Source organism: Lactuca serriola, chromosome 5 (genome assembly GCF_051521515.1).
Source record: "Lactuca serriola cultivar US96UC23 chromosome 5, Lser_US96UC23_V15, whole genome shotgun sequence".
NCBI classification, from domain to species: domain Eukaryota; kingdom Viridiplantae; phylum Streptophyta; class Magnoliopsida; order Asterales; family Asteraceae; genus Lactuca; species Lactuca serriola.
The window spans coordinates 14445427-14517515 of record NC_136412.1 but is presented as its reverse complement, the minus strand read 5'-3'; the positions used below and the strand labels follow the sequence as shown (position 1 = coordinate 14517515).

General features: G+C 38.2%; 2 protein-coding genes, 1 non-coding gene and 1 pseudogene across 4 annotated transcripts in view; all 4 read left to right on the top strand.

The window, feature by feature from the left end:
• LOC145049284 (phytohormone-binding protein CSBP-like) overlaps positions 1-322 on the top strand; it is a 669-nt gene extending 347 nt beyond the window's left edge. Inside the window, exon 2 of the mRNA XM_078997714.1 lies at positions 1-322. This exon is cut by the window's left edge and continues 59 nt beyond it. Coding sequence (XP_078853840.1) covers positions 1-216 — 216 coding nt within the window. The 3' untranslated portion in view covers positions 217-322.
• Positions 323-3652: 3330 nt separating this feature from the next.
• On the top strand, positions 3653-4427 carry LOC145052039 (phytohormone-binding protein CSBP-like). The gene is made up of 2 exons (XM_078999857.1): positions 3653-3959; positions 4050-4427. The coding sequence occupies exons 1-2, from the start codon at positions 3782-3784 to the stop codon at positions 4331-4333; spliced, it is 462 nt and encodes a 153-aa protein (XP_078855983.1). The 5' UTR covers positions 3653-3781; the 3' UTR covers positions 4334-4427.
• A 120-nt stretch (positions 4428-4547) lies between these two features.
• LOC145052038 (phytohormone-binding protein CSBP-like) lies at positions 4548-5399 on the top strand (annotated as a pseudogene). Its single transcript, XR_013683943.1, has 2 exons — positions 4548-5024; positions 5110-5399. The product of XR_013683943.1 is annotated as a phytohormone-binding protein CSBP-like (transcript).
• Positions 5400-54043: 48644 nt separating this feature from the next.
• LOC145055903 (small nucleolar RNA R71) lies at positions 54044-54150 on the top strand. Its single transcript, XR_013685450.1, has one exon. It is a non-coding gene; the product is annotated as a small nucleolar RNA R71 (small nucleolar RNA).
• Positions 54151-72089: the final 17939 nt, after the last annotated feature.

The window sequence follows — 72089 nt, the reverse complement described above, 5'->3', positions numbered from 1 at the left end:
ATTGCTCTTGAAATAGTGGAAGGAGGGCCTTTGGATCATGGATTTTCATCATACATGTATGGATTTAAGTTTACAGAAGTAGGTGAAGGGGAGACACTGATGGAAGTGAAGCTTGTGTATGAGAAACCTGACCATATTCATGTCCCTGGAGAGACATTGAAACCAACACTCCATTACATCAAATGCCTCGAAAAATATCTTTTGAATGGACCCTGATCTTGATTTGATTTTGTTGACATTTTGTATGTGTTTGTGTTTTGGAATCTGTGAAATAACAATGGGGAAAAACACATGTGGAATGGTTGAAGATTGTTTTTATATATCATGTAAATTCAACGAGTATAGTATAGCTACTTAAGACTACTTTAGATATAATTAAGAAAAGTTATTGAAGAAAGATGACAAGCATGGAAAGTTTTAGATATAGTTTAAAAAAAAAGGTTATTTTTCCTAACCAACATCAATGATACTATCATTCCCAACGACAAACATCCTAAATTTAAATTTAGTTGATGTAAAATAACTTATAATATTAGACTAAAATATTGATATTTCACCTTTCAATTTTTTACGTGTCGTTTAGCGTCATTTTATTTTCGGATCATTCTCCAGTTGCTCTTCAAAATATTATAAAATAATTTATAATATAAGATCAAAGGATGTACTAATATTCCACTTTTCATTTTTATGTGTGACCTCGACGCCATCTCATTTTCTCCTCATACGGTTGCTTTTCCAAAATCAGGAAATGTTCATGGTTATTTTCCCCAATTTTTTTTTACTTAATTTAAAATACTATAATTTAATTCATAAATAAAATTAAAAAAATGTTAATAAACACAAATAATGAAATATTTTAGCTAAACTGGTATTCATCTTTGTATTATGTTTTTGTATTTCAGTTACGTATGAAATATTACGTATGTTTTTGTATTTTAGTTACGTATGTTTTTGTAATATAATATATGGGTTGACGGGTCATGGGTTGGAAACCTCAACCCAACTCAACCCATATAACTCGTTTAAGTATATGGGTTTGCGGGTTGACAAGTTAATGAGTCAAACCCAACCCATATAACCCGTTTAATAAATAAACAATACATTTTAAATAATGAGGGCTTTTCAACGTAAATTCATAAAATGATTAAAGTAATTAACATAAAAAAGGGTTTTCAACATAAATTCATAAAGTCAATAACATCCAAATAAAAATGAATAAATGAAAACATTCATAGAAAACGGATGTGTTCTTCGTTCGTGACTCGTGAAAAGAACGACATATATTTCTCTTTTTTCTGATTAATGAACTACAAATGCAGATTAGTCACATATGAATACGGAAGTAATACAATGATACAGAATATTACGAATACGGATGAAAATCAAATTTCATTAATAATTATATACAGGTTGACCCGCGAACCCAAACAGATAACTCAAACCAACCCATGAAATAAACGGGTTGGTGGGTTGGCGGGTCAAAAATCTCAACCTAAACCCGTCTATTTTCGGATTGGGTCAGTGTCGGGTTATGGGTTGGGTCGAGAATTATCACCCCTAGGTACGAGCCACATATAAGAACACATCATTAATAATTGTCCCACATAGGATGTCGTGAGTAGAATCTGAAGAAACCAGTCATAAGGACTAAATGTGTACAAACTGAAAATTATATTACCCTGTTATGTTTTTTTTTTTTTTTTCTTTAGTTTAACCTAAAGTAATCGGTTATTAGAACTGAATGTTTACAAAAAAACAAGGACAAAAAAATCAATAACTAAATGTGTATAAAATAAAAAGTATATTACCATATTAAATCATTTTTCCTTTAATGACTATGCAAATATTTCATTATTTGGAAAAAACATACGTAACTGAAATAAAAACATAATACAAAGACGAATACCAGTTTAGCTAAGATATTTTTTCTTAATGTCGATGTTCAACATGAATATCATCTGTAGTGCTTTTTTTTTTGCCTAAAAGATGGTTTGTATTTTGCATAACAATTTTATATCTTTGAGACAATGTTTTTCATCATGCGCATTTTGCTTTTCATCACGTGTCTTTTTTTTTCCTCGTGCATATATTTTTTTTCTTGCTGATTTTTATTTTCAAAAGTCAAACGTTTGTTTAAATTCAATTTATATTGTTTGAAGCTTATCATCATTTTCTACATTTCCCTTACGTTACTCCACAGAATCTCGATGCATTTGAAGAAGACTTTTTTCCTTTTCACTTTGTCCCTACCCATTGAGCGGACAATTTCTTCTAATTTGAACCCATCATCTTCAATTAAGTTTAACCCAACATGAACATCGAAGAACTAGTGTAACTTCTCGATGACATTTTTGTTCTTTTTCTAGGAGTGATTTAACCTTTCTTTTGCATCTCTACATTTCGGACTAAGTGTTAACACTTTCTAAGGGTCGTTATATTTAAATGGCATACATTGTTGCCCACTCGAAATAATTCATATGCCTTTTAGAGAATTTGCTCATAATTTTTTCTGCTTTTCCTTTAACTTCTTAGGTTGTTGTATGTTAGATTTTAAGGGACTGGAATAACAATAACTTGGATACTCTATTAGATCGTGTTTGGAAAACACTTTCAAAATATGTAATTCGACCCTTATTCTTGGATTACACGAACGCAGACCTATGAGATAATCCAAGAGACCAAACCAGACTACAAGAATAATTTGATTCATAAATGCATAATACCATGAGTATGTTTTGGGTTCTTTGAGACATTTTGATGCAAAAAGAAGGAACAAATTTCGGTTATTATGTTGTGTCAACTCTTCATGCAACCTCCAACTTTCTTTTTATACATGGAAGATGGTTGTTAATGGTAGTTATAATGGAAAAACCAACGTCATGTCATCATAACAAAATTAACAACTTTTGGTGGGAAATATATATTTGGGCCCTTTTCCTCTGGGGCACTGCCCCTTGCAACCTTGTACCTAGGGGTGTTGTCTTCGGACCCCGTTTTCTCAAGTCAATATTTATCACTCTAAGGATGCACCCCGCACAGTCTATCTCGATAGTAAATTGATGGCTAGTCAAAAGATATACAACCTTCTAAAGCATACAAATTTTTGTATGATGAAAAGTTGTTGTATACTAAGCATCTCTCATAAATAATAGATTAGTCAAAAGATGCTTAAAGCTTCCATAATGTGTATTTTAATGGAATGGTTAAATGTGTTGAAACGTTTAGGTGTCGTTTAATTAATTAAACTCAATCATAATGGATGTCATATTGTCATTCAATAAAAATATAGAGTTCAATGTCGGTCCTGAGGATTTAAATATCCCCAAATGCTCGCTCTGAAGAGGCTAGAAAAAATGGTCATTATCGTTATTATAAGTTTTTGTTATATAAATATATTTGCATATACAATATAATAAAAAAATTAGGCCCTATACAATTGTCCATTTTATCCCTCCCTCAACGTGCCTTTTGAGTTCAATAGTTATTGATATATAATTAACAAATAATGATTTTTTTAATAAAATATTATATTGTATCTTTGTAGAATTTAGTGCATCTAAGGAAAAAGAAGATAATGTAAGGGGATGCTTAGCTGCCATTTTTGTCCTATACAACCAAACATTCCACCAATTTTTACTTTATTAATCCTGTCCAACTACCTCGTTAATTTTGTATTCATAATGATTTCGTTTTCTGACAAATCTTGGGCAGTTAACATGCAATATAATGGTTAATAACTTTTTGGTCTGTGCATCGAAAAGTTAGGATCTAAACGCAAAAGATGAAGGAAGATACAGCTCAAGTTAAGGTTGCTGTGCCCATCAAAGACTTATGGAAGGCGATGTCGAGTGACATCAGGCACATAACTACCAAGATTTTACCGGATATCGTGGAAGAAGTCGAGTTGCTTGAAGGAGATGGTGGCCTTGGAAGCATTCTAGTCTTCAGATTCTTTCCCCGTAAGTCTTGATTCCTTGTTGTGTTCATGTTTATGGCTTGCTGACTTTTGGTAGTATATATGATCAATTTCTTGATATTTCTTATGTCAGATGTTCCGAAAGTGAGCTTCCAAAGGGAGAAGATTGTGGAGTTTGACGAATCACTGCATCAGATCGCTCTTGAAATACTGGAAGGAGGGCATCTGGATCATGGGTTCTCCTCATACACGACTGGTTTTAAGTTAACTGCAGTAGGAGAAGGGGAGACACTCATCGACGTGAAGGTTTTGTATGAGACCAAACCAGATTATACTCATATCCCAGGCGATACAATAAAAGCAACATTTCTTTACATCAAAAACCTTGAAAATTATCTGTTGAACGCTCCTTCTTGATTTGATTTTGTTGAAATGTTCTTCTCATGTGTTTGTTATTCGGAGTCTATGAAAAGTTAAATAAAGGAAGCACTCTACTAAGATGGTTATTTAATTCGCTTGCAAACAATCCCCTTTCCATTGAACTAACCGCATACCAAGAAGATGCAAACAATCGTGGGATTTTGAATAGTAAAGTGGTGATTTCACTGAAAAGTTTGTTATATTCAAGAGAAATGTCTGAATATCTAGTTTATAAATTAAAATATAATTTAGGAGCGACTATAACCAAGGACATTGGCTTTATTATCATCTGCCAAAAGATGCTTAGATCAATGGAAAGAGATGCTTTGTGGCCAATTTTGTCCTATACCACCTAAGATTCGTACATATTTCCTTTATTAACCTTCTGCAACTACCAAACCTCATTTTGTGTTGATAGACAATTCATCATCCGAGGAATCTTGACCAGTTAACATGCAATATATAATTTCTCAGAACACATGGTCGACACATCGAATAGGCTAAAGATGAAGGAAGATATAGTTCAACTGAAGGTTTGTGTGCCCATCAGAGACTTATGGAAGGTTATGTCGAGTGACCTAATTAAGGCACGTAGTGGCCAAGGTTTTACCAGATATGGTGAGGGAAGTCGAGATGCTTGAAGGAGATGGCGGCCTTGGAAGCATATTACTCTTCAAATTCTTCCCACGTAAGTCTTGATTCCTTGTTTGGATCATGTTTATGGCTTACGTAGAATGATTTCTTGATTTCTTTTTCATGGATTTTTCTGTTAGATGTACCTAAACTGAATTTCCAGAAGGAGAAGATTGTGGAGTATGAAGTAACTGCATCAGATCGCCTTGAGATACTGGAAGGAGGGCATCTGGATCATGGGTTTACAAGATATACAAATGTTTTTAAGTTAACTGCAATAGGAGAAGCGGAGACTCTGATCGACTTTAAGGTTTTGTATGATATATATCAAACCAGAACATACCCATACCCCTGGTGAAACCACAAAAGAAACATTACATTATCTCAAACTCCTCGAAAATTATATGTTAAATGGTCCATCTTGACTTGATTTAATGGTGTTAAAATATTCTTCTGTGTTTGAGTTTCAAAATCTATGAAATAATAAAAGAAACACATATGTGAAATGGCAAATTATATGAGAAAACAATGTGTTTCTTTTGCTTCCGAACAATACCCTTTCCATCAAGCTAACCACTGCCAAGGAGATCAAAACCGAAGGTTTTGTCAAGAATTTCCTGCAATGTGTTGTAACAATGGAAGCAAAACAATGAACTGAAGAGAAACTTAGTAAGAAACTTGAAAAAGATGGCCAATTGATTTGATTTTAATTTATTAACACATATGTACCAAAAGAAAAATATAAAGCACACGAATGATATTCTAATGCAATGAGCTTTACACGGAAAAAATTCCATTTTTTTGTTATAGACAAAACACTAATGAAAGTTATCCAAACATTGAAAACCATTTTAAATAAAATGATTATCAGAGTTCATTCCCAAAGATCACATATTTCGTAAAACAAGGGTGTATGCGATGCGATTGTCCCGAACTTTTAATTTGAAAACTGGAGTACCTGAAACAAAAATGAAAATCGTAAGCACAAAGCTTAGTGAGTTTGCCAAAACATACCACACATGAAACCACATAAGTCCACATAAATCATGCATACAAATATATAAGGATGTCATCGAAACCCTCCACGATCTTAATTCGGTGCCATTGGAACCCCCACATGGTCTTAGCCTGGAATGCCATGGGCTTCCCCCATAGTCTGATATCCAATTGTCTTGGGCACCCCCGAGGTCTTCCATACAAGTATCACATAAAGAACTAAAATACCACATATCACAAAGACAACTAGCATACCACATAACGCATAATAGGCCGACATTGGTGTCTTCTGTTGGATTAAGTGTCTAAACCCATAACTATAATTGGTGTGTACTTGATTTGATAGTAGCATGGTCCTTTTGAGTTGCTTTTACCCTAAGAACTTGACAATATGACTTTTGGAGAGAGAGGTTGAATTTATTATTTGGAATAATAAATTGATTTATTAATGTATTATGAAATAATATATTAATTAGAAATCAAGTTATATAATTAGTATTTAATCAAAAATTATTTGGAATTAATTTTGGGATTAAAGGAACTGATTAAAAGAACGAGAGTTGTTTTGCAAATCATTAATAGTTGTAAAACTGGGCTACTGGAATCCTTACAATGGAGTGGACGAAAATTATAGGAAGCCCAATGAGATTTTCGTCCAAGGCCACTTGTTGAGGAGTCCATGGGTTGCTTAAGCCTTAACCAGGAAATTAGGGTTTCCTTTAGAAAACCCTAGCAGCCCACAACTATATAAAGAACCCCATCACCTATGATTTCCGGCCAATGCTTGTGTATTAGATATCCTAGCCGAAATTCTTAGGGCATTCCTCCTCTCTCCTCTCATCTTCTTGCTAGTGGTGTTTGTAAGCCATTAGAGGTGCAACATTTGAGGCACTAAGCTTTCAAGATTCAAGGAGCTTCAAGGTGTTCTTGTTATTGCTACATAACAAGTAAGGTAAACATCAAAACCCTTTTATTGTGTAATTTTTGAATTATATATGCTAGATCTATGGTTTTGCTTTGATATTCAATTTGCATGTTCAATTAGTGAAAAATTTAGATCCAAAGTAATTAGGGTTGCATGAACACATAGGTTGTTGTCATGCTCATAACCCATCAGTGGTATCAAAGCCTAAGATGTTTTTCAGTTGAATTTGATGCATATGTGAATTGTCCAAAGGAGGAGGGAACAGATTCGTCAATCTGTTCATGGAACTCGACGAGTTCCACATGGGACTTGACAAGTTGGTCCAACTCGACGAGTTCACTGCCCTGAACTCAACGAGTTGACTCGTCAAGATAATTGATATGACCAAATTTTAAGATATTGACAAAATTAATTCATTAATTTAATTATTTAAAATTTGATCTAGTATTTTTGAATAGTTTTAAAAATATACCCAATGGTTTTACAATTTAAATTTAATTAAATGGTTTAATTTTGAAATCTTAAATTTAAGAACCCTAATATTTTAAACGGTTTAAAGTACATCCTTATGGATGTTATTAATAATTTAATTAAAGTTGATTTAAAATATAATTAATAAATCCATAAAGGTTTTTAATTTAATTAAACTAAAAGTTTAATTTATTAAAAGATTAAACCCTTAGTATTTTAAAAGTTTAAAATACACCCTTATACTATTATAGAATTAAAAGTTTAATATATATATATATATATATATATATATATATATATACACACACACACACACACACACACACACACACACACACAAGAAAAGCAAGTCTTACCGTTAGTAGACCTCATTCACGAAGCTGATCTATAAGGGGTGTTTAAGGAAGCGACCTGCAAAATGACCGCCATTGGGTATCCATTCTTACCCAACGTACTCTTGACTAGTGGAGGGTCGTTAGCCAAATGGGTAGGATAGGACACTAAACTCTCATTAAAAGTATAATGATATAAAGTAACTAAACCTTTTCTAAAATCTCATTCTTAGTTACTTTAGGAGAAATGTGAATTTGATGCTAACCCATGAAATTGCACATTGCACCTTATTGGTCGTTAGTGGAGGGTGTATGGTTAACCGGCACACTAATATGGGACCAATATTGTTGGCAATGGGTGTCTCATAAATTATCATTGATCAATGGAGCGTGTGTGGTTAACCGGCACATTGATTAGGTGATAAATGACATCGAGAATTCCAAGCTAATTTGCATGGTTATTCACATCCCGTTTGTGATCTTCGGCATCCCACTCAAAAAGTGAGAGCATAATCGAGATTAAACATGTCATTGAATAGTTCAATGAGTCTCAAAAGATCTAGGAGTTTCATTTAGATTGAAACTGGTAAATGGTTACCTACCTAAAATAGATTCAAATTTGATTACGACATCCCTCTTCAGAATTCGAATCGAAAATATGGATCCTAGCGTTAATTTAAAATTTTTGGTTAACAATTAAGGATTAAATAAATCAACTAACTTGAATTTTCATTCTCCCTTTATAGATGTCAAGTTCAGACAACTATGGTCTTCCTGGAAATGGTGTTCCTTCTCTTTCTGAAGACGATCTTCCACAAGTTGATCAAGGTGAAAGAATCTTCCTTTCTTCAAATGGTGGAACTGGAAGTCATACTTCTGCAACTCTTCCTCCACTACCTCCCGTGATTCTCCCCGACCCACGTTTTCATCAAATTTAAAAGTTTAAGGTTACTCAAGCCCTATTGGCATGCAAACACCTAGATGGAAATTTTTTGTGTGCACATGTTCTAAACATAAAGTCGCACACTGACAGATTGGGAATGTTGGATGTCATTTTCCCAAAGGAGTTGGCTGTTGATTTGGTTCTTCACTCGCTTCCTAAGTCATATAGTCAGTTTGTTAAGGACTACTATTTGACTGACAACGACATGACCCTTATTGATCTGACATATCTGCTAATAGTTGCTAAAGCAGAAATGCTAAAGTGCGTTGGTCAAGCAAATATGTTTGGAGGACGAATCGCCCATGTTTCCATGGAGAATAATAATGGCAACATTGGTAGTCCAGAAAAGGTTCCTCTTTCCAATGGAAAGGGATCGGCAAAGGTCAAACCATTTGACTATATAGTAAAGAGAAAAACCAATTCTGAGATAGTCCCATGTGCCATTACCAAAAAGTCTATATGTTTCTATTTCCAATTGAAGGGGCATTGGATGCGAAACTGCCCAGATTACCTAAAAGATCTTAGAGATACTGAAGTCAAGTTGTATGAATTTACTTCGGGTACATACAATATCTAACTCTATTAAGTTCCTATTAATAGATTCTTAATATATGATGTGATGATCACATTTTGATGTTTTGTAGGATCCAAGAGAAAGAAGGAAGCTTAAGAATAGAAAGCCAATTATGATTGTGAGAGATGAATTTCGATGGCATGGTTCGAGGATAAGATATTTTAGCTGATGATTAGGAGTTATGATAAATTAACAGATTGCTTAGGAAATATTTCTAGATACATAGTTTTCATATATTTGCATTGTAAGGATAATTTTTTTATGCATTTTATCAATAAAGTAAATTTTTTGGTTTTATCTTATTTACTTTATATTTCCTTGCAATGACATTTATGAAAATTGATGGTTATATTTCCATTAGCAATGTTAAGTATGGATTGATTCTTGATTATATCATTTGTGGTAATGTTTTAATCAACCAAGTGAAAAGAAATTCTCATCACCAAAGTTTCAGTTGGATGAAACGTGGAGTCATACAATTCGAATTGTGTGATGTATGAGAATCTTGATCTTTGGAAGATTAAGACTAATTCGTTGATCACATGTTTATGTGAATCAAAGTGAAGGACTAATGGATCTGGTACACATTGATGTGGACTATTTGGATCCACCACAAAAGATGATAAATCTATTCGTCATGATTTGCTGATGGTTTAGTAAATATGGTTATACTTATAATATTAAGTTTAATTCTAATTCTTTGAAAAAGTTTCAAAGAGTAGCAGAACGAATAAGAATTTATTAGGCAGAGAAATCAATAGTTGGTGTGATAGTTTAATCATGAGATGAATCATACTTCGTTTCCAAATCAAGTTTTAGAGTCATACTCTAGTAACTACAAATCGTACCTTGAAGTAAAACTCAAACTAAGTAGGTTTATAACACCTCATGAAATGTGGAGTAGAAATGTTTTCTTACTCTAGCACATTTGAAATTGGTAGTTGTGATGTTTTGTTTAAAACAAAGATAAACCAGTACCAATTGGATGAAATGTTGTCTTGATAAGATCCTATTCTGCCCTTTGATTGTTTGTTAAGGAATGTTCCTTAACCGAATACTAATATGTCAAGGAGTCAGTAGGAGTCTAAATGATCTTGAATAGTTTCAAGAGTCAATTAAGAATAAACCTTTTGGTTATCCCTAGCGCACAACCTGAGGTTGATAACCTATCATGTATCCGTGTTAAGTTGACACATTCTTGTTTCTGTACACCTTCTAGTAAAGTTGACTATGCATATTAGTTTTATAAGTTCTCATTTGATTGCAATAGGTAGAGCATATTAGTCAGTGAGAGTATGTTGGTCAATGAAAGTGAGTTGATTGGCAACTTGGAAGGGTTAGTAGGCCCTTGTGCTACCAGAAGGCAAGAAATTAAGAATAAGCAAAGTTCAGTCCATGAAATGAAAACTAAATTTGTTTTTAGTTTTTCCTCAACCTTATCTTATGATTGTAGGTTGGAATTGATAAATCACATGGATAGGAACATATACACCATAAAATCTAGGTGGAAAAAGTTTTCGCTCTAGTTCATGAAATTGATTATGATGAAACACTTTCACTAGTAGATTTAATATCTGAATTGATATATGATTACGGTATCCCTTTTCATAGTTCGAATTGGCAAGAAATAGTTTACACGTTCAGGAATTATTGTCATAAGTTCTGAAAATGTTTAAACACACACGTATGATGTCTAATGAAAGGTGTATGAGCTTGAGAAGTCTAGATGAAGACTTATCAAAGCACCACGTATTAGAAATCTGAACTTTAGTAAGAAAGTCAAGAGCATTGATTTTCTAAAAGGTCTGATTGATTTCTAAATACATGTCAAAGCTAGTGGGAGCATAATTGTTACGCTAGCAAGAGTATAATTATTATGCTAGTGGGAGCATGATTGGCTAAGTGTTGCAAGTTGGCAATGTTATTTATAGGAAACAAAGTTTTCAATTTTCAAATTGCTATATTTGAAAATTGTTTCGAAAGTTATAGGGCAGAGAGGTCTGATACTTCATTTCAAATCTAAAAGTTTAGATTTAATGGAACTTGGTCATGAACATATATGCATATCGTATTGAAATGATTCACCATAGGAAATTATATATATGGAAATATTATAGCAAAAGACTGATCAAGTGTCATGTTTTTATGTAAGACTTTATCTCTCAAATCCCATATGCTTAAGATATAGGATTGATCATATATGTTATAGTATTCACTTGTTCTAGTTTTCCCAAATGCCTAGGGCATTAAAAAGGGAAAAGGACTGGAATTGGATATGACTAGAGTTGCTGAACAACTATTAAAGGACAATCTAAAGTTCATTGAGGATTTTTTGCTTGTGGACAGTTGGAAGTATAGTGTTCGAACGGACCATAATGATGTGTTTCAGATTGGGATAATTCTTGATTAGAATTGAGTGTCATAAGGGAATATGGAAATGTTTTCATAATGGGAGTTGGTTGTTGGAATCTGAATGTGAGTTAGAAACCATAATACAAAGAAGGTGTTCAAGGAGTTACCTTGAATCTGATACTTCATTACCATGAAATTGTTTTAAGTAACAAAGTTTCATTGGAGAATTTTGTGACATTGTTGGCAAAGTCTTTGTGAATTTCATGACACATCATCATAAAAGGATATTGCATGCAAGGTTAGACTCTAACACATTTGGTGGTGACGAGAATTTGGAATTCTTACACTTTTAATAAGGATTTGGAATTGTGATATGAGTATCATTGGAGTTATGTCCAATCGATCTATTCACAAAGGAAGGAGCATAGAGAGACATAGTATGCATGTTTAGAACATGGCATGACTAATGTTTCATTCAAGTGTTTAGTTGATTAATTGAAACATTATACAATTAATAAAGTCTAATTAATATGGTGATTAAATAATAAGTGTTTTATTTATATTCAATAGTTTTGATACCATAGTTAATTATATTGTGTTTCACTTCGCAAGTTTTACTTTCCGAATAATTGGATTATTCAAAACAACCATAGTCGATCATATTGTGGAAGTAAGTAGTGAATTAAGACTGTTGTGAATTAGCTTGTAGATTGTCTAAGGGTTTAGACATGGCAATGGTTTGCTGCAACATTCACAAGTACTTTTGAAATGGGATTCAAGTATTGGATTAAATCAACTCTCAATGAATTACTTCATGGATTTTATCACGAATAATTTTGAGACGATGATATCTTATATTCTTGAAATGGAGACATATGCGTTGTTTTTTATGAGTCAGTTGTGCATTGATAATACGTAAACGCATCAGTAACTTGATGTTATAAAACATATTGTTGTGTGTGATTTGGTGAGTAAATAGTACAAGCATATGAGTCGAAGTTTATCCATTCCTTTTCCCTAACGAGGAAAAGCGATATATGTGGGCCCCTCGATGATTTGATGATGACAACTAAAGTGTTTGGCCAAGCCTGGACTGAATTGATGTGTTCAATTAGTAGTCTATTATCAGTCGTCATAAATCAGAAATCGGGAGACAAATCTTGGACGGAGAGATTGATTATAATCCATGTCTCATGTCCATATGATATCTTGCAGAATGGAGGAATATTTGATCCATTATCTAAGGACACATAAATGACTAGGTTAGAGTTTGACAACGGCTTTTGAAAGCTACGATTGCTAGTCAAATTTTGAGGTCATACTTGCAATTATAGTTATTACACTTATCCAAGTGGGAAATTGTTGGATTAGGTGTCTAAGACCATAACTATAATTGGTGTGTACTTGATTTGATAGTAGCATGGTCTTTTTGGGTTGCCTTCACCCTAGCAACTTGACAAGATGACTTTTGGAGAGAGAGGTTGAATTTATTATTTGGAATAATAAGTTGATTTATTAATGTATTATGAAGATAATATATTAATTATAAATCATGTTAGTTAATTAGTATTTAATTAGAAATTAATTTAGAATTAATTTTAGGATTAAAGGATTTGATTAAAAAAACGCGGGTTGTTTTGCAAATCATTGATAGTTGTAAAATTGGGCTACTGGACTCCTTATAATGGAGTGGACGAAAATTATAGGAAGCCCTATGATATTTTCGTCCAAGGCCTCTTGATGAGGAGTCCATGGGTTTCTTAAGCCTTAACCAGGAAATTAGGGTTTCCTAAGCAGTCCACAACTATATAAATAGTCCCATCACATATGATTTTATGCCAATGTTTGTGTATTAGATACCCTAGACAATTTTCTTGGAGCATTCCTCCTCTCTCCTCTCATCTTCTTGCTAGTGGTGTTTATAAGCCATTAAAGGTGCAAGATTTGAGGCACTAAGCTTTCAAGAGTCAATGATCTTCAAGGTGTTCTTATTATTGCTGGATAACAAGTATGGTAAACATCAAAAACCTTTTATTGTGTAATTTTCGAATTACATATGCTAGATCTAGGGTTTTGCTTTTGTATTCAGTTTGCATGTTCAACTAGTGAAAAACTTTGATCCAAAGCAATTAGGGTTGCATGAACACATAGGTTGTTGTTATGCTGATAACCCATCACCGTCGACCCATGGATATGGTGAGGAGACTCACCTCGAATGCTGAAGCTCACTACAAGAAACCCTGGTTACTGCCCCGACGACTTCCCAAGCTAGAAATACCAAAACAACATCCAATAAGCAACTGAATTGTAACATCCAGAGATTTGGCAAGTATTCCCGAACCCTCTTCTATCTTTACCTTGTCATTTATAGTCCTTGGGGTTGGAAGTAAAGAGCCAAGATAAGTTTAAGGGCCAAGTTTGCAAACTTGGGCCAAAAGGGAGTACGCTAAGCATACTAAAGTCCGCCTTAGTATGTTGGGCGTACACTTGTGTACGCTGGGCGTACTAATGTCAGGATAAAATCCTAATATTTCAGGTATGGGGCTATATAAGCAACAATATGAGAATCAAAACCTCTCTTACCTCACCCTTCACATATTTCATTCTTCCTCCCTAAAACCTAGCCTTTCCTTGTGTATTTAAGCTTATTTGGTGTGTTCTTGAGTGCTTTAAGAGGAAGGTTTTGCATCTAAGTGTTGGAGAAGAAGATCAAGCTTCTAGATCTAAAGTTAGCTTGCGCTCAAGAAGCTCCAGAAGGTATAATGTTCCAAACTTTATGCATATATGCATAGATCTCACCATTTTTCTTTATTAGAAGCATTTCTTGTCCCAAAATCCATAAGGTGGTGCATGTTGTGATTTGGACGAAAAGGGTTGTCCTTCTAGACTCTTGAAGGGACCTTGAGTGATAAAAAACGAGGTCCCATTAGTTGTATATGGCCTATGCATGTAGGAATAAGGTCTTAATGGATTAAGACCAAGCATTAGTTGTATATGGCCTATGCATGTAGGAACTTTAGACTGAAGGCCTGCGAGGCGGTCCAGTCAAGTTGAAGGCTCATTATGCATGTTGTTCTGTATTTGTTGAGATGATATGATTATGATATTTTGGGGGTAAATCACTAAGCTTTCAGGCTTAGAGTTTCAGTTTATTGTTTCAGGTACCTCTGGTGATCGCGAGAAGGCGAATGCATGATCGTACCCCTCCTCTTGATGTTATGATTTTATGATTTGATACTGGGATACTCTGATATTTACTATGTAACATCCAGATTCCCAAGTATCTTATTTTATGCATTTATATTGAGTTTTGGAGAGGGACTCGGCGAGTAGGCGCTCAGACTCGCCGAGTAGGATCGCGCATGGTCGGACTAATTTAATGGCGGACTCGGCGAGTCCATGCGTGGACTCCACGAGTCCATGCTGTTTAATGAAACCCTAATTCTACGGGGCCTGAGCCCTATTTAAGGACCTTTTAGCCACCATTTGCGGCTATCAGACCCCTGAGAAACCCTAGAGAGGAGAGAGAAGGCTTTTAGTGTAAGAGGAGGGCTATTTCATCATTCTAAGTGTGATTTTGCAAGAAAGAAGGAAGGAGGTCAAACAAGGAAGGTTGAGGAGCTCAGATCTATCATCCATTCATCAGAGGAGGCTACTAGAGGTATTAATCTGTGCTCAAACTCGTGTATTTGGTGTTCTAGTTGAATCCAGGGTTTTCTTGTGCATTCTTTGGATTGGATTCGAAGTATGTGAGGTCCCAAGGTGGAGTTCTTTTTAGATCTGGACCTTAAAAGGTCCAGAGAGTCCCATTCACATTGCTTTTTGCTACTCCATTAGAGATATGGCCCTAGGTTGCCATTTTAGGGGTTATTTCACCCAAAGAAGCTTTTTGGTCATTGCATGAGTGTAAAGGTCAGACCTTTATGTGATTATAGTGGTTGGTAAGGCCAGATCTATGGATTGGAGGAACAGATCTGACCTCAGGAGGTCATTTGAGTTTGAGCATGGCATGAACTCGCCGAGTCTAAGAACAGACTCGGCGAGTAGGATAGTTTTCCCCCATGAATCACACAGTTGGTGACTCGTTGAGTTGGGGAAGTGACTCGGTGAGTCATTAGGGGTTTTGAGGTCTTGATTTCATGACTGAAATCGCCGAGTCACAATTGTGCACTCGGCGAGTCTGGTCAAAGGGTTGACCATTGACTTTTGTTGACTTTTAGGGTTTGGTCAACAATTGGACTTGTGAACTATTTGAAGGGTAAAATGGCCTTTTATCCTTCTTAGAGGATGAGTGAGGATTTAGTCTAGCCTGGAGAGCCGTTATTAATTGAGATGATCGTTTATGTGTTTAGGCAGAGGCTAGATCAGTGTTACGCGAGCGAGATATTATCGAGACATCCGAGGTGAGTCTTCTCACTATACTTTACCTTGCGTAGGTAACCAAAGTTATGTGATAGAGTATCTTGTATGCTATCTATGTGATGTGTTGCACTGCATTATTTCTATGTGATTTATGTTGTGAGTATATCAGAGTTAGGACCGGAAGGTCCACAGAGCGAGGACCAGGGGATCCACAGAGTTAGGGCCCACCAGAGTTATAGCCTTGAGTGGCTAATATGTGTTATATGTGGTATTTTGGGGAACTCACTAAGCTTCGTGCTTACAATGTTTGTGTTATGTATTTCAGGTACTAGTGAGGATCGCGGGAAGGCGTCGGCATGATCAGTACACACACATGCGGAGCTTTGTTTATATGTTATGATCTTGGGATTTTGACTTATGTGGAATATAAGAAACAATGTGTTTTATAATATTGTGAATTGAATTGTTTTTAAAATGTGAAAATTTGTTTGAAATTTTACGGTGCTACATACTATTTTGAAAAGGGTAAATGGCACAAAAAACACTTTTTTACATAGAAATTCGATTTTGACACCGTGTTTTTTTTGTGTCAATTTTGACACTGTGTTTTCCAATTTGTTACAATTCTGACCACTTGACCGGTTAACCAGGTTACATGCTGACGTGGCATGATGACGTGTCAGTTTTGATGACGTGGCATGCTGACATTATATGCTGACGTGTCAAAATTGATTTTTTTCCATAAAAAGCACTAAGTTTTCACTTTTTTTCGATTTTGACACTAAGTTTAATTTTTTATTTCAATTTTGACACTATGTTCTTTTTGTTCCAATCGAACATCATTTATCAAATTTTGCTCAATTTTGTCTATTTTCCATTTGAAACCATATAAATTTATTTTTTTATTACATTTTAAACCGTATAAACATATTTTTTTCGTTTAAAAACCACATTTTTATTTAAATACAATGTGTTTTTTTTCTTACATTCAAAGCATTAGTTATATCATCATAATCAAACTAACTATAAGCTTCTAATAAGATATAAAAATTTGATGGGTTGCAAACTTGATATCCGAGTTTTGATCGAGTACACGTCTCCAAACCTCCAAACACATATATAAAATACAATTTTTATATAACTAATACATATTTATACATAAAAATATGGTTTGAGTGTAAAAAAATATATGTATTTATACAAAACTATGGTTTTTAAATGAAAAAAAACATATTTATACGGTTTAAATGTATTAAAAAAAATATTTATACGGTTTCAGATAGAAAATTGTCAACATTGAACAAAATTGGAAAAAATGATGTTCGATTTGGAACAAAAAAACATAGTGTCAAAGTTGAAAGAAAAAATTCAACTTAGTGTCAAATTTGAAAAAAATGAAAACTTAGTGTTTTTGTGAGAAAAAAAATTCAATTTTGACATGTCAGCATGCCATATCATTAAAACTGACACGTCGTCATGCCACGTCAGCATGTAACCTGGTTAACTGGTCAAGTGGTCAGAATTGTAACAAACTGGAAAACACAGTGTCAAAATTGATACAAAAAAAACACGGTGTCAAAATCGAATTTTTGTGTAAAAAGAGTGTTTTTTGTGCCATTTACCCTTTTGAAAACAAACTTTGAAATGATAAATGGTTTTAAGTGTTTTGAAAAAGTTTAAATTTTGCATGATTTTTATAGGTGTTACATGAATTCCAATCCATGATCAATAATCCAAACTCTTGGTAAAATGACCATTTTACCCCTAGCCCATCAAGACTCAAAACCAAGGCCTAAGCCCAAAACTAACATGGCCCAAAACTATAAGATCCATAAAAGCCCATTCATAGCCCAATTTTCCAAATTGGGTCCAACCCCATATGGGCCTAACCCAAAAGCCCGACAATTCCTGGGGCAATAATAATTCCCCGTTGGCCCAAAGGTCCAAACCCATTAGGCCCACTAAAGCCCCAAACCATTAGGCCCACCAAGGCCCAATACAAAATCTTGGCCAAACTAGACATGTTCAAAAGTCCCAAAACTCTCAAATTCCTCTGACCAAAAGCCCAACACATAAAACCCAACCAATATCCGAAGACGAAACATGAAACAAGCCCAAAGGCCCACAAAACCATGAACATGGGGCGTACTCTCAGCTTACGCTAGGCGCACTCAAGAAATCTGAATCACGACCAAAGAGGAGGTACATTGGGCATACTTCTAGTTATGCAGGACCTAAGGGCAGATCCTCCAAACTCAATTTATGAATTAACCGATTAAGCACTTTGCGTCTAAACTTCAGGAAACCTCGAAATAAATCTCCTAATGCATAAAGTCGGCGCCTTTATACATTTTCATGACTCAAAGGGACCTAATGACCAAATTAACCCAATAATACCCATCTTAATCCATTTAGAACATGCATGGACCATATCTACACATCAAGCAAGCATTTTTATAAACTTATAACCTCAGATCTGCTAAGAGTGGCAACTTAAAACTCCTAGAGTGGTCTCCAACCACTAGACCTTGCTCAAGAGGTCAAAATGGCACCAAAAACCCATATAATCATAGATCTCAACCTTTAATGATCAAGCTAAGAACATTTTACCTCCAATGAGATGAAAAGGTAGCAAAGAGTCCATATCCACAAGCCTTTCCTTGAGCCACCACCTTACACTAAGCTACCACTTCTTGAAATACACTATAATCCACCAAAAATGCACATACAAGGCTCATAACACTCATGGATGAAGCTACAACTTGAAATTAGGGTTTAAAGCAATGGAGGATGAAAGGGAGTCTCACACTTGGAACTTAAGGTGCTTAAATAATGAGCCAACCCTAAAAATTAGGGTTTTGGAACTCAACACACTACGCTGGGGGTAGTTTTTGTACGTTGGGCGTACATCTTGATGATCCATGTTTCACTTATCCAACATTATATTGGGCGTACCCTGAGCTATGCTGGGCGTACTCAACCAAACACATGCATGCATCCTTGCATACATGGGACTGCCTTGCCAATTATTTCTATTAGGGACTAAAATTGTCAATAACTTCAAAATACCATAACTCCCTCATCCTAGGTCTGTTTCCAACGAACCTTATATCCACGAAGAGGTGGCGAGATGCCCTATGCTCCTAATAACACACCCAATCCTTAAAACCCCCGAACAAAACCCTAAATCCATAATAGAATGAGATATATAATTATATCATTGGCTTCCGGAGACATAATCGAATACTGAGATCATTCATACCATGACACCTACATCCGAAACATGCCAAATATTTCCTTTCCCGAAACCCTATGCCTCATGACAACTGATGATTGGGCTATAGCCCCAAGCAACGAAGCAAATCCAAAACCAAGTGTTACAACTCTCCCCCACTTAAATTATATTTCGTCCTCGAAATTGCTCCTTACTAACACCCATATAAAAACTAAAAGAGATACTGTGGGCCCCTCAATAATTTAGTGATGACACCCTAAGCGTTTGGCCAAGCCTGGACTAAGTTGATGTGTTCAATTATAGTCTATTATTAGTCGTCATTAATCAAAAGTCGGGAAACAAACGTTGGAGAGAGAGAATGATTACAATCCATGTCTCATGTCCATATGATATCTTGTAGAGCGGGGGAATATTGGTATGTACCTGATTTTATTTGTAGCATGGTCCTTTTAGGTTGCCTTCACTCATGCAACTTGATAGGATGACTAGAGGAGAGAGAGAGAGAGAGAGAGAGTGAGTGAGTGAGTGAGTGAGTGAGTGAGTGAGTGAGTAGGATTTATTATATGAATAATAAATTGGTACTCATAATAATTTTATTAATATATTATAAGATTAATATATTATTTGAAAATCATATTATTAATTAGTAATTAATCAGAAATTAATTTGATATTAATTTTGGGATTAAAGGAACTGATTAATAATGGAGGGACTGGTTTTACAAATCATTGATAGTTGCAAAGTTAGGCTGATGGACTCCTATGGGAGGGCTGGACGAAATCCATAGGAGGCCTTATAGAATTCGTCCAAGGCTTCTATTATGGAGGTCCATGGACTACTTAAGGCCTAAGCAAGGAAATTAGGGCTTCTACCTGAAAACCCTAATAGCCCCAACTATATAAACTCCCTTAGCCTAATGATATCGGACCCCTATGCTATTCTAAGAGAACGTGGCTGATTTCCTCCTCTCTCCATCATCACCATTTGCATTGGGTGTTTGTGACTCCATTAGAGGTGCAACACTTGGGGCACTAAGCTTTCAAGAATTAATGTGGTTCTTGTTATTGCTACATAAAAAGTGAGGTAATGATCAAACCCTAATTTTATACATGATTTCAAAAATTGTATTATTGCTTTGGTGTTTGTATTTGTATGTTTAATAAAGAAAAACTTAGATCTAGAGCAATTAGGGTTGCATGATCACCTAGGAATGTAGATATTCTCAAAACCCATCAATGTATTTGACAATTATGTTCTACATGAGATGGTATTAAAAATTATGTTTTTGTAAGTCTTTAAAATTAAAAAAATGGTTGAAAATTTTAAATATTACACAACACCTCTTGTAAGACTTCATATTCAAGTTTTTTGTCACGATCTTCATCGAGTAAAAAATTGTGTAAGATGCAAAATGCCACAAAAATGTTTGATTCAGTGTCACACGAGTAAAAAGGTTGTTGTGTACTTCTAACGATAAGGAACCTTCTTTTTAGAACACCAAATACCTGTTCTATCATGTTACGTAAAGAAGCATGTCGAAGATTGAACAACTCTCTTGCATTCAGTGGGGGTGAGAAGAATACTCTTTCAAATAATACTTGACACCTCTATTTGGTGTCATTAGTCCAAGGGTATGAGGAAAACCGGCGTCTACCAAACAATATCGTCCTATAAATAACATGTAATTAATTTTCTAATAAACGGATGCACACAAAATTAAACTACTTAATAGAAATTACCCCTAAATTAGTAGCTTATCATCTCTTTTAGGTGCATCTTTCACTATCCTTGAGTCAGAGGAAGTACCCTCCCACCTGGTTAAAATGTACGTAAAGCTCAAATCAAATGAACATACAGCTAAGACATTTATCGTAGGGTAACCCTTGCGACCACGATATCTAGCGGCATCCTTATTGGGTACTTTTACACGAACATGTGTCCCGTCAATTACCCCCGTCAAATTCTTGACGTACGGATAAAATCTCTTTTTCTCTTGAATTTCTTTCGGGACAACATCACCTTTAGGTTGTTGAATGTAGTAACTTTCTAGTGCTACAACCGCATGAAGAACTCTATGGAAGCACCTACTTGTTGTAGATTTAGCACGTCTATACATGAAAGAGACCATGGTGTTTCTCATATTTGTAACCTCCCAAAAATCGCAGGATAAAAATTTCATTTTTAATATAATCAAGACACTCATTTATTCTTTATTCAAGCATTTAGAAGTTTTTGAAATAAAACAATTATCAGAGTACATTCCCAAAATCATGAGTTGTGGAAAACACGGGTGTATGCGCTACGATCAAGCCGTGCCCTTTCCTTTCGAACCAGAAGTACCTGAAACCATAAAACACAAATTGTAAGCACAATCTTAGTGAGTCCCCCAAAATACCACATACCATACATAGCATATGAGCCATACATATCTTATATATATCAAACATGCGATAAGAGATGTTGTGTCCTAGCCATAGTCTTGCCATTATGCTACGAGTCGTATCAAGGTGATCCTTGCCAGGATGGAGGCCAAAACCCTGGGTCTTATAGACAAGTGCCAGGAGCCACCTTTTGGTCTTCCATGAAAGCATCACAAATACAACTAGCATATAATCTACGACTACTTATCTACTTAACTGTCAAAGTCCATACTCTGGTCTTGCATACAAATTTTCCAGGAGCCACCTCCGGGTCTTTCATACAAATGCCAAGGGCCACCCCCTGATCTTCCTATAATACATAAACCAATAGGACAGACATTGGTGCCTTCAACCCATAGAATAGTGAGGAGACTCACCTCGTACTGCTGAATCACACCCACCTAATAATCCATGACATCTGGTCGGACAATCCCCCGAACTATCAATAACCAATAACACCCAATTAACAATTGGAATCGAATCTATATCCGCCATCCATACATAGGTTAAAAGACCATTTTACCTCTTGTCTAACTTGACCCAAGACTAAGGCCCAAACATATAATCTAAAAGGCCCAAACATAGCCCAACATAACCCATGGTCAACCCGGATCAAACTTCTGGTCAAAGTCAAAGTCAACAGCCCATGTTGACCAAACACATCATGTTGCCCGTTGGACAGGCTATTTTCTTCCATCATCTAGATAATCAGGAAAGCCCAACCAACACGCCATGTTGGCTTGTAAACACACCATGTTTGCCTGAGATTCAATAACTTAATACAATAAGTTGTTGTCTCTAATTCCAAGAGCTCAAAAGCTCATATCAAGTCTATAACATGGTCCAGAAGGATAAAGTTTCCAACTTTACCCATTAGGACTACCCAAAAAGGTTCAAACCAAATCCATAAAGCTTAATTGTGCAATGGCTTAACGAATAAGCACTTAATCCATAAAGACATAGCCCCAAAACATATATTTGACTTCTTGAGCTGGAAAACCACGTAAAATTGCCAACTTTATGTTCATGCATGTCTAAATGAAGCTATTAAGCTTAAAAGGACTTAATACTTGACTTAAAGCATGCATGACACCAAAACTCTCATAAATCTTGCACCTTTGTGATCAAGGATACCAAAACAAACTCATATATGAATGAATAAGCCCTCAAACGACCTAACTCATTCATTAACCCAAAAAGGAACCAAAAGCACAACAAAATAACTATGAAGAGATATAAACATATGTGACAACCCGAACCTTTTTCCGTTAACGTTAGCCCGACTCCGTTAAATAAATTTTGAATTTTTATTTAGTTCCGTCAAATTCTTATGGTTTGGAAAATCATTTAAGTTATATAATTAAATTTTATATAAGAGTCGGAACCAAAATCACGCGCAAACCCGAGTTTCTTCGAATATCAGTGAAAATCGGTCTGACTGGTGTTTACGGTCGTGAACCCGATCACGGCCATAAACCGTTCATGGTTGGTGGACCCCACCACTAACCATGAATCCAACCTATATATATGTGCTCATACCCATCATTTACACTTTTCTGGCCGAAAACTCATCTATTTTCTCTCTAACCTCCCAACCGCACACTCAAGATTTACCCCCTTTTCTTATGAAAAATCATCAAAAATCACCTTTGGGTGTTGTTGTGGAGCCTCTAAAACGCGTTTTTCATCAATTCAGCAAACCTCTATTGAAGGTGTACGGCCGTGAACCCTTCAAATCTTCAAATCTTCAAAGGCTAAAATCTGTTCATAGCCGCAAACCATTCAAGGACCGTGAATCCTTCAAGAACCGTTCACGACCGTGAACCATGTACGGCCGTGAACACTGTCTAGCGGTGAACACTTTGGAATTCAAAACCCTCCATTCACTCCATCAGTCTCGGTAACATTCCTAAACCAAAAGCAAGTGTTTCCAACACTATAATTGATGGTTTTGCTAATAAAATGCATATATGTGTTTAATTATTATTAGGATTCTGTTAAATCCGCGTTCATCAACTCATTCCAGTTTCACGGTCCGACACCTTCACGCAACCATCGGTGAGTTCATACCATTATTGCTTTTACTATTTTTAACGTTTTCAGAGGGGGGGGGGGGAATACAAGTCAAACACAAATGATTTTTTGAACTTATACAAAAGAGTTTCAATAGGTTTAAAACTTATGCAAGTGATACAACCAAAAGATTTCCATATTTTATAAAATATTTAGATATTTTATCCCTTTTGTAACATGATGAGCATAAGGGACGTTTTCAACTTATAGCCATAACTGCAAAAATTTTCAGATTAATACACAGTTTTACAAATTCAAAGTTTATACATTAGCAAACCTATAAACTATGACAGACTTAGTTTATGATACACATTACTACTTTCGGATTTCAAGAGTACAACATCAAATAATTATTTAAGTATAATTATTATTACTCTTCAAGGTATACAAACGGATTAAAATACAAGAGAAAAATACAAAACTACACGTAAACTAGTTAATACATAGTTGTGAGACATCACTTCAATTCTACCCTTAGGGGTGCTGGCTAAATCCCATCATAGTATAACCAGAGTCTCCTAGAGGGAGAGCATGAGATTTGTGAATAGATCTATTTGGGACTGACCATCCCACACCTGAACAACTAGTTACAGTTAGGCAGGCATGCCTGGGGTGACAAATGTCATAACGTCCGACGCCTGAAGAACGTCCGTAGGGGTCACTAGGTCATATCAAGCATGGTTATACGAGCTCACAATTGTATAAACCAACCTTTGTTTATGAGATTTAATTCTTCATTAGTTTTATTTTAATTAATAGAACTACTATACATTACTGGAGGATTCCATATGATACAATACATGGTTTTATTTTAAGTAATGAAACTACTATACATACTGGTGGTAACCAGGTTTTCAAACATAACATTCTATACATTACTGGTGTTAGCCAGGGTTTTCATACGAAGGGTTTTCATTTAAAACATCGATATACAATACAACTAATGGTACCTAGGCATACGAAGTAGTACATTATACACTACTACAGAACACAGTAACAAACACATATGTTAGAAAATATTGGATGTTCTTGGGAAGCATATAAACATTTTTACAGATTCAATGACAGGTTTTCAATAAAAAAGAATTATTATGAACTCACCAGCTTAATGCTGATACTCTTTCAAAATTACTTATATTCTCAGGAAATCAGTAGACAGGTACTCCCGCAAGCTTTTGAGAAGACGGATGCATAAACGTCTTTTATATTTTTTTTATACTTTTGATGAATACAAACTATCTATCAAACAGATGTAAATACAAATATTTTCAATGTAATGGTTGTGTTTAATTTGATTACTACGATGTAATTGTTGTGATACTATACATGACGTCCTCCACCCCCGAACGTTTCCGCCGTTTTGGTTTGGGGGTGTGACAGATTGGTATAAGAGCTATTGTTTATAGTGAACTAAGTATACCGAACCTTACATGGTATACAACTATAAACACTAAGGGGCCGAAGTGCTCTGAACTAAAAGTATACTTTTTAAAATATAAGTATCTTATATGAAGTATACAAGTATATATACATACCAAAAACAGTATCGCAAGTAGAACAAAACAAAAGTATTTGGATGTTAGACACTGCAGTTAAACCTGGATAGTTATGTAATCATGTCTGGAATAAATATAGCCTGATCAACTATATTTATTTGAGACACGACCAACATGTGTTTGGGAGTGACTGTGGTGTTGCAACAGGCCTAAAACTAACTAAGCTATATACAACAAGAGATCGATATAATAGGACATACAACTTTGAAATACTATAGGAGTATTTTAGCTAAAGCCTAACTCAGTATAGAGATTCATTCCAAGTGTTGCTAATTATTTCATTCTAGCAATAGTTCACTTGTATTGGTAGCTTTTCTTTGAATATCGCTTAGTAGAACACTTTATCTATCAAGTTGAGATATGTCTTGTTCCATATCACTTGATTCTAGGGGACTTACCATCCTCTTCTTCTTGATTCTTTTAGAATAAGATGCCTCCGAGGAAGAGACCCAATAGAAAGAACAACAATCCCCGATATATTCGACGTCGTCACCTCTTCAGTATGACCCAACTGTCTTCCAAGCAGTTGTGACAGCCGTCATGGCTGCTGCAATGTCCCATATCAATGGCAGCGGTACAAGTGGGGCAGGTAGTGGTGCCCTAACATCCAATCTCGGTGACAGCCATGGTCACACCAAGGAATGTACATATAAAGATTTTTCGAAAGCTAAGTCGCGATCTTTTGATGGCACTGTAGGTGTCATTACCCTGACTCGATGGTTCGAGAAGACAGAGTCAATCTTTGAGATATGTGCTTGCCCCGAATACAGTAAGGTAAAGTTTGCAGCGTGCACCTTCACCGACAGAGCACTAACTTGGTGGAATGGCCAAGTCAAATCCCTAACTCTTCCGGTGGCTAATGCCATGAGTTAAGAGGATTTGAAAGATTTGATGCTCACTGAGTACTTCCCACGAGGCGAGATGTAGAAACTGGAGGAAGAGCTCTAGAATTGAAAGATGAAAGGCTTCGACATTGCTGCTTACACTGAGAGATTCAGTGATCTTGCTCTTCTCTGCTCGAGAATGGTCACCCCGGAGAGCAAGAAAGTAGAAAGATACATTTGGGGATTAATACCCCCAACTCAGTAGAATTTCCTGCCTGCAAGACCGCTGGCATTTGATAGTGACAAACGATTGGCGTAGACTTTGATTGATCATGGAGGTTGCCAGGATCCCGTGCCAGCTGCCCACGAACCACCCAAGGAGAGCGGTGGAAAGAAAAAGTTCTGGAATAAGCGCAAGGGCAAGTCTTCGTAGGAGCCCTCCAAGATGCAACAAATAGTGGCAGTTCATGCCGCTACTACTCATGTTGTTGCCCCTACAACTCAAGAACCTGCCAGTAGATATGTTGGTACCCTCCCAAGGTGCGACAAGTGTAACTTCCACCATCATGGGCCGCACCGTGAAATGTTGTGCAATAGTTGTGGTAAGAAGGGGCACACAACTCGTTTTTGCAAGACACAAGTCCAACCAACCAATCAGGCTACTGGAGCTGGAGTAAGCCAAGCCTGTTATGGATGTGGTGAGATCGGGCACTTCAAGAGAAATTTCCCAAAGGCAACAGCTGGCAACACAGGGAGAATGCTAGCTATGGGCCAGGAGGAGGCTGTTGTAGATCCCACCATAGTAACGGGTACGTCCCTCCTCAACAACTCTTATGCACGCATCCTTTTTTTATTCTGGTGCGAAGTTAGCCATGCATTTAAGCATCTAATCAAGCATAAATCATAACCTCTAACTGAGACCTTTACTGTCGAGATGGCTAATGGTAAGAAAGAGAGCATTGGCGATGTATTCATAGGTTATACCCTTACCCCAAACGATTACTCCTTCCCCATCGATCTTATGCCAGTCTACATTAAGAGCTTCGATGTAATTCTCGATATGGACTGGTTAAGTCTTCATCATGCTGATATCCTTTGTTTCGAGAAATCCATTTGCCTAAATCTGCCTAATGGCAAATCCCTCATCATTTATGGTGATAAAATCAACAAAAACCTTCGTATCATATCATGCATCAAGGCCCAAAAATATCTGCGAAAGGAGTGTCATGCATTCCTAACCCATTTTGTTAACGAAAAGCAAGAAGTTAAAACCTCGAAAGCATCCCCGAAGTCTGCAACTTTCCTGATATCTTCCCCAAAGAACTTCCCAGAATCCCTCGCCAAGTCGAGTTCCGAATCGACTTAATCCCCAAAGCTACCCCTATAGCCAAATCCCCTTACCGTCTAGCGCCGACATAAATGCAAGAGTTATCCAACCAGCTTAATGAACTGCTCAACAAAGGATTCATTAGACCGAGCTTCTCACCCTAGGGAGCCCCGGTCTTATTTGTGAAAAAGAAGGATGGAACCTTTCGGATGTGTATAGATCATCGTGAACTAAACAAGCTCACCATCAAGAATCGCTACCCTCTTCCCCGAATCGATGATCTTTTCGATCAACTGCAAGCAGCCAGTTGCTTCTCAAAGATAGAACTAAGATCAGGGTACCATCAGTTGCGAGTCCATGAGGATGATATTCCTATGACAACATTTTGGACTCGATATGGTCACTACGAGTTAGTAGTGATGCCCTTTGGTCTAACCAACGCACCGACGGTATTCATGGATCCGATGAATCGGGTGTGCTACCCCTTCCTAAACAAGTTCGTGATAGTATTCATTGATGATATACTTGTCTATCCTCGAAATGACGAAGATCATAGACAGCACTTGAGGCTGGTGCTAGAAACTTTAAGGGCATAGAAACTGTATGCAAAATTTTCTAAGTGCGAATTCTGGATCAGAAAGGTAACTTTCCTTGGTCACGTGGTTAGCGAGGAGGGCATACACGTGGACCCTTCCAAAATCAAGGCAATTGAGAATTGGTCAGCACCCAAGATGCCTATAGAAATCCGTCAATTATTGGGGCTCGCTGGCTACTATCGCAGACTTATTTAGAACTTCTCCAGGATTGTTAAGCCTTTGACCACCCTGACTCAAAAAGGTGTACCCTTTAGTTGGGGAGAAAAGCAAGACACTATGTTTTAAACATTAAAGCAGGTTGTGTGTAGCACACCTATCATGTCTCTGCCATAAGGGACGGAGGACTTTGTTGTCTGCTGTGATGCATGCAATCAGGGCCTAGGTTGTGTGCTCATGCAGCGGGGGATCATCATTGTTTATGCTTCGAGATAGCTGAAAGCACACGAAGTCAATTACACAACTCACAATGTGGAGTTGGGAGCAGTGGTCTTCACATAAAGGATATGGAGACATTATCTCTACGGAACCAAGTGCACTGTCTTCACCGACCATAAGAGCCTGCAACACATTTTCGATCTGAAGGAGTTGAACATGAGGCAACGATGAAACATCCCAAAAATACAAGCCAAAAATTTCATTTGAAAAAATTACTAAAACTATAATATCCAAATATCATATAACAAAACCATTAGTCGAGTATCTCAAAATGTCATAATAAATGTATCAAATCAAATCTGATGTCGTGATCATGTCAAACTATCAGAGTCTAACTCCCAGGCTAAAACTGTGGCTTGTGCCATACCATCAACCCGAGTCCTTCCCCTTGCTAGCTGAAGTACCTGAAACTAAAACTGAAAATTGTAAGCACGCAGCTTAGTGAGCTCCCCAAACTACCACATACCATACAATATCAAATGAAGCACATACTGGACCTTACCCACTACATAACACCGAGTCTGGAACTGACTAGGGCCTTGCCCACTGCATCAGACCGAAGTCCGGAACTAACTAGGGCCTTACCCACTGCATCAGACCAAAGTCCGGAACTAACTAGGGCCTCGCCCACTACATTGGACCGAAGTCTGGAACTAACTAGACATAGCAATACATAATCATATAACAATAACACATATACTGCATACTGAATCGGACCGCAGCCTGGAACACATAACACATAGACATGCCTGAATCACAAAGACATCAAGCATACTGAACTACTGCTATCTAAATGGGTCCGAATTGTGGCTGTAGACCCGTTCCTACTGGAAGGAAACTCACCTTGTAAGGCTGACTGCTGAAATGTTGATCGGGAACTGTTTGACTACTGCTCCGGTAACTCCCCGGCTACAATTCCCATTAGACACTTAATCAAACACTGATAACAAATCCTAGGGTAAAGTGACTATTTTACCCCGGGTCAAAGTCAATATCCTGGTCAAAGTCAACTTCCAGTTAACGTGACTCGCCGAGTTGGGCCGCCAACTCGTCGAGTCCCTATCCTTTCTTTTATCCATCTATCTAACTCTACTCATCGAGTTTAGTAAAGGCTCGACGAGTTCTCCTTCTATAATGACATCTAGTCAACCTTCATCTGACTCACCGAGTTGTATGAACAACTCGTCAAGTCCTCATTCATCATATGAACGTGCCCAGTCCATGACTCGCCGAGTTGTACGAACAACTCGTGGAGTCTGTTCTTGTTGTTAAGAAGATTGCCTTGGACTCGCCGAGTGTGTTCTTACACTCGTTGAGTCTCATGGTCTCCAGATCATGGCTATGTCTTAAACATCAAATCACTCCTCTGGACATGTCTAAATCTCTGCTATCACTCATTTTGGCTCCTCTGAACCACCACAGATTGGGGACTGAAGCCTCGGACTCGCCGAGTTCCAAGAACAACTCGTCGAGTCGCCTATTGTCCAAGTCTATAACTCGATTTCTGGCATACAACTCTCATTTAAAATGTAGATTTGGGCTTCTAAGTTCAATCTAGCACGTAAAGTTATGAACTTTACGTGCATGCATGGAGGTATAAGCTTTAAGGACCCAAAATGAGGTCTAAAGGGGTGCATGGGCTAATATGGCCATAAATCTTGCATATTTATGCCATGAACTTGGTTCTAAAGTCAAGATCTGAAGGTGAAGAAACCTAAGACATCTAAGTCTTAAGGATCAAGCTTATTGACCCCAAAACTCCATAAAGGGGCAAAGGAGAGAATCTATAAAATCACAAGTCAAGTTCTGAGCTTGATTACCTGAAAGTGAAGAGAAACTGATGTTGCTCCTGGATCTAGTCCTTCTCCCTTGATCCTTCTTCCTTCCAACTCTTGTACTAGATACACAAAGCACCAAAAACCCTCCAAGTCACTAAGAAAGCTCAAGTTTGCCAAAAGGGAATTAGGGTTTTGAAAGTAATGCTCTGGAGGTGATGGAGGTTGGACCTGAAGCTCATAATGTTTTTTAAATAGGTTGTAAACCCTTTAATTAGGGTTTCATCCAGACCGGCCTACTCGTCGAGTCCAGGCGCGGACTCGGTGAGTAGATTACTTAAACCCGCGTCCCAACCTCGCATCTGCTCGATGAGTTAGGGCTGCCACTCGTCGAGTCACTAATAAAAATGATATAAAAGTAGATCAAATACGTACTAGAAACGGGGCGTTACAATTCTCCCCCACTAATCTTAGACTTCGTTCTCGAAGTCTATTGTCTCTACAAACAACTTTGGGTAGTGTTCTCTCATCTCCTCCTCAGGCTCCCATGTCCACTCCGAGCCCTTGCGGTGCTGCCACTGCACCTTTACCTCCTGAACCACCTTGTTCCTCAAGGTCTTTGTCTTCCGATCCAAGATCGCAACGGGTCTCTCGATGTAATTCAGGCTGCCATCCACTTGAATATCATGTTGGGTTTTGAGCATTCTAACACTCCTAAGTGTACATGCAACCCTAAATACCTTGGATCTATGTTTTCTCTAATATACATGCAAATAAGAACATCCAAGGTATTATCCTAATCTAGCATACAAAACAATGATTATAGCAAGATAGAATACATACCTCTTTGGTGTAGAAAGTCTTCATGAAGCTTGAGTGCCTAGTGCCCCAAGTGTGACACCTCAAATGGTTCACACAACACCAAATACACTTGGAATAACTTGAGAGAATTCTACACTTCATGAAATCGGCTAGCCCCCTCTAGAATGATACTAGTGGCCGATTTTGTCAAGAATAAGATCTTTATATAGTGTTACAATTAGGGTAAACCCTAATTGTCATGACTTTCCATTTCCTTGGATCCATGGGTTCAAATACACCATGGAGCATCCATGGACCATCCTATGGGTTTTAGCCCAACTTGAGTATCCATGGAGCATTAGCCCACTATACAAGTATGGATGATTTACACAATCAACCCATATATTTAATTAGTCTTCTTTTGATCACTTAATTAATCCTAGATTAATTCTTGATCAATACTAATTAAATAATCTCATTATTCTTATTATTAATATACTAGAACTTATAATATATTAATAACCATAAGTGTCTTATTTCTCTCATTTAGTCTATCCAAGTGCATGATGCCATGCAACCCAAATGGACCATGTCGGGTCGGGTCAAGTCTTACCAATTATAATTATGGACTTAGACATTAATCCAACAGTCTCCCACTTGGATAAGTCTAAAACTATTATTGCGTATGACTTCAGGAACCGACCGGCAATCGTAGCTCTCAAAAGCTTCTGTCAACTCTGATCTTGTAGATGAACTCTGACCTTTGTCAATGACTTGTCCATTAGATAAGGGATCATATATTCCTCCATTCTAGATACCATATGGACTGAGACATGGATTATAATCATTCTCTCTGTCCATTTGTTGTTTCCCGATTTCCGATTTATGATGACTGACTAATTGAACAAGTCAAATCAGTCCTGGCCCGGCCGAGCACTTCCATTTGTCATCATCAGATCATCGAGGGGCCCATAGATATCGCTTTTATCCCGAAGATAAAAGGAATGGATAAACTTCAACTCATATGGCCTGTTCTACTACTTGTTGAATCATACACAAAGACACGTTTTATAGCACCGAGTTACCAAATACATTTTCGTGCAATCAATGTACTATCAACTCATAGTAACAACTCATATCTCTAGGTTTGAAGAATATGAGATATTATCGTCTCATGATCACTCGTGATAAAATCCATGAAGTGATTCCGATGAGCGCGGGTTGAATCCATTACTCAGAACTTATGAGCACTCATGAGTGTTGTAGCCCTTTGTCCAACACCTTAGACCTCTACAAGCCAACCCATGACAGTCTTAATTCATATCTACTTCCAACATATGACCGACTGTGGATGGTTTGAATAACTTAGTCATTCCGGAAGAATAACCTAGTTTATTCGGGAAGTCAAAACATGCAAAATGAAACACAATAATAATCGAATCCAATATGGTCTCAGAACTTATGAATATAAATAAAACACCTTTTATTTATCACCATATGATTACACATTATTCATTGTATACTGTTTCAGCTATCGACTTTATTCTTGAATTTAAAACAATAGTCGTCCCATGCTCCAAGCATGTACACTATGTTTTCTAAACACTAGTCATGCCATACACCAAGTATGCATACTATGTTTGTCTATGATCTTTAGTTTGTGCACTAGATCAATTGAACATAACTTCAACGATTCTCTTTTCACAGTCCCAAATCCTTACTGCAAATGCAAGAATTCCAAATTCATGCCATTTACTGAAATCTGTTAGATTCTAAACTTATATGCATTGATCCTCTTGTAATGATTATGCGCAAAGTCATAAAGACTTGACAACAAACATTACAGAGCATTCCAAAGGAGATCAACTCCTTGGAAACATCCTTCTTGCATTAAGTTTCCTTAATCTTACATAGATTGGAATTTCTAACTTTGAAACATTTCCAGATTCATTTTGACTATCACTTCAGAGTTGCCTCCTTACAGATTATGTCACTATGGTCCTTCCAGAATTATCACTATACTTCCAACTGTCCTTGAGCAACCAATCTTTGGTAAACCTTAGATTGTCCTCGACAATTGTTTAATCCTTTTAGTCATATCCAGTTCTAAACCTTTTCCCTTTTTAATGCCCCAGGCATTTGGAAAATTTTTAGAAAGGATGAATATAGCACATGTAATCGATCCTATATCCGAAGCATATAGGACACGATTCATGATGTCTCACATAAAGACTAAACCAATCTTTTGCTATAACATTTCCATTTCTATTTGTCAAGTTCTCATAATTCAGATTATGCAAAAGGGATGCCGTAATCATAATCGAATTTTAGAACGCAAATAATGGACCCATATACAGAATTTCCTTATGTTGAGCCATTCCAACATGAAATTCATATATATATATATATATATATATATATATATATATATATATATATATCCTTGAATAAATGATTAAAACCTCACGATCTAAGCTTATAGATTTGAGATGAAGTATAATTTCCTCTCCCTTAATTATAACAAAAAACCTTTTCCCAATTGAAACCCTTTGTTTTCTATAATTAACATTTCTAACTTGCAATACTTATCATAATTATCATGCTCCCACTAGCATGATGATTATTAGCATAACACTTATGCTCCCACTAGCTTTGACATGTACTCAGAAATCAGCTGACTTTCTAACCAAAGTTCAGATTTCTGATACTAGATTGTTTTGATAAGACTTTATCAAAAACATACACCTTTCCTTAGATACCACACTTGTGTGTCTAAACATACACCTTTTTTGCCACTTCTCCCAAGTCCAGGTTAGTGTGCCGGTAAACCACACACGCTCCACTAACGACTTTGAGAATGCAAATGTCACAATTGCTATCTAGCTAAAATCTACTTAGTGAAAGTGTTTCCTCACCATCATTTTCATGAATTGGAGAGAAACCTTATGACACTTAGATTTAATGGTGTATGTGTCCTTATCCATGTGAATTTGTCAAAACCCTAGTCACAAGACAAGGATAATGACAAATCCAATCTCATATGGACTGAACTCAATCTTAATTTCTTCCCACCTGGCAGCTCAAGGGCCTGCCATTGCTTCCAAGTTGTAGTGCAACAAATTGAGAACTCTAAGAACTCATATGCAAAGCCAACTTTAACTGGAATAGGCACAGAATATGTCAACACGATAGGTTATAAACCGCAAGTCGTGTGCTAGTGAAGAACTTTAGGTTTTATTCTCGATTAGTTCTTGAGACTTTCAAGACCTTTAAGACTCCCACTGTCCTCTTGACCTATAAGACTCCGTTGTCAAACATCCAAGAGATAGTCCAGATTCTAATCAAGACAAACACTTCACACAATTGGCCTTAGTTGGTCTTTGTTTTATCCAAAACATCACAACTTACCAATTTCAAATGCACAAGAGTAGAAAACTTTTACTCTTACATTTGACAAGTGTTTTAAACCTTCTTTAAGACATGTCACTCAAATTACAATCTTGGAGTATGACTCTAAGACTTGTATTGGAACGAAGTATGACTCATCTTCTTGATTTAACCATTTCAACAATTCAAGATCCCTCTTCTTAGTCATAAGAATGCACTAAGATTTCCTTATAGAAATAATTGTACTATGGTTTCATAATCATTAAGATGATCACAAAAACTGATACTAAAGTACTCTCCCATCTTTTCAGATTTGAGAAACTTTTATCCTTTTGCCTAATTTGATTCTTCTTATTCGCTCTGTCATACATTGGAACCTTTTCCCAATGTCTCAGAATTACACTTAAGCTTGTAAGTATAATCATATTTACTGAGCTTTTGTAAACTATGATGAATAGTTTTATCAATCTTTTGTGGTGGACTTGACCAGTGCACAAGAATGTGTACTCGATCCCTTAGTCCTTTACTTGACTCACACATCCATGTGAACGAGTAATTAGTCTTAATTTTTCCAATACTTGAAAGTTCTCATTCATCATGCAATACAACTTGCATGATTCCAAGTTCCGGTCCAATTGAAACTTGGGTGATGAGAATCTTTCCTTATTTGGTAAATTTAGACATTACAACAAATGAAAGAATCAATTTTCCACTCTTGCCATTAATGGAATCATATAAGCAACAACTTTTCCTCAAATGCCATTGTAAGGATATTTTAAAATAAATAAAAACAAAAATTTTTCTTTTATTCTAAAACTTTGTGGAAAAACTTATCCTTACAGTGCAAAAGCACATGAAAACTTTGTTGTTATCTATTCCTGAGCAATATCTCATAACTCCTAAGAAGTAGCTCAAGAATCCGATCTTCAAACTACGCGATAGAAATCCATCTATGCGATCAGATTCATCATATTCTTTCTTTAAGTTTCTTCACTTTTCTTTGATTCTTAAAACATCACCATGTGACCCAGTCACATCATGTATCAAGAATCTCAGCATAGAAACTTAACAGAGTTAGATAGTGGACTTTACCTGAAGTAGAGTCAAACTTATTGACTTTAACATCCTTAGGTAAATCTGGCAGCTTCACAACTAATAACCCTTCCTTTTGCAATATAAACATATGGACCCTTTGATAATGGTACACGGGACTATCACATACTTAGCTTTTCTCTTTACCATTTGGTCAACCGAGTTGACTATGGCCGATCCTTTTCCACTGGGAAGAGAGAGCTTTACTAGATATCCAATGTCATCATTGTCAATGTCCATAAAGTTTTAGGAAGTTGATCTTAGCAAATAGATAAGATCATTAAGGGTCTTGTCATAGTCTGTTTCATAGGTGTTCCAAAAGAACTCACTATGTGACTTAGAAAGTAGTTGAACCATCAACTTTCTCAAGACTTTGACACCCAACTCTCCCGGCTTGTCAATATGTGACTACATCTCCAAGATGTGATCACACCTAGACCTTGCCTTGCCAATAGGGCTTGAGTGACCTTAAACTTTTGAAGAACTTGTGGGTTAGGGAGAATAATTGGATGAGGAGAAAGAAGTATGATTTCCAAGGGACATCATCTTCATTTAGGAAAGCTTGTTTCAAGAGATTTGGGAAGATCATATATGTCTAAACCAGACATGTTATGGGAGATATTCAAGATAGTTGATCTAAAGTCCTTAATATGACACCCAATATGAAATATTAAGGCTAGGACCCAACAAACTATTTTATAACTTAGAAGAGGGATGCCGTAATCCAAGCTATAAAATATTTGAAGGTAGGTGAATGACGATTCACCAATTTCCACCAACATAAACTAAATGTATTATTAGGTTTTAATTGGTTTTGAAACTCCTAGATCTGTTGAGATTCATTGAACTGTTCAATGGCATGTTTCAATCTCGAGTGTGCCCTTCAGGTTTTGTGACTGGGATGTCGAGGATCACAAAACAAGGTGTGAAGTAACCATGCAAATTACTTGGTACCCTTAAGTGTTTACCCCTCAATCGATGTGTCGGTTAACCACACACGCTCCATCGATACTATGATAAACATTAAGTTACCCTTTGCCTACCTTGTTAAATACGAGTTAGTGTGCCGGTTAACCACACACACTCCACTAACTGGCTTAAACAAAGTGCAAAGTGTAATTTCATGGATTAGCACCTTATTCACATTTTTCCTAAGTAACTAAGATTGGGTATTTATAAGAGTTTAGTTACTTAGTATTTATCATTAATACTTTTAATGAAGGGAGAATTATAGTCATGTCAAACCCGTTCGGCTAACGACCCTCCACCGGTCAAGCAAGCGGTGGGTGAGAGTGGACACCCATTAAGTTGCCATTTTATAGGCAACAACCTTATACCCACCTTATAGACCGGCTTCGTGAATGAGGCCTACTAGCAGTAAGACTGACTTTACTCTTATACATATATATATATATTATTAACTTATAATATTATAAAGTATAAGGGTTGAATTTTAACTCTTTAAAATTCTAAGGGCTAACTAGGAATTAAAGTATTCATAAGTGAAAACTTTTCAAATTCCAAAACTTGAGGGCAAGTTTTGAAACTATTCAAAACAAATTAATTCCATAACTTATGTGTTTAAAGTAGTTTTAATCCAAAAACTCTTCAAGTTCCATAACTTGAGGACAAGTTATGGAAGACTTTAAACTAATAAAAGAATTAACTTTTCTTTATTTTATAACTTATGGAATGAATTAAAGTTACATATTTTATTACTTAATGAAGTGACTCTTGAACCTCCAAAACTTAAGGACAAGACTCTTCATCTTTTGTAACCATTGCCAACTTTTATGAGTTTTATGAAACTTAAATGTGACTTTTCATATAACTTGAGGACAAGTTAAAAAAACACATTTTAGAATCAACTCTTAGATTAATTTGGATTGAAAACACATAATCAATTAACTTTTCTATTAATCTAAGCAACTCATAAGAACAAGATAATTCAAATCAAACTTTTTCATGTTATTAGCCTAATCACTAAACTAATTCAAAACATGAATCTATTGACAATTATCTTTGAAATTGGATTAGCATGAACATTACCACATCAAAAACAAGTTTATAAGTTCAAAAACAACTTAGGGTAATGTTCCTAGTCCATTTCTAGCCAAAAAAGTCGAATTTATGTTGTCTGGAGGTCCAACTCGTCGAGTGCACGAACCAACTCGGCGAGTTGGATGCATTTTGCCTTGGACTCGGCGAGTCTGCTGGGCAGACAACATCAAAACTCGATTTTTCAGCTCCTTTTGCAAGTATAACAAGAAAACAAGCCTAGGCTTTGATACCACTGTTGGGTTTTGAGCATTCTAACACTCCTAAGTGTACATGCAACCCTAAATACCTTGGATCTATGTTTTCTCTAATATACATGCAAATAAGAACATCCAAGGTATTATCCTAATCTAGCATACAAAACAATGATTATAGCAAGATAGAATACATACCTCTTTGGTGTAGAAAGTCTTCATGAAGCTTGAGTGCCTAGTGCCCCAAGTGTGACACCTCAAATGGTTCACACAACACCAAATACACTTGGAATAACTTGAGAGAATTCTACACTTCATGAAATCGTCTAGCCCTCTCTAAAATGATACTAGTGGCCGATTTTGTCAAGAATAAGATCTTTATATAGTGTTACAATTAGGGTAAACCCTAATTGTCATGACTTTCCATTTCCTTGGATCCATGGGTTCAAATAGACCATGGAGCATCCATGGACCATCCTATGGGTTTTAGCCCAACTTGAGTATCGATGGAGCATTAGCCCACTATACAAGTATGGATGATTTACACAATCAACCCATATATTTAATTAGTCTTCTTTTGATCACTTAATTAATCCTAGATTAATTCTTGATCAATACTAATTAAATAATCTCATTATTCTTATTATTAATATACTAGAACTTATAATATATTAATAACCATAAGTGTCTTATTTCTCTCATTTAGTCTATCCAAGTGCATGATGCCATGCAACCCAAATGGACCATGTCGGTTCGGGTCAAGTCTTACCAATTATAGTTATGGACTTAGACATTAATCCAACATATCCTCCAATGGTACATCTGCTGACTCATCACTAAGCACTTCCGCAGCTGAGAAACGTGGAAAGTATTGTGGATCTGGCTGAGCTCTACCAGAAGATCTAGTCGATACGCAACCCGACCCACCTGGGCCAAAACCCTAAAGGGACCAATGAATCCGGGGCCCAACTTGTCTCGCTTACAAAATTGGATGACACCCTTCCGGGGTGTCACCTTCAGGAGGACCATATCACCCACCTGGAACTACAAGTCTGAGCGCCGCTTATCGGCGTAACTCTTCTTCCGACTCTGCGCAGTCTGAAGCCTGCTACGGACCTACTGTATTAACTCTATGGTCTTGAGTACTACCTTTGTACTCCCCACGAATCTCTGACTGACCTCACCCCAATAGACTGGGGTCCTACACTTCCTCCCATAAAGCATCTCAAAGGGAGGGAGGTCAATACTGGCGTGGTAACTATTGTTATACAAAAATTCTGCTAATGGAAGATATGCATCCCAACTGCCACCGAAATCTAGGACATATGACTGAAGCATGTTTTCGAGAGTAGGAATCGTCCTCTAGCTCTACCCATCCGTCTGAGGGTGGGAAGTGGTGCTGAAATGAAGACGAGTACCTATTTCATCATGAAACTGCTTCCAAAACCTGGAAGTGAACCGGACGTCTCGGTCTGACACCACTGAAACAGGCACTCCATGATGTGCCACTACCTCTCGCACATAAATATCGGGTAACTTCTCAGCCGAGATACTCTCCTGGATCGGTATAAAATGCGCACTCTTGGTCAACCGATCCACGATGACCCAAATCGAATCAACTCCACGTGTGGTCCTGGGAAGCTTAGTAATGAAATCCATGGTGATATCCTCCCATTTCCACACGGGAATATCCAATGGCTGCATCTTTCCATGGGGTCTCTGGTGCTCTGCCTTGACCTTCCTGCAAGTCAGGCATCTCTCTACATACCACGCTACATCATATTTTATGCAGGGCCACAAGTAATCGGGTTGAAGATCTCTATACATCTTCGTCGCCCCGAGGCGAATGGAGAACCGAGACTTGTGGACCTCGTCCATCAACACATGTCGTACCCCGCCCCAGTATGGTACCCAGACCCTCCCATGCAGGGTTAACAATCCTCAACTGTCATAATCAAAGGAAGCTACTCGGCCCATGATCCTCTCACACTTCTGCCTCTCCTCCTTCAGGCCCTCAACCTGTGCCTCCTTGATCTAGTATAGCAATGGCATAATCACTGTCATTCTCAGACATATATCTCAGATTGGGGCCACCACTGTCTTGCGGCTCAGAGCATCGGCCACAACTTTGGCCTTGCCCGGATGGTAAAGGATCTCACAGTCGTAATCCTTTACCACGTCTAACCATCGACGTTGCCTCATGTTCAGATTCGGTTGATCCATAAGGTACCTCAGACTGTTGTGATCCGTGTAAATGGTACAACGGACCCCATAGAGGTAATGTCGCCAAATCTTGAGGGCGAACACCACTGCCCCCAACTCTAAATCATGCGTCTGATAGTTAGCCTCATGAGGCTTCAACTGTCTAGAGGCATAAGCTATCACATGCCCACGCTGCATCAACACTGCTCCCATACCTATGATCGAAGCGTCACAGTAGACCACAAAAGTCATCCACTCCCTATGGCAGGGTAAGAATCGGTGCCTCGCACAGTCGTTGCCTCAGCGTCTCAAATGCTGACTGCTGCTCAGAATGCCAACGAAATGCCACTGACTTCTTAGTCAGTCGAGTGAGCGGTACTGCTATCTTGGAAAAATATTGAATGAATCTCCTGCAATACCCTGCTAGACCTAGGAAGCTCCGAATGTAACACCCCGATTCTTAGGTATTGTTTAAATTAGATTTATTGGGTTAAGCTCTACTCGACGAGTTGGTTGACCTACTCGTCGAGTAGCAACGGGGTGGGATCGCGTGTTACGTGACCTACTCGACGAGTCCATATTGGGACTCGGCGAATAGGAGCTGGCAGATGAAACCCTAAATTCCGGGGTTTGCACCTCTATTTAAAAGAGACTTAGCCTCCTTTGGCCTCTTTGCAGTCTTTGACAGCCCCTTAAAACCCTAATACGTGTGTGTGTGTGTGTGTGTGCCCATTGTGTGTTTGAAGCTTGGAAAGAGGATCTTGGAGGGAGAAGGCTTGGGGGAGAAGAAGATTGGAGCAAGTAGAGTGTGGGAATAAACTCTTATCTCAGTTATCATCTTCTGGAGGTATCGCCTTTTTCCTTGTGAATCTCTTCTATTGGTTGAGTTTTAGGGTTTTTTGTGAGATAATAAGTTGGTAAGATGAGCTATTGGCTAGATCTGAGGTTGTAACTTCAGATCTGGACCCTCCTTGGATTCTAGAAGCATAAAGTTACAATTTTGGTCATGATTGAGGTCCCTCTTGGGCATGAAGCTCCATTAAGAACTTAAAATAGGCATTTAGAGCCTTTATAGCCATGCATGCACGTAAAGTTTGCAACTTTATGTGATAAGCACGCCCTAGAAGCTTGGATCTGTGATTTAGAGCCTTTGCATGGCTCAAAATAGGTCTGTATGGAAAAGGGACTGAATGGACTCGGTGAGTCACATGAAGATGGCCGTGAACTCAACGAGTTGGAGGAACAACTCGACGAGTCTGATGATGATTGCCATAGACTCGACGAGTTGAAGAAAAACTCGGCGAGTCGGATGAGTTTTCTCCAGGATATGTATGCGTGTGTATCCGTCGAGTTTCAAGGAGGAAACTCGACGGGTGGCCTTAAAGTTTGATCGAGAATCGAAGGAACTCGACGAGTCACCCCGATGACTCGGCGAGTTGGAAAGTGCTTCAAGGAACTCGGCGAGTAGCCGAGGGTACTCGGCGAGTTAAGGTTAACATGGACTATTGACCTAGACTGAGGACTTTGACTTTGACCAGGGGTTGACTAGTGGGTTATGGAGTACCTTATAAGGTTAAGGACTTATGAGTATGTTGTACTATGATAATAGTTGGTGGAGCCTATGTCAAGTGATCCGAGAGTTGGAGTTTACCTTTCGAGTCGACATCTGTGAGGTGAGTTATCCTCACTATATCGATAGGGCCTATGGCACCAAGCCCGACCGTTAGTTGTTATTGTTATGGTATGCTATATGTGGTTATGATCTGTTAGATCGGAATCAGGGTAGACAGTATGCTATGCTCTTATGATCTGTAGGGATTGGTATGTTAGTGGCCTGCTAGGTCGTTACTCTAGTTACGAGAGAATTCTATGATTGATGACCAGTGATAGATATGCTTGATGTTTACATATGCCAGTATATGATAGTTATGCGCACATAGTATTTGCTTGATTGGTTGGGTTGATGCGGTCCTGCTTTGTGCTGAAGGCCAATATACCCTATGAGCGATCCGGGGAGACTGTAGGCCCATGTGGCGGACCAGTCATGCCAAAGGCTCGGGATAGATTCAAATAGAATGTAGTCCTGGTAGGGCGGTCCAATCAGGCCGATGGCCTAGTATGCATGTTGATTGATTGATTATTACCGATATGGTATTGTCAGTGTGGTATTGGTATTTTGGGGGTAGCTCACCAAGCCCTTGGGCTTACATTTTTCAGTTTATTGTTTCAGGTACTTCATGAGATCATGGCAAGGCGGAGGCGTGACCGTACCGCTCCTCATCCTTATATTATGATTTTGGGACACTCTGATGGATATTGATTTGAAAACATTTTTGTAAACAATGCTATTTGGTTTTTATTTACGATTGAAAAGTTTAAATTTGGTGTAAATTTTATGGATGTTACACCGAATCTCAGATGGAGACCTCGGGACCTCCCACTGCATCATGGCCTCTATCTTGGCTGGATCAACAAGTATACCCTTCTGGTTGATGAGCTGTCCAGGGAATTGCACCTCGTGCAACCAAAACTCACACTTGGAGAACATCACGAAAAGTTTCTCCCTCCTCAGTGTCTCTAGCACATCTCTTAGGTGCTTCTCGTGCTGCTCCTGAGTCTTGGAATAAACCAAGATGTCGTCGATGAATACTATCACCGACCGATCTAGCATCATCCTGCACACGCGGTTCATGAGATCCATGAATGCAGCTCGAGCATTGGTGAGCCCAAACGGCATCACCACGAACTCATAATGACCATAGAGGGTCCTAAAAGCGGTCCTCTGCACATCCTCATCCATGACCCGCATCTAGTGATATCCAGACCGTAGATTAATCTTGGAAAACCAAGATGCTTCCAGAAGCTGATCGAACAAGTCATCTATCCTCGGAAGTGGGTAATGGTTCTTCACCGTTACCTTGTTAAACTCCCGGTAGTCTATACACATGCGATGCGACCCGACCTTCTTCTTCACAAATAGGATCGGGGTTCCCCATGGTGAACTGCTTGGACTGATAAAGCCCTTGTCTAGTAGCTCCTGCAGCTACGTCGACAACTCCTGCATCTCTGGGAGAGCCAACCGATATGGTGCTTTGGCTATTAGAGCCGCACCAGGAACCAGGTCAATCCTGAACTCAACCTGTCTCTCAGGAGGTATTCCAGGAAAATCCTCTAGAAATACATCTGGGTACTCTTGTACCACCAGTACATCATCAACTATCGCCTTACCCTTCTCTCGGGCATCCATAACAAAGGCGACGTACCCCACGCAACCCTGCTAAAAGTGTCGCCTCGCTCTCGATGCGGAGCAAAGAAACGATACGCATTGTAGCCTCTCGCCCTGAATCACTAACTCTCCCCTACTAGGAGTGCGAACCCTCACTAACTATAGCTCACAATTGATCACTGTCCCATTGGGGCTCAGCCAATCCATTGTTGGGTTTTGAGCAATCTAACACTTCCTAAGTGTGCATGCAACCCTAATAAACCTTGGATCTATGTTTGTCTAAATACATGCAAAATAATAATTTTCCAAGGTTCATAACCTATCTAACATGGCATGGGGTACTTTTAAACATAAAAGAATTAGATAAGATTACATACCTTTTGATGAGTTTGATTCCTTGGAGTTTGAGAGCCAAGCACCAATAGTGTGAATGCCTCAAATGGAAATCACAAATCACCACAAACACTTGGAAAACTTTGAGAGAGTGTATACACACATGAAATTCGGCCACACATAAAACCACACTAGTAGTGGCTATTTCATGCAACATAAGCATGCTTATATAGTGTGCATGGTTAGGGTGAAGCCCTAATAACCCATGACCTTTCCTTTTCCAAGGATCCATGGGTTAAAAGCTCCATGGATCATCCATGGACTTCCATATAAGCCTAGCCCATTAACAAATGAGTGTTAGCCCACACCATATAAAACAATAGCCCACAATTTAATTAGTCTTCCTTTTAATCTCTAAACTAATTCATAATTAATTTAAGACTAAGACTAATTAAATAACTTCATATTAATATATTATAACTTACAATATATTAATAAACATATGTGTATAACTCTCATAAAATTATCCATAAATAGTTCGGGTGAAGTGCAACCCAAATGGACCATGCCGGGTCGGGTCAAGTATATACCAAATAAGTTATGGACTTAGACACCTTATCCAACATCCATACCCACTATAATCATATTCCCTCGCAGGGGAATCAGAACCAAATCCACTTAGAACTGCTCATCAAATAATCGCAAAGAACACCCCTTATATACCCTCGCGACCCTGACGGTCCTATCATCTGCTATCTCAACCTCCAGTGGGCAATCCAGCTCCCCTGGAACTCTGCTAAATCGCTTGCTAAGCACAAGCGAGACAAATGATCTGGTAGCCCCCGAATCAAACAATACTGTAGCTGAAATGATGTTCACTAAGAACGACCCTATACACAACACTTAACCATGAGAAACAATCAATACTAAAAACAAAGATAAGAGGAAAATACATACCCGTCACCACATCAGGAGTCACTTGCGCCTCCTCTGCTGTCATCTGGAAATCTCTACTGTTTGCCACTGGCGTCTCAGCCCAACCCGAACGGTCGTCTGTAATCCTCAAAGTAGCAGGGGCGGGTGCCGCCACCTTCCCTGCTGCTGCTAAGCTTAGACACTGGGACCTCTTGTGGCCCCTCTGATTGCACTAAAAGCAAATCAGATCATATGCTGAGGTAGGAGTCATAGTGGTAGTAGCGGTACAATCTTGCTCATGTGCCCAGTCCGCCCGCACTTGTAGCAGCCGGAACTCCCCGGCTTGCACACTCTATCGTGCAACCTCCCACACTTGCCACACCAATTATGGCTCTACTATCCCCTAGGCCTGTGATCGGATACCCTGGGCTTTTTGCCTAAACTCCCTTTGCCAGATACCACCTCTGGCTTCCTCTTCCTCTCCATCTCTAAATCAATCTCCATCTCACGAGCCCTCGCAATCACGTCATCTAATGTTTTACAGCTGGAATGACTCACAAACTGTCTGGTATCACTCCTCAACATCTCATGGTATCGGGCCTTCTTCATCCCCTCATCAGCCGCGTATTGAGGACCGAGAAGAGCCCTCTCCCTGAACTTGACGGTAATCTCTGCCACTGTCTCTGTCGTCTGCTGGAGATCCTGGAACTCCCGAGCAAGCTACTGCACCTCAATAATAGGTGCGAACTCAGCTCTAAACCTAGTCGTGAAATCTGTCCAGGCCATAGCATCAAGAGCTGCGTCATCCCTGATGACATGTCCGACCTCCTCCCACCAATCACATGCCCTTCCCTTCAAAAGATAGGATGCAAGTCAGACCTTGTCCCCATCAGGACATCTGCTAGTGCGAAAAGCGTTGGTCACATTAGCCAACCATCTGGTACTTGCGATGGGGTCTCAGGCCCCCTGGTAATCTGGAGCTCCACAAGCCCTGAACTCCCTGAATGTGAGCGTGCACGACCCCATCATGGCCGCCACCTCAGCTCGAAACGTACTCATCCTCTCATCCAAAAGCTCCAAAATACCCTCCTTGATCGAACTGAATATCGCAGGAGTCTGCTCAAGTATGATGTGTGTGATTTCTGAGGAAATGAACTCCCTAGTCTGCTCATCCAAATGCTCGACCCCGACCCCGAGCCTGAACCTGATCCCTCTTTGGCACCGGAACTTCCGATTGTTAGTCTAGGGCATAAAACCACCATTCTGAAAACACATAACGACAACATCATAATACAATTATAACTCGAGGGATCATATCTACTACGAGTTCACTGGTCTTATCTTATCCCTCCTTGATTCGAGTACGGGTCCTCTGCTTTTAGTAGTACGGGCCCATACTACCTTCCGCATCTATCCGTACATTCCTCAAGAACTGCCTTGACTCCACCAAGTCCATTCAACTACTACTGATCTCTACTACTCTCATCCTAGGCTTACCCTAGGGAACCTGCAACCCGCACCCAATCCTCAGCTACTGAAGGAATCTTTGTAAGCCAATTAGTCACTACCTGAATACCATCACATGTGATGAGGCTCAGATAATCCTTCGAGTAAAGGACTCGTCCCTACAACGGTTAGACTCAAACGAGAGATGCGTAATAGGGCCAAATCTAGCACTCTGAGATTATTCAACCCTGATCACATGTGGCGTGACGTTTTCACCTAATGGCCAACTCCTATCACTCAAAGTCCCACAAAGCACAAAGCAAGTAACATTCAGACAAAAAGGGAAATCTAATCTAAGCAATTCTATTCAAACAAGAATCTGTACTAGCAAACAATTCTAAGCTCATACTATTAGGCATAACCAAAACAAGCTATCCTACTAGTATCTACTCGATACTAGCATGCAATTCTCATAATGCGGAAACACATATAGCAGGCACATAAGGCATCCTTCCTAGATCCTTAGTCCTATTCTAGTATGATGTTCTACTAAAACTGATAATCATAACATAAACTTGTATTGGTAATTTAGGAGTACTTACTTGAGCTCGGCTGATCGCATGCACCACACCTTTTCTTTTCTTTTTCAAAAACTCTTTTCTTTTTAGGTTCTTTTTCAAAAGTTTATTTCGAAAATGTTTTTCTTTTGAAAACCTTATACCATTTCCTTAGTTTGAGTTCAGACACACCCAAGAGTGTGCCTGAATCCCTCAAACCAAGGCTCTGATACTGATGTGCACAAAAGTACCCACTAATTTTATATTTATAACCTAACTAACTTAACTAACTAAAATGCACCTAGGCAGTGTACCTAGTCGAATTATAGAATAGTTGGGTAAGTCGGGTGTCGATCACAGGGAACGGTGTTGACTAATTAATTTATCTACTACTAAATTAACCTAATTACTAGCAATGTAAGGGTTTTTATCTAATTTTGCAAGTTTAGATGAACTTAATTCTTTAACAAACACAATCAATAAACAAAACACTTCTGTTAGTTCGAGTCCACTTTCACTCAATGGTTATACATTAGCTATGACTATTACTGTTGGTTACCAATTAATGAAGTATTAGCAATTTAGTTCTAAATCTACTAATTATTAATCAATTCATGTAAATCTATGTATGGTCACACAATAGTTAACACATAATCAATTATTAAATAAGATTGGAGCCATGAAAGATTGATTAATCAAAACACAACTACAGTCATAATATAAGTTCTCTAACACAGCTTAATTCGATGATTTAATTACTTATCTAAGATTGGTTTGATCTTAGCTATAATAAACTAGTGTTCACTGTATTAATAGGTATTCAAATTCATGCAAATTTGTATTCACTAACTACACATAATAAGAATTTAAAGCAATCAAATATTTAATTTAAGCATGCTAGGTAAAATCAATCAACACAAGCATATTACCAACAAGTAAAGTCAAATCTAATGCATTAAAACCATGAGTTCCAGCTTCATCTAGCTAACAGAAGTAGCTAGATTTAGCTGGACATACTAACAACTAAACAAACAAAAACTATAATCAAAGACATGTTTAAGTGTACCAATTTATAAACCAATTTATGAACTTCTTCTTCTTTGATGTTAAAACCAACTTCCAGATGTTCTCTTCCTCTGAAATTCGTCTCAAGGAACCCTTCTAAGCCAGCCAAAAAATCTCCCAAATCGTAATGGGCAAAGGTATTTCTAATATCTTGAAATTTCCCATTCACGTCGTGAGAATGTAAGTCTCACGTCGTGAACTCGAGATAATCGTGTTCGACAAGGATTCCTTCACCTGGATGCTTATCTTCTAGAATTTCCTACTCATGTCGTGACATCCCACTTCCTCACGTCGTGAGCACGGTTTTGGCTGACTTTTTCATCCTTCTTTTCTTCAAGCCCCCCAAAGTTCCAAGTATTCTCACTTCTGGTCCCTTTAGTCGAAAATACTTCTATTTGGCTGCACATAACAATTTATCCTTATAAGTATCATAATTCTATGCAAATAACCAAAATATTTATAAAAATGTGGATCAATATTGTCTAAAAATGTGTATAAATATGGCAATATCAAAATACCCCACACTTAGGCTTTGCTTGCCCTCAAGCAAATCTTCTTATTTAAACTTAAAGCTTTATCACTAGCATCACATAGAACAATCCAATTCCAGCTCAGCCATTATGTTAAGACCTTAACGCATGTATTTGTGTCTAAAATTTTTCCTATGTAACCCCCCTTAATTCTAAATAATCACAATCCTCATAAACACTTGCCCACTTATTTTGAACAATGCTCATTTTAAGCAACCCTCCGAATCCATCCCTAGAAATCCTACTTAACCTCAAAGTATTTTTGTAAAGCTACCCAAGCATACATAAACTAGAGAATTACAACTTTTTAGAAGATACCACATCTTGGAGCTCTGAAATTCTTCTTTCTTTGATGTTTGATCTTTGACTTCTTTGAATTCACTTCTTTCATGATTTTTGGCATCTTCAACTTTCAACTTTTAGAATTTTGATCTTTTGATCTTCAAACTTTGATACTTTTATGCTCCAAAATTCTTCAATTTCTTTACTTTTGGTAATTTCTCTCTCTCTTTTTTTTACATGTATCTCACTTTTTTATATCGCTCAAAAACCTACATGCTTAAGCAGGGGCGCTTAACTTCAACCTTTATTGGTTAAGACATATCTTTCCTGGATACATTTCAGGTTTAGGCTGCTAAACATATCACATTCCTCAAACTAAGCGAGATTGTGTTTTTGTCCCATGATTTCACTAGAATAAGGGAAGCCACAAATGCATTATAACGTGTATTGGTTCAACTAAACATTTGGGCTCTCATCAGATCATCCCGTATAATACTAGCAACTGCAGCTCAAATTATTACTACTAGATTCAATTATTAAAAATTTTAAATTTTCCAAGTTTTCTAGATAATATAAATTTACCAAATTTTCTAGCAATTTACTTTTTCTACCCCCTACCCTACACTTATTACATACAATGCCTTCGTCGCATGCATAAAATAAATTAAAATTTTAAGAAAAAGATAGAAAAAGGAACAGACTCCCCTGGGATAGTGGCATGATCATCTCCAAAAGTGTTGTTGAAATATGCATCTCGAATATTGGGCCTCTTAAAAAATAAGAACTTGGACTTGAACTTGCGAAACCAGCCATCAATCAAAACTTCAATCTTCAAAAAGAATGGTGCAAGCCTCCAAATCGTGTAGACAATGTGGGAAAGCATACACCACATTGTATATTAGAGAAAACAACCCATCGAATCGTCATAAAAGTGTCATAAGGAATGGTAGTAATTCCATGTAATGAAGAAGAACAGAACGGAATCAATGTGGTGGAAAGTCAAAACTCACGACGTGAAACAGTACAAGCTCACGACGTGAACTCGCTAGATCACGCATTCTGGATTTCCTTGTAACTTTGTTCACGATGTGAGCAATATAGGGTCACGACGTGAAGTCTGGGTGAACCAGAATTGAAATAGCCTTCTTCCATGTAAATACATATACTCCACTCAACGTCTTAACGAATTAAGACCTTTCTAAATTCATTGTATTTTGACGACTCTTCTAACTATAACCTCTCTCTCGAATCACCCCACACTTATTTCCAATTGTGGGTTTCAACTTTCAATTTCTAGACTTGAACGATGCTCGCCTAAACGAACACGAATCTTGACTCGACCTTACTCCTTCCCCAAGACTCCTTAGCAAGCTAAAAGTTAACAACCAAAGAAGAGAAAAGTAACATAATATCTTAAAGTCTTACAATCCAAACAAATTTAAAAACAAAATAAAAACAAACCAAATAAGTCTACAAAAAAACTAAACGATCAATCATCTTCATCCTCCTCGTTTGCTCCACTAGTGCCCGCCCCATCTCCTCCTTGTCCACGATACTCTGTCCACCTCGGGTAAATTGGGTAATGATACCCTAGGTGAGGAGGAGGATCCACATGGAAATGCTGAACCATGTTCTCCATAGTACCTCCAATCTAGTTAACACTCAAAGAGAGTTGATCGAAATAACCAGCCATATCGTCCCCAATATGGGATCCTACCATGGGTGCGGTTGGATGCATTGGCTGCCCTCTCTCTCCCTGTCCTCTCATGTTTCTCCGCCTCGGCCTCGGTTGTGGTCCAGGTTGGTCGGTCGGTTGCTCATCACCATCATCATTATCATCATGAATCCCCCAATGTGTTCCATAATTCTTGACCACCTTCATCGTCTCTAAATACCCCATAATAAACTTGTTCCCCTCCATGCATGTCAAAGAATGAGTGATGCTGTGAACAATGAGGCTATAAGACCGGGCCAAATGTGTAACAAAGTGCCCTCCACAAATAGGGCTCCCAGGATGGGAACTCGTTGCATACTTCGCCAAGTAGCGGGCCAAGAAATACGGAATGTTACAGCACACGCCTGGCAGTAAAATGCACCACAAAAAGAACATATTGACTTTAGAAACCTTATCACCATGGCATTTGTGGTGAATAGAAAATGTGATAAGGCAATGGATAAGGCGATGTATTGGTGATTTGATGCTGCTTTCAGGAGATACATCAGAATTGCACACACCAGACGCAATATTGCTCCAAAACTCCAGACCTGAGACCCCATTCTCATAACCACGTTTGGACTCCCTCAAAAACTAAACAAACTCATGATTCATGGTCTCATGAGCCTCGTACCCCATTCTTCGTGAAAACTCCACCAAACTGCATTCCCTATATTCCCCTCCTAAACGAAAAACCAAAGCTTGCAGGAAAGTAGGATCTTGGACATTCTCATGGAATGTCATAGTTGAAAAGAATTCCACACATAGCTCTTTGTATACCCTTTCCTGGATTGCAAAAAAATTGTACCACCCCTTGCATGTGAACGAAAATCCTTTCCCTAAAAACAACTTAGTAAGATATTGAGACATCTGATCCACGATTCCAACCTCCCTCAATCATGCCCACTGAATAGTGGGAGCAATAGCAAACTCCCGGTTGTACATCCACCCTAGCCGGTTGGTCCAACACGTATATACATCCCGTGACATATTCGTTGGAAAGTTGTAAAACGGGTGGAGACTAGCAACCCCGGTTGGAATTTCTCTTCTGGGAGCCATAACTTCATAAATAAACATAAAACACAGCCAACAAAAACATAACAAAAGATTAGAAGTAAATAGAACGGAAGTGGTCAAGTCCCAGGATTCATGTCGTGAATCCATAAAGATTCATGTCGTGAGTTCGTAATGCAGCAACCAGAATCGGTAATATCAAGACGCAATTCAGGTCAACAATGTAAATGGGGTTTACTTCTATGCTAATTCCAACCACAATTTATCAACATTTGGAGTCTATTACTGGAGTTTAGGGCATATTTTCTACATTTCATCTAACTAAAAAACCCTAAACCTAAGTTCAACTATTAGAGTAGAATTAAACTTAATAATTAAGAATCATTACCTTAGATTGAAGTATTACGTAAGCAAAAACAAAATTGGAGTGTATGTCGGCCAAAATTGGAGCAAGGGGGGACTAGATTTCTTGTTCACTTCGTGGGAATAAAGAATGAGTTGGTCAAAGAGATTCCGTGTTCTTTAATCTATGGTCCCGTGTTTGTTACTGTTCATGTCGTGAGTCCTTAAGGATTCACGTCGTCAGTCCTCTCTGGGCTTAATGTTGGGCCATTCATTCCTCATCAAAAATGTATTATTCGTGGTCCATTTAGTTTAATAGAAAATGGGCTGATATGCATCAATGATATATTGTCCGGTTCATTCAGAACTCACGTCGTGAATCATAATGATTCACGTCGTGAATACTGTATGACAATTTTTTTTACTAATCCAAGTTCGTCTATTACCTAAATTCTTAATTATTACCACTTCATTTTTAGGGACCCACACTCAGTGTTTAATTATGAATAAAGTGAGTTGGATGATATGATCTATGTTTCTAAGACTAAAATGCAAAAAATAAAAAAGAAAAAAGAAAAAAAAACGCAAACCAAACTCGGTTTGCCTCCTGAGAAGCGCTTCTTTTTTAGGAGTCTTGAGTCGGACTCCGTGCCTCCTACGTTGACTCGTTAGAATAGTCCACCACCAGGATCTTTTTCTCCTTAAAACGCCTCTTGTAAGCTTGCACTCGACGAACATATGCCTTTTTAGAATTCTCTTTTTTAGCCTTGACTTCGTTTCCATCGAGCTTGCATTTGATCCCTTGAATTTTCAATTCTTCATCATCTTTAAGCTCCATAGTATCCTTCTCTTCTTTCACCACTAGACTTGTTACTTCTGAAGTAACCTCCTCTTCGTCACTCAACATCTCATCATCTTCCTTGCTTACCCAAGAAGTTGGATTCGTGTAGGCAATTACTTCAACTAAAAATGGAACAGATGCTCTTGGTTTTGTTCTTTTAACTTGTTGAATTGTTTTGATTTCTTCTTCCATGAGCTTCTCTAATTCTTTAAGTTCATTGTCTTCATCAATGTTGAAAACCTCTTCTTGAGCATCACTCCTTTGGAAACCATCTTCTATTCCAAAATTTTCCTTCTCATCCCTAACTCTTAAGGTGAGCTTGGACTCGCGTATATCAACCAAAGCTCCAGCAGTGTTAAGTAACAGGCGACCAAGAATAATTGGAACATTGGGATCTTCTTTCATATCCAAAACCACAAAGTCTATTGGAAAAACGAATTTCCCAATTTTTATGAGAATAACTTCCACAATGCCTCGGGGCTGTGTCACTGAACGGTTCGCCATGTGAATAGTCATCTTTGTAGCCTTCAACTTCTGAATATTCAATTTTTAATAAAACAAATAAGGCATCAAATTTATGCTAGCCCCAGAATCGGCTAAAGCATAAACCTTCATATTATTCCCAAACTCACATGGGAGAGTGAGTCATCCAGGATCCCCCATCTTCTTAGGTATTTCTCCCAACACCGCTTTTGAGCTTTGCTCACTTGGAATCACCTTAGAATTCTCCTTTAATTGATGACGAGTGCTTAACAATTCTTGTAGGAACTTAGCATATTCTGGAACTTTTGCAAGTGAATCAATAAAAGGAGTATTGATAGGAATACCCTTCAATTGCTTGATAAACTCCAAATGTTCTCTCTCCAGTGGACTAATATTAGCTCTAGACGAGAATGGAAAAAGTGGTTTATAAGCTGGAACAGATACGGATTTCTTCTGTTCAGACCGAGCCCACAATGTGAACATAGCAGGCTCACGATGTGAACTGGGTATTCTAGTAGATTCTTCAATTTCAAGCTTCGACTTCTTTGGCTTTGGATCGGGCTACTGTGGCTCCACTTCTAAGGATTCTAGGAACTCAGAAATCGCCTCTTCTTCAATATCTATGGCCATTACGTGAGATTGGGTCTTCTTTTCAGGATTTTTCGGGAACATCTTCTCATTAACCAAAGTGGTAAGTTGACCAAGTTGTACTTCAAGGTTATTGATGGAGGCTTGCTAATTCTTTATCAATGCTTGTTGATCTATCATCATTGCGTGATGATTCTTCATTATAGTTCTTTGTTCTTCCATTGCAGTGTCAGTAGCATCATGCCTTTTTTCTGAAGCTTCCATGAATTTCATCAACATGATCTCTAATTCTGATTTCTTCTCAACTAGTGGTTGCTCTCTTTGGTAGAAACCTCTGCCAGTTTGTCTATATTTTTCTTCCTTTTGCTTCTTGTATTCATCGTAAGGCAGCCACTCTTTCTTTGGTTTCCTCCAGTCTTCATCATACTTGTCCCCACTCGAATAACAAACTTGAGCTTTATTGTTTCCATATTCATCCAAGTTGCAATCTTTTGTCAAATGTGGGCCACTACATCTCTCGCAACCAACTCGAATAGCATGAATTTATTGGTCCATTTGGGTCAATCTCCTTTCCATAGTATTAAGCATTGCCATCACAGCAGCCATCTCTTCAGTTTCTGCACCCCCAACTCCTTTCATGCCTTCATTCCTTGGACTGTGGTATTCACGAGAATGTTTTGCAAATTCTTCAACTAATTCCTTGACTTCGCCCAGATTTTTCTTTGTAAGTGGTCCTTAAGAATCAAGGAGTTGTCTTGTCATCACATTGACCCCGTCATAGAATATGGACACTTCTTGTTGAATGTTAAGGTCATGTTGAGGACAATTCCTTAACAACCCTTTGTAACGCTCCCAAGCTTCGTAAAGTGACTCCCCCGGGTTTTGCTCAAAATTTGCTATTGCCTTCTTGAGTTTAGCAATCTTGGATGGTGGACAGAATTGGTCTAGAAATTGCTCACGCATTTGAACCTAAGTAGTTATTGTACCAAGTGGAAGTGCTTTTAACCAATCCTTTGCAGCTCCTTTAAAGGTAACGGGAAGCATCCTTAGCAAGACGATGTCTCTGTTAACATTTGGGACATTGAAGTAATTAGCAATGTCGTTCACTTCATCTAAGTGCTTGAACACATCCTCATGATCTTTTCCATAGAATGGGATATCCTTTAGTGCGGAAAGGATATGTCCCTTTAGCTCGAATGTGGCAGTGGCAGGAATGGCAGGTTGTACTAAGCCTGGACCAACATCATCTCGAATTCTTTTTCTGTAAGCTCCCATAGACATTTCTTCAATATTCGCATCTCGTTCCTTGGCTCGTTCTCGGGTTCACTTGTATGTAATTCAAATTCAGGCTCGGTATCGTATTCAGAATCGGTTTGGACAGGTATTTGATCCAACTGTTCAAGCTTGCTCTTGTTTTTTGAAGATGAACTTGACTCCTTCGTTTTCCTCCTTGACTTTTTTGAGAACACTGATTTGAATTCTTGTAAAGGTGTCTTTTTTGGTGTTTGATCTTCCTTCACGCTCTTGTCCTTCTTTTTGTGAATTGTAGACTCGGGATCTTCAAGTGGTGGCACTAAAGGTGTGTTAGAGCCTCTGGTCATGAACTCCTGAAATAAGACAAAAATAAAACGTAAAACTGAACTAAGAAAAACGAACTGAAATAAACAAAACTAAGGCTTTTAGTTCTCACGTCGTGAATCTTGAAGGTTAACGTCGTGAGTCCTGTAATGCAGAAAGAAAAAAATTAAAACAGAAAAGTAACTTCTTGTAGGTTTTAACCTACAAAAAGGATCAATTAATTTAAAGCAAACAAACTAATAATTAACTAAGTCGTTCCCCGACAACGACGCCAAAAACTTGATGTACACAAAAGTTCACACTAATTTTATATTTATAACCTAACTAACTTAACTAACTAAAACGCACCTAGGCAGTGTACCTAGTCGAGTTATAGAATAGTTGGGTAAGTCGGGTGTCGATCACAGGGAACGGTGTTGACTAATTAATTTATCTACTACTAAATTAACCTAATTACTAGCAAAGTAAGGGTTTTTATCTAATTTTGCAAGTTTAGATGAACTTAATTCTTTAACAAACACAATCAATAAACAAAACACTTCTATTAGTTTGAGTCCACTTTCACTCAATGGTTGTACATTAGCAATGACTATTACTGTTGGTTACCAATTAATGAAGTATTAGCAATTTAGTTCTAAATCTACTAATTATTAATCAATTCATGTAAATGTATGTATGGTCACACAATAGTAAACACATAATCAATTATTAAATAAGATTGGAGCCATGAAAGATTGATTAATCAAAACACAACTACAGTCATAATATAAGTTCTCTAACACAACTTAATTCGATGATTTAATTACTTATCTAAGATTGGTTTGATCTTAGCTATAATAAACTAGTGTTCACTGTATTATTAGGTATTCAAATTCATGCAAATTTGTATTCACTAACTACACATAACAAGAATTTAAAGCAATCAAATATTTAATATAAGCATGCTAGGTAAAATCAATCAACACAAACATATTACCAACAAGTAAAGTCAAATCTAATGCATTAAAACCGTGAGTTCCAGCTTCATCTAGCTAACAGAAGCAACTAGATTTAGCTGGACATACTAACAACTAAACAAACAAAAACTATAATCAAAGACATGTTTAAGTGTACCAATTTATGAACCAATTTATGAACTTCTTATTCCTTGGTGTTAAAACCAACTTCCAGATGTTCTCTTCCTCTGAAATTCATCTCTAGGAACCCTTCTAAGCCAGCCAAAAAATCTCCCAAATCGTAATGGGAAAAGGTATTTATAATATCTTGAAATTTCCCGTTCACGTCGTGAAAATGTAAGTCTCACGTCGTGAACTCGAGATAATCGTGTTCGACAAGGATTCCTTCACCCGGATGCTTATCTTCTAGAATTTCCTACTCACGTCATGACATCCCACTTCCTCACGTCGTGAGCACGGTTTTTGCTGACTTTTTCATCCTTCTTTTCTTCAAGCCCCCCCAAAGTTCCAGGTATTGTCACTCCTAGTCCCTTTCTTCGAAAATACTTCTATTTGGTTGCACATAACAATTTATCCTTATAAGTACCATATTTCTATGCAAATAACCAAAATATTTATAAAAATGTAGATCAATATTGCCTAAAAATGTGTATAAATATGGCAATATCAGATACCAACTTGAAACATCCCAAAAATACAAGCCAAAAATTTCATTTGAAAACATTACTAAAACTATAATATCCAAATATCATATAACAAAACCATAAGTCGAGTATCTCAAAATGTCATAATAAATGTATCAAATCAAATCTGATGTCATGATCGTGTCAAACTATCAGAGTTTAACTCCCAGGCTAAAACTGTGGTGTGTGTCATGCCATCAACCCGGGCCCTTCCCCTTGCTAGCTGAAGTACCTGAAACCAAAACTGAAAACTGTAAGCATAAAGCTTAGTGTGCTCCTCCAAACTACCACATACCATACAATATCAAATGAAGCACATACTAGGCCTTGACCACTGCATCGGACCGAGTCCGGAACTGACTAGGTCCTTGCCCACTGCATCGGACCGAAGTCCGGAACTAACTAGGGCCTTGCCCACTACATCGGACCGAAGTCCGGAACTAACTAGGGCCTTGCCCACTGCATCGGACCGAAGTCCGGAACTAACTAGGGCCTCGCCCACTGCATCGGACCGCAGTCCAGAACTAACTAGACATAGCAATACATAATCATATAACAATAACACATATACTACATATTGCATCGGACCACAACCTGGAACACATAACACATAGACATGCCTGAATCACAATGACATCAAGCATACTGAGCTACTGCTATCTAAATGGGTCGGCATTGTGGTCGTAGACCTATTCATACTGGAAGGAAACTCACCTCATAAGGCTGACTACTGAAATGCTGATCGGGAACTGTCTGACTGCTGCTCCGGTAACTCCCCGGCTACAATTCCCATAAGACACTTAATCAAACACTGATAACAAATCCTAGGGTAAAGTGACTATTTTACCCTGCGTCAAAGTCAATATCCTGGTCAAAGCCAACTTCCAGTTGACCTGACTCGCCGAGTTAGGCAGCCAACTCGTCGAGTCCCTATCCTTTCTTTTATCCTTCTATCTGACTCTACAAATCGAGTTTAGCAAAGGCTCGACGAGTTCTCCTTCTATGATGACATCTAGTCAACCTTCATCTGACTCGCCGAGTTGTATGAACAACTCGTCGAGTCCTCCTTCATCATATGAACGTGCCTAGTCCATGACTCGCGGAGTTGTATGAACAACTTGTCGAGTCTGTTCTTGCGGTTAAGAAGATTGCCTTGGACTCGCCGAGTGTGTTCTTACACTCGTTGAGTCCCATGGTTTCCAGATCATGCAACGTCTTAAACATCGAATCACTCCTCTGGACATGTCTAAATCTCTGCTATCACTCAGTTGGGCTCCTTTGAACGACCACAGCTTGGGGACTGAAGCCCCAGACTCGCCGAGTTCTAAGAACAACTCATCGAGTCGTCTATTGTCCAAGTCTATAACTCGATTTCTGGCATACAACTCTTATTTAAAATGTAGATTTAGGCTTCTAAGATCGATCTAGCACATAAAGTTATGAACTTTACGTGCATGCATGTAAGTATAAGCTTTAAGGACCTAAAATGAGGTCTAAAGGGGTGCATGGGCTAATATGGCCATAAAGCTTGCATCTTTATGCCATGAATTTGGTTCTAAAGTCTAGATCTTAAGGTGAATCAACTTGGGACGTCCAAGTCTTAAGGATCAAGCTTATTGACCCCAAAACTCCATAAAGGGGCAAAGGAGAAAATCTATAAAATCACAAGTCAAGTTTTGAGCTTGATTACCTGTAAGTGAAGAGAAACTCATAATGTTGTTTAAATAGGGTGCAAACCCTTTAATTAGGGTTTCATCCAGACCGGCCTACTCGTCGAGTCCAGGCGCGGACTCGGCGAGTATATTACTTAAACCCGCGTCCCAACCTCGCATCTGCTCGACAAGTTAGGGTTGCCACTCACCGGGTCACTAACATAAATGATATAAAAGTAGATCAAATACGTACCAGAAACGGGGCGTTACAAACGACGATGGTTGGAACTACTCAATGATTATGAGTATGAGATACACTATCATCCAGGCAAGGCCAATGTAGTAGCAGACGCCCTCAGTCGGAAGGAGTACTCAGGTCGCACAGTGAAGGCACTGACTATGACCATCCATTCCCATCTATCTGCTCAAATCAAAGAGGCTTAGCTGGAAGCCTTGAAACCGTGGAACATGTTGAATGAAGCTTTGAGGGGGATGGAAAAGAACTTAGAGATCAAGGGAGACGAAGTCTACTATTTCATGAATTGGATATCGCCCCCAAAGTTCTGCAGTTACAGAGAGGTTGTCATGAGCGAAGCTCACAGGACTCGATACTCCGTTCACACAGGTTCATATAAGATTTATATGGATCTCAAAAAGCTCTATTGGTGGCCAAATATGAAAGTAGAGATCTCTACCTTCATGGGCAAGTGTCTGACTTGCGCCAAGGTGAAGGTGGAATATCAAAATCCCTCAGGTCTACATCAACATTTAGAAATACCTAAGTGTAAGTGGGAAAGAATTGTGATGGATTTCATCACTAAATTGCCCAAGACTTCGAGTAGGTACGATACCATTTGTGTAATTGTCGACAAATTGACTAAATCTGCCCACTTCCTGCCAATCAAATAAACCTTCAAGATGGAGAGACTGACATGAATCTACATTCAAGAGATAGTCCATCTGCATGGTGTGCCAGTGTCCATTATCTCCGATCGGGATAGCAGATTCACCTCGAGATTTTGGCAGTCACTGCAGAAGGCTCTTGGAACTAAGTTGGATATGAGCACAACTTACCATCCACAAACCGATGGGCAGACTGAGAGGAACATTCAGACATTAGAAGAGATGTTGAGAGCATGTGTTATAGATTTTGGTAAGTCGTGGTACACCCATTTGTCGTTGGTTGAGTTCTCCTACAATAACAGCTATCATACCAGTATCAAGGTTGTGTCGTTTGAATCCCTCTATGGTTGTAAGTGCAGATCCCCTATGTGATGAACTGAGGTGGGTGACATGCAGCTAGCTAAGGTTCAAGTCCCTGACAACACTCTCACGTGCCCAAAAATCATTCGAGAAACCATTGAAAAGATCATACAAATCAAGGAACGACTGAAAGCCTCCAGGGATAGACAAAAGAGCTACGCTGATAGACGACGAAAACCCTTGGAGTTCCAGGTTGGTGACCGTGTTATGTTGAAGTTATCACCATGGAAGGGCGTGATATGCTTTGGGAAGCGTTGAAATTTAAATCCAAGATACATTGGGCCATTCGAGATTCTCGCTAGGATCAGTCTCGTACCATACAAACTTTGTTTACCCCAAGAGCTTAACAACATACATCCCGTCTTCCACGTGTCAAACCTTAAAAAGTGTTTATACGACGAGACCCTTGTGATCCCTCTTGATGAGATCGAGATCAACGAGAACCTTAATTTCGTGGAAGAATCAGTTGAAATCATGGATTAGTAAGTCAAAAGAACAAAGCAAAGTCGCATACCGATAGTGAAGGTCCGCTGGAATGCCAAGCGGGGACCTAAATTCACTTGGGAGTGAGAAGATTCAATGCAACAGAAGTACCCTCATCTTTTTCCGAGTCCATAATTTGTATTCTATGTTCGAATTTTGGGACGAAATTCCTTCTAACGGGGGGATGATGTGACAACCCGAACCTTTTGTCAGTTAACGTTAGCCCGATTCTGTTAAATAAAATTTGAATTTTTATTTAGTTCCATCAAATTCTTATGGTTTGGAAAATCAATTAAGTTTTATAATTAAATTTTATATAAGAGTCGGAACCAAAATCACGTGAAAACCCGAGTTTCTTCGAATATCAGCGAAAATCGGTCTGACTGGTGTTCACGGCCGTAAACCGTTCATGGCTGGTGGTCCCCACCACTAACCATGAACCCAACCTATATATATGTGCTCCTACCCCTCATTTAAACTTTTGTGGCCGAAACTCATCTATTTTCTCTCTAACCTCCCAACCACAAACTCAAGATTTACCCCCTTTTTCTTCCGAAAATCATCTTTGGGTGCTGTTGTGAAGCCTCTAAAATGTGTTTTTCATCGATTCATCAAACCTCTGTTGAAGGTGTATGACCGTGAACCCTTCAAATCTTCAAATCTTCAAATGAAAAAGTCTATTCACGGCCGCAAACCATTCAAGGACCATGAACCCTTCAAGAACCGTTCACAGTCTTGAACCGTGTATGACCGTGAACACTGTCCAGAGGTGAACACTTTAGAATTCAAAACCCTCCATTCACTTCATCAGTCTCGGTTACATTCCTAAACCAAAAGTAAGTGTTTTCAAACACTATAATTCATGGTTTTGCTAATAAAATGCATATATGTGTTTAATTATTATTAGGATTTCGTTAAATCTGTGTTCATCAACTCATTCCCGTTTCATGGTCCGACACTTTCATGCAACCATCGGTGAGTTCATACCCTTATTGCATTTACTATTTTTAACGTTTTTAGAGAGAGGGGCGATACAATCCAAACACAAATGATTTTGTGAACTTATACAATAGAGTTTCAACAGCTTTAAAACTTATGCAATTGATACAACCAAAAGATTTCCATGTTTTATAAAATATTTAGATATTTAATCCCTTTTGTAACATGATGAGCATAAGGTACGTTTTCAACTTACAACCATAATTCCATAAATTTTCAGATCAATACACAGTTTTACAAATTCCGAGTTTATACATTAGCAAACCTATAAACTATGACAAACTTAGTTTATGATACACATTACTACTTTCGGATTTCAAGAGTACAACATCAAATAATTATTTAAGTATAATTATTATTACTCTTCAAGGTATACAAACGGATTTAAATACAAGAGAACAATACAAAGCTACATGTAAACTAGTTAATACAAAGTTATGAGACATCACTTCAATTGTACCCTTAGGGGTGCTAGTTAAATCCCATCATAGTATAACCAGAGTCTCCTAGAGGGAGAGCATGAGATTTGTGAATAGAACTATTCGGGACTGACCATCCCACACCTGAACTCCTAGCTACAGTTAGGCAGGCATGCCTAGGTGACAAATTTCATAACGTCTGACGCTTGAAGAACGTCGTAGGGGTCACTAGGTCATATCAAGCATGGTTATACGAACTCACAATTATATAAACTAACCTTTGTTTATAGGATTTCATTCTTCATTAGTTTTATTTTAATTAATAGAACTACAATACATTACTGTAGGATTCCATATGATACAATACATGGTTTTATTTTAAGTAATGAAACTACTATACATACTGGTGGTAACCAGGGTTTTCAAACAGAACATTCTATACATTACTGGTGTTAGCCAGGGTTTTCATTCAAAACATCGATATACAATACAGCTGATGGTAACTAGGCATACGAAGTAGTACATTATACACTACTACAAAACATAGTAACAAACATATATGTTAGAAAATATTGGATGTTCTTGGGAAGCATACAAACATTTTTATAGATTCAATGACAGGTTTTCAATACAAAAACATTCTTATGAACTCACCGGCTTAATGTTGATACTCTTTCAAAATCAATTGTATTCTCAGGAAATCAGTAGACAGGTACTCCTGCAAGCTTTTGAGAAGACGGAACGCATTGAGTCACGTCTTTTATATTTTGTTATACTTTTGATGAATACAAACTATGTATCAAACACATGTAAATACCTATATTTTCAATGTAACGGGTGTGTTTACTTTGATTACTATGATGCAATTGTTGTGATATTGTACATGAGGTCCTCCACCCTCGAACGTTTCAGCCGTTTCGGTTTACGGGTGTGATAACATATACAAGACAAGATGAAAACTTGATACCTCAAAAAGCTTCCCCACAAGATGATGATTCTGGATCCAAAGCCTTTTCCCCAAGCAAATCAACTTCAAGATCTCCTATTCCTTCACAAATATAAAAAATGAGCACCAAGAACTTCTTACTAGCTCATGAACACCACCAAGAGACTTAAAGATCGATTTTAGGGTTTTAGTGGCAATGGAGGCTAGTAAGGAGACAGCGATGAGGACTTAAGGTCTTTATTTAGGGTGCAACACCCTAAAAATTAAGGTTTTCTCCACCAGCCGCCAACACGTCGCGTAATGGCATAAACACGCCATGTTGGCCTTAATGAAAGTTGCACTTCTTCAAATCTAGACACGCCATGTTTGCTCCTCCAACACGTCGTGTTCAACCCTAGAAAGGGGATTTATTTCCATCAATTATTCCTCAAGATTTCGGGTGTTACAATATCGTTACCTATGATGTGCAGAAACATTGCAACATGTTCTTCAATAGACATGCGTTGTGTAGGTTGCAAGCCACCGTCACGTTGTAAGATAGTACACAACTTTGTAAAAGCTTTCTCACTCACACGAATAAACTCATGACATTTCCCACATTTTACAAGTTTATGTAATAGTCGTTCTCATTCAAGTTGACGCTTTAACATTTCTTCCTTACTTAGTAAATTATAATTACTTTTTTTTCGAAAGTCTACGATGTATTACAGTGGTAATGAACATTAGAGTAACCACTACCCTTCGTCTTTTCCCCCATCATCATCTTGGTTGGCCGTGGCACTGTCCTAATCCTAAAATACAACTTAAACACAGTAATATATGGATGAGTAATGCAACATGAAAAATCATGACTTCAGCTAGACACTAAACTATAAATCCTAATATGAAAAAGATTGAAATAGGAACCGATCATTTGATCAAGAAAAAGGAAACAAATCCCAATGACAAATAATACAAATTAATTCTTGACTTCTAAGTCTTCAATATTGAGAATGAGTAGACTTGTGGCTTAGTACATTTACATCTGCCATAGGAAATAGACTTTGCCACAAACCATTTATTAATGTTAATATAATAAGAGCAGTTGCCTAGGACCAAAAGAACACATTTTTTATGATTGAGAGTTTGAGTTATTTACTGTTTTGCACAGAAAACAAATTTCTAGATATGACTAAAAAGAATAAGTTTTGTTTCACATCGATTGCCAAACACATTACACAACATGTTCTATCCTATTGTCTTGTACATAACAAAACTACCTACATAGATCTTTCATCATGATGATGAATGATAATAATAAATAGCACAAGAATTCAAGATATCATTAATTTTATAACTTGTGTGCCTATTACCTAAGATCTTCAAGGATTCACCATGTGCTCATATAGAAACACATACGAGAGACATAGTGTGATACACTCGGGGACGATGTCAAGATTTAAGGATAACCGGGGGGGGGGGGGGGGGTGGTTAATAGTCTCACATCACAATAATATAATTAAAGTATTGGTCTAAATTTAAAAAAAACACAAAATTAATAAACATTATTTTAAACAAATGACGTATTCTTATAACTTACTTACAAATATATATATATATATATATATATATATATATATATATATATATATATATATATATATATATGAATTGATATATGTCACTTTGATCAATAGCCAATTAAATTAAAATGAAAGAGGTATATATATATATATATATATATATATATATATATATATATATATATATATATATATATATATATATATATATATATGAATTGATATATGTCACTGTTGATTAATAGCCAATTAAATTAAAATGAAAGAGGTGAAGGCGGTGGTTGGCCTCGTAATTCTCATACTTTTTTTACTCATTGTTTTATATTTGTATAATAATAATTGTTTTTTTTTAATAATTGAGAGAGCTCTAGCATTATCAATTGATCGATGTGGGATTGTGGGTAAGAGTTTACCATTGGCTTATCTTATCAATAACATATAGCTGCAATTTAGAAAGAGATATTTTTTTTTGGGGGGGGGGGGGGGGGGGGAGGGGCGGAGTACCTGGCAACCCCCTACTCCCTCCGCCACTGGATACACTAAACTATAAATCAGTTAATGTAGAAAACATCCAGACTTTCATCTAAAACAGAGAGATAATGATCATAGTTTCTTCAAATATGTATTCATCTAAAACAACAGGGAGATAATGATCTTAGTTTCTTCAAAAATTTATTTGTTGTATGTAACAAGATAATAGTAAAAAGAAAAGACAGGGAATTTTGGTTCCTACATTCTGAATTTTGGGTCGTCATTGTAGTGTGATAAAGAAGATTAAAACTGTAGATTATTATACAATGACTATGAATAATCACAACCATGTTTAAAAGTATGTAATAAAAAGTCTAATGGAAAATAAACAAAATTCACCTGGACACTGATTTACTATCAAAATTCTATTGTAGCTTTAATTGATCAACACGGTTTGCACATTGGGAACATCATGCAGGTAGAAGATGAAGAAAAAAAATTATATAGAGAGGATGAAGCGTACCTAATCAAATGGGTATGGCGCGGATATGAGTAGGATAACGGACGTTGTGCAAGACGATTATATGAGACTTGCGGCTACGTGATCTTTTATTAATAGGGTTGAGGGTATAATGGACCATAATAAGATTAAGGTGTAACGCCCGCAGATCCGGGCTAGTCAAATTAGAGGCAATAAGGGTCGAAAATGACTTTTCGTCAAAATATTAATTAGAACAAATAATCTTAACCGAGTTGTAGTATATGTTACAAGGTTTCCGTACATATAAAGAACGCCGAAATCCGAGTTATAACAAAGAAGTTATGACCCATCGAAGTTTCGCAACGGAACCGGCACGACACCGGGAAGCGTAAATAGTGAATTTACGATAGAGCGAGATTTAGCCTTAGAAATCTAAATGAATGTCATAGAATATGTTAAACTAAGAGCGTCGATAAAAAAGAACGCCCAAATCTGACTTCATATGACGAAGTTATGATTTTTCGAAGTTTCGGCTTAGCAGTGTATAGCCCGAAATTCGAATATTATATCGAGCGGTTTTTAGCCAACACGACCTAAACGAGAATCGAAGATCTCGTTAAGAGTAGCGTCACGAGAAAAAGATGGGCGAAAACGAACGTCGGATGAAGAAGTTATGAGAATTTAACGGACCAATCCTGTCCTGGCCTGTTAATAATATAACTTTTAAAATAAAGTCAAAATTAGTCAACGAAGTCTAAACGAAAGTTGTAGAGTACGTTCCCGCTTACGCGTGGATATAAAGAACGTAAAAAATGAAGCTCATATGCGAAATTTACGATTTTTAGAAGTCTGAGGGGGAAATTACGAAACTGATGCGGACTCGATGACGTGGCGCGATCTAGACCGTCCATCGCCGATCAGAGCATTGCTTCGGATTCGGACACGTCACTCCTCGCATTACGCCCAGCGTCCGAAATGGAGTACGCCCAACGTTCTTCGACCTGGTGCGGTCCGAGAAGAAGCCACGTCGCTCCACCGAGGTCTCGCCACCTGGCAGCTCTATCTGAATTACCCCCCGCGTAAGGGCCTCGGTACGCCCAACGTACTCCGAGGCTGAGGCCTATAAAAGGGAGGCGAAGCCTCTCGGATTTTTCACACCTTCCACCACAATTTTCTCTCTCTACTTTCTCTCACTACCCCCTAACCCTCTCCTAAACCCTAGGAAACCCCCTAGCACCCGAAGGAAGCCTCGAGGCTCCCGGAGTCCCGAGAAAAAGTGTCTTTCGGTTTCGAAACGCTGCTCCGAGCAAAGCCCGGTTTTCTTTAAAATCCATTGTAAGTGAGCTGCGCTTACGCAAATTTTAATATAGCTTTCAAATAATTATAGTAATGTTATTAGGTTCTTAAAATAATTATTTGGGCTATTATTATGAGTTATATTGAGTGTTATTTAATGCTTATATAATAATAATAATAATAGTCAGACTATTAATTTGTCGCGGTTAAGGTTAGACTAAACCCTAGTGGTATTGGTACTAGGTTTTATCGAAGGAAAGTTGTTTTGAGAGTATTGAAGCATTGTCCGAGTGCTGAGTCACCACCTTTCAGGTGAGTGCATAGTTACTTTCAGCTTACACATAGATATGAAGTATTTTATATGAATCACGTGCTATGTGTGCATATTATCTGAATACTTGCTATCTATGCTGGATGAACGATTTTATACACGTTTTAAATGATTTAAACTGTATAAGTATTTTATATCTACGAAAATGTTGGGATAAGACATGGGTAGATGTAACAGATGAAATATGAGTTGGATGATGAGTTGAGAAGTGAAAAGACCGTGAGGTGAGGGTGAGAGGTGGATGATGTGAGAAGCCTTTTTCCCAAATGATGGCCCCGTCATTCAGCAGAGTATGGATGACAACCACGGACTATTCTAGACAGTCCAGTGGAACACTAGCAGGCTCACAACCTATAGGTGTTGTGAACGACGTGTTCACCGGTGTACTCTAAAAACCCATTGGTATGTATTGCGAGTGGACTCTCGAAAACGATATTGTCAATAAAACCCGGCAGATGCGCCTAAAGGACTCTACCGGCAGAAGCGCCTAATAGAGAACCTCATAACCCCGGCAGATGCGCCTAAAGGACTATTTCGGCAGATGCGCCCCATAGAGAATGTCACAATTTTGGCAGCTACGCCCTAGTGACAGAACTAGCAGTTGTGTTTGACAGATGTGTCATTCACAACGATGGAATTTGTACCTATTCCTTAGGATACTCCTTAGGAATAAATGAATGAGGAATAGTTGATTCTTAGGGCAGATCCTTAAGAATAAAGAAGATAATGGGGATGGGTAATTGAGTTGATTGTTTAATTGTTTAAACATAATAATTATATTATTGTGGGTTGAAAACCCTATGTACTCACCAGGTTTCCCAACCTGACCCACTCAGTTTATTTATATCACAGGTGTCGATATGAAGTGACATTACACTGAGAGATTAAAGAGATGTAGATCACTAGTGTAAATAAATGTAGTTCCGTTTATGCTTATGTTCCTGTATTGACAATGACATCCCAAACGTTTTAAAATGAATAAAATACGTTTCTTCGAAAATGTTTTGATAACGTATTTATCGTATTTTTCTGGGAACAAATTCCGCAACATTTTTATGAAAAGAAGTACTCTGATTTTTATAAAGCATAAACAAAATCGGTCTTTTCTGACCGTGAAAATGGGGATGTCACATAAGGCAAGACACGTTCAAATTTTCTTTCAGTTTCTGTCCGATTTGGAAGGAAAATAAATTCCCAAAATCATTTCCCTCCCTTCACTTTCTTTCCATTGATTAAACTCGGAAACACGGGTTTCCTTCAACATACCTCACATTCCTTCAGCATCCCTCCCTTTTTATCTTTAACCACAACTCGGGAACAAGCTCTAAAAGCTAAACTCAAAAAAAAAATACAAAAAAAACTTTTAAGCCAAAAATTAATCACAAACACCCCTTAATCTTAAGAATACATCTGACCGAATAAGCATTGGGAGGAAATGGAAAAAATTACACGCTTGTCCTCCATTATCCCAAAACCCTTCCATCTCTTGCACTCCTCCATCGACACCTACCACAACCATCGATTCATTCCACCATTATCAGCCCCTCCACCTAGGGATGAGCAGCGGAAGCGGGTACCTACTTTCGGAACTGGAACTACCTCGGAACTGCCAGTTCTTGGAACTACCTTAGCGATTCCGGTTCTGTGGCATCCCCTAATTTCCCGGCCAGAAAAGACCGATTTAATTTATGCTTTTTAAAATAAAATCAGAGAAATCTTTTTAAAAATGTTGCGGAATTGGTCCCCAAACAAAATATGATAAAAGTTTATCAAAACCTTCTTTAAGAAATGTATAGTTTCATTTCATATCAAAACCTCGGGATGTCATGTTCTGATACATATCAAAAGCATAAACAAGACATTATAAGTCTTTCAACAGTTATTTACAACTACTGGCCTATAATCCAAAAATCTCTCATCGTCCTCCAACTATGCTCGGGGTCCACTACCTGTAATCATAAAACTAAGTGGGTCAGGCTTGGGAGCCTGGTGAGCATATAGGGTGTTTCAACCCACAATAATAATATACTTATTAAGTTCACCAATCAACAATAACCCTGATTACCCATTCCCGTTGTCCTCACTTTACATCCCTAAACACCTATCACAAGGGACCTAGCCTAAGGATTATCATCGGGATGAACACTACTGCTAAGGGGATTCCTCAGCAATAAATGTCCTAAAGGCAACCATGTGGGGGATGGAGTACATCTGGTGAGCACACAGTTCGAATAAACACACAGTTCGAATAAACACCTACAGGTTGCTAGCATGCTAGTGTTCCACTGGACTGTCTAGAATAGTCCGTGGTCGTCATCTATACTCCGCTAGATGACTAGATCATCAATAACATCTATAACGAGGCCTCTCATTATTTCATTTTATCACACAGCAACTATTATATCTACCCATGTTCTACCCAACACATTTTGTAGATAAAAAGCATATACAATTTAAAACTTGTATAAAACATCAATTCAACAGTTACCTCGAATAAACAATTAGCATATTTACACATAACACTAGGGGTGCAAACGAGCCAAGCTACTCGCGAGCTACTCGGGATCGGCTCGCTAAAAGCTCGACTCGAAACCGGTTTTAAACGAGCCCAAGCCAAGCTCGAGCTTAATATTAAGCTCGTTTATTAAACGAGCTCGAGCTCGAGCCTATGTCACTAAGCTTGATTAGGCTCGCGAGCCTAAACAAGCCTTTATATAATATAATTTATTATTATTTTCTTATATTAAAATAAAAACATATTTATCAAATTATGGATTTCGGGTATTAGTAAACGAGTTTCTTAACGAGCTTGAGCCGAGCTTAAGCTTATTTAGGCACATCAACGACAAACGAGCCAAGCCCGAGCCCGAGCCGGTCTTGTATAATTCTTTACGAGCTCGATCCGAGCTCAGTAAAAGAAGCTCGAATCGAGCCGAGCTCAAGCTCGAGCCTCGTATAACTTAAACGAGCCCGAGTCGAGCCTGGCCAGGCTCAGGCTTGGCTCGGCTCGTTTGCACCCCTACATAACACGTATTTCAAGGTAAATACTTCATATCAATGTGTAAATTGAAAGTAACTACACACTCACGTATTTTGGTGAAAATCGGGTAGCAATTTGTTTCCTAAAACGATCGTTTCTAATAAAATCGGGAGTTTTATTGAGAAACCGGGCTCTGCAAAAGTCGGGCTTCGAAACCGAAAAGATAAATTTTCCGGGCTTCTTGGGCGCTTCGTGGGGTATTCCGGGCTTTATAATCAATACCGGGGCTTTGGGGGATTCTAAGATGAAGGAAATATGGGTTTAGGGGTTAAAAGTGACAAAATTCCAAAAGTAACCGGGAACCCTCGCAGGTACCCTTCTATTTATAGGGTCCGAAGTTCTGATCCAATGGCTGAGAAGTCTCCTGATCCGACGGCTAAGAAGGCTCGCAGGGGGGTGGCTCGCACATGGCTCGCACCTGCGAGGGCTCGCTGGCGGCTTCTAAGTGGACCGCGGCTTACTGGCGCACCTGCGAGGCTCGGAGCTAGGCTATGCGAGGCTTGGAGCTGGGTGCGAGGCTCGGACAGAAGGCTGGCAGCTTCGGATTGGGCCTCCTGCTCGGTCGAATCAGAAGAGGACACGTGGCTCGCATGACTCAGCAGCCTCGGTGACTCAGCAGCCTGATGACTCAGCAGCCTGGTGACTCAGCAGGATACGTGTCACATTCTAAGCGAGGGTGACGTGGCAAAGGGTGACTATGCGAAATTTCTCGGTTTTCGCGCCAAAACTTCTAAAATCCATAACTTTCGCATACGAGCTCCGTTTTTGACATTATTTATATGCACGCGTAGCTAAAATTACGATCTACAACTTCCATTTAGACTTCGTCGGCTAATTTTGACTTTAAATTTTTTATTATTATTTTTAACAGACCGGGACAGAAAAATCCGTTAAAAATTCACAACTTCTTCATCCGACGTCCGTTTTCGTCAGACTTTTTACCGTTGTGCTCCTAATGACGAGACCTTCAATTCTCGCTTAGGTTGTGTCGGCTAAAAATCGTTCGATCTAAAATTCAAGTTTTTAGCTGTCTACTGCTACGCTGAAACTTCGAAAAATCATAACTTCCTCATACGAAGTCAGATTTGGGCGTTCTTTTTATCGAACTTCTCGGTTTAATGAATACTACAACTTTCGTTTAGATTACTAAGGCTAAAAAGTAGTTTATCAAAAACTCACTTTTTACGACATTCAGCACCGTGCCGGTTTTGTCGCGAAACTTCGACAGGTCATAACTTCTTCGTTATAACTCGGATTTTGGTATTCTTTATATCCCCGAAATCCTTGTTTCGACCACTACAACTTTATGTAAAGATATCGGGCTTATATCACACTTTAATTTTGATGCTTATTTTTATTCTTAATTAATTAAGCCCTAATAATTAAACACAAAACACATAATTCACAAAATATTCACATAATTCCTTTTCATTTCTTCAAATGATTTACAAAGGTTAACCTAGACTATAAACTCAATATAAATGCCTAGGCTAGAAACATGAGTGTTACAATTCTCTCCCCCTTAGGATGATTCCGTCCCCGGAATCACATATCACCAAACAACTGCGGGTAGCGACTCGTCATGTCACTCTCCGTTTCCCAAGTGAGATTTGGTCCATTCGTATGTTTCCAGCGCACAAGCACTAAATCGACCATCTTGCGTCGCAACTTCATAGTCTTACGGTCAACGATTGCCTCAGGTTCTTCGATCAACCTCTTGTTTTCATCCAGCCCTAACTCAAAAATCGAAATTATGTCGGGCACATCTCCCGTGAACTTTCTCAAGTAACACACATGAAAGGTGTTATGAATACCCTCCAGTTCTTCCGGTAACTCTAGCTTGTAAGCTTGATTCCCGATCTTCTGAAGAACTTTGAATGGTCCAATAAACCTTGGACTCAACTTTCCTCGTTTCCCGAATCTTATAAGTCCCTTCCACGGCGAGACTTTAAGTAAAACCGAATCTCCAACATCGAAGGATATCGGTTGTCTTTTCTTGTCAGCATAACTCTTTTGTCGATCTTGAGCAGCTAACATCCCTTCCCTTATCACTTTCAACTTTTCGGCAGTCTGATGGACTATTTCAGGTCCCATAAACTGCTTTTCCCCAGCTTCCAGCCAACATGATGGCGTTCGACACTTTTCCCCATACAAAGCGTGATAAGGTGCCATCTTAATACTTGAGTGGAAACTATTATTATAGGAGAATTCTACTAAAGGTAAGTGTTCATCCCAGTTACCTTGGAATTCTAGGGTACATGCTCTCAGCATATCCTCCAATGTTTGAATCGTTCACTCGCTCTGACCATCGGTTTGCGGATGGTAAGCTGTACTCAAACACAACTTGGTACCCAATTCCTCTTGTAGACTCCTCCAAAACCTTGAGGTAAAACGGCTGTCACGATCGGACACAATCGTTAACGGAACACCATGAAGCCTCACAATTTCCATCACGTAAGAATTCGCAAGTTTATCCATAGACCATTTCTCTTTGGCCGCTATGAAATGCGCACTCTTAGTGAAGTGATCAACGACCACCCAAATCATGTCGTGACCGTTCCTTGTTCTGGGTAGTTTAGTCACAAAATCCATGGTGATGTCTTCCCATTTACACATGGGTACGAGTAAAGGTTCTAAACTCCCATACGGTTTCTGATGTTGTGCCTTAACCCTAGCACAAGTTACACACTCGGC

Coding starts and splice junctions, on each gene's coding strand:
- LOC145052039 (XM_078999857.1), top strand. CDS start 3,782: ATGAAGGAAGATACAGCTCAAGTTAAGGTTGCTGTGCCCATCAAAGAC. Junction 3,960..4,049: donor AGTCTTCAGATTCTTTCCCC/GTAAGTCTTGAT, acceptor TTCTTATGTCAG/ATGTTCCGAAAGTGAGCTTC.